Genomic DNA, 72,089 nt, shown 5'->3' with positions numbered 1-72,089 from the left:
AACCTTAAACGTAATTAGTTAGACGTTGTAAAAAAGTAATCAAAACTTGTGGAACAAAATGATTATAGTAGTTTCGCAAATAACTTTTTTTTTTAGCTCTTTTATCGAGATTCCGTTAGAGTCGTGTACTGTGTGTATACTCTTCAGAATGTTTCCCAAACTTAAGAACCCACATTATTTACCGCGTTTCCACAATAAGCCATACCACGCAATATATCTAATTATGTACAATTTTCAAGTTAGTTATGAAAATTAAAAAGTTTACATTTATCGACCTGGCCAAATTTTATATTACGAATAAAACACAAAATTTGTCCGTAATTAGTTTTGTCGTAGCCACGTCGTATTCCTTCTTCTATACAACCGCTCTGGGTGTAATACCTATACTATTTTTTATTTTAGTCACTTCAAATGAAATTAATTTGTCCAACGCAAATATAGTGTCATAGCTCGTTCAAGTACCCATAGGCACACGTGTGTGACATTCATTACTGACCGAGTTGTTTGCACGTGTTAAGTTATTACATTTTTATTGGTATGGAAATGTATACCTATTGCGTTTTTATTCTTTATATTGTTTTTTTTTTTTTAGTTTTAGTAACACGGTGAGAGTCAGTTGAACCGTGTGTTTTCAATTTCTATATTAGCCTGGTTTGATATCTTAGGATATATAAGGATATTAGGATATATAAGGATATTAGGATATATTAGGATATATTAGGATTATATAAAGATAGTCAAATTAATTTGTTAGTTAGGCGCTTAATTACTAGCGAACCACGGAAATTGATTTTCTGAGAAATGTTAAATATTGATTAATATAGCCAGTTAAACGAATAAGGCCGGATAACATTATAAAACTACTAGAAAACGTTTGGCCAGAACATATAATTAAAACTATACACTCATCGTGTATCTCAAGGAGATTAATTGGCCTTTTCTGGACTTAGGGAAAATTATTTTCGATTTAAAACACATTTTAAGTGTTTGCGATGTGTACAATACAGCAAAGCATTATTTTTTCAAATAAAATGATATAATTTGTAATTTACCTATTTCATATTATATGATAAGTGCTGCGGATTGCCTTTTATGGAGAAATTATATTGTCGTAGCACGCAATGTTAATCGATTTACATTTACTATTCATATACATTGAAGCCCCACGCGCTCGTGTGATTGAAATATTGCCTAAACTTAACTCCTTGAAAATGTATTACCGTCTGCAGTACATTTTCGTGCTCATTTAAATTGAAACAGTTTTTAATGGCACCGCAGCTCTCGGCTATGCTAAACGTTACAAACGTGAAATTAAGCATTTTTTTTTTCATCCTTTTATTATAATGTTGATGATTTATTTACAATTGACTTGATCAGTGATAGTGTCATGTAAACCAATGAACCTTACTAGAACGCGGCCAAAGTAGATAAATGGCATAAAATATTTTCGGAACTTGCCTTGCCTTTGATCGTACCACATTTATAGAAAATTATACACACAATACAAAAGTAAAGACAACATTAATATAAGCTTATTTCTAAAAAAAAAAAAATGGCCACAAGCTCTCTTGGAATAAAATAATTGAAATCAAACGCTATAGAGCTAACGTTGAGCGAGGAAAAACGGAGAATCTTGCATTACTATTATCATTCACGTTATGACAATGGATATTATATATACATATGCCATCAAAAAAAAAAAAAAAAAACCATACAAATGTATATGCATACATAATTTACATAGGACGGCACGTAGCAGTTGCATCGTCCACACTGAAACGATGCACATACCACCACACCCACGTTTTGATTTCAAGGTTAAGCGTTAATCCGAAAACTCGTGTAAGATCTTCGAACACAGATAATGATGATAAGTTTTATAAATTATTTACCCGAGTACAATAATTATTCATAGATAACTATGCGGTTTTCCCAAAAGTCTAAAATTGTACTTGAACTACTACAGTGAAACACCATCTCATCCTAGATCCTAAATGATAGCAGTGTAAAATAAATTCTTGACCATTTTTTGTTATTAGTTACCCTTCGTGAACCCTTCTAATTTTAAATAATTTCTTCTGCAGTTTTCAACCTAAGTATTTGTTTGCAACAATTTCCATGCTTCTCTGTCGCTGGCCTCTTCCTATTCAATTCTATAATAAACTGGCTCGTATATTATTATTGTAATCGTGGTCTTCTTTTGTGTCTTCCTTTCTTCATCGACCGTACCTTCCAAGATTAGAGTCCTAGCAACCTTCCGTGTCTGAGAATACACGACCTATCCTTTCTAATACTTCTTCATTAGTGATTTTATCAATAAAATTTGTAGTACAACTTTTTTTTTTTATTAAGGGAAAATTACTCTGTCCATAGTCAATTTTCAGGATGCTATTTGTGAGTGAAACAACGGACAACAAACACTTGAAAATATGTTTAATATTTTATTAAGGACGATTTATGTCAATAAATTACTATAGACAGGCGCGACCAACTCTAATGTTTGTATCCACTGTAATAATAAATATACATTTTTAAACACATTACTGTCATCACAGGTACAATGCTGTGACCTCCCCTCCCCTCACAATTTGTTTCATCCCCACTATGCCACGACCTCGCTGTATTGACTTTTTTATAATATGTTTAGCTAAAGATTTAGCTTTCTTCTGTAATAAAAATTTTGATAAAATGATTGAGCTTAGACGTAATGAAATGAAGTGTGTGTAACCGCCTTTTTCTGGACTTATAGAAAATTACTTTCAGTTTGAAATCTAAAATACTGTCCAATAATAATGATAAGGATTTTGAAAACAGATTCGAATTAATCCTCATACTAGAAACGTAGTGTTAAAATAAAACAGAATTTTATAAACAAACGTGTAATGTTTTTTTTTTACATTTTTATAATAAAATAGGTTGAAAAAATACATGACTTGTAAGTATCATTTTTTATGCTCTATGCCTACAATAAAGACCCTAATTATGCTTAAATTATCTTTAAATGTAAAATAAAATAAAGCGCTAAATCTCAGATTGTTTGCTACAACTTAAAAGTCAACACTAATATTTTTAGATGTTTGTTACACTTTTGCTTTTAGTTTTTATTTTTGTCCATTGTGTACTTGTCCCGTACCTTTATGTGTTTACATTGTGTTTATCACGCCCTATCGCTTTATTTTATTAGGTGGTGGTGTGTATTATACAAGTCTGACAAACGGGAAGTCGTTCACGATTAAAGCGAAGGGAGTGAGTGAACTGTCAGCGCGCGTTTGCATCTCCGACCCGGTTAGTTGCCGTCGATAAGGTTGTTGAAATTTGCTGACTATAACTATCAATAGTTTGTCATTATTTCTTTTAGTTTAGTTAAGCTCGAAGTGCTGTCCCCCGGAACGCGCTGTATAGTCATTTCCAGTTGATGGAATATCGTTATTAGCGGTTAAAATCATATAAATAATAGCTCTGAATGCGGCTGTTCATGTCTTACACGGTTTATGCCTTTTAGTCTAGGAAAACCAAACGCCGACAATAATATAATATTCCATTGCACGTTATTCAAATCAAATTTTTTTTCCATCACAACACTGTAAGCGAATTTCTTTAGGCACTTGCGTACATTCTGTCGAGTTGCCGGTGGCGTTTTATTTTTTCTCTCTGCAATTGCATACGTTGTACAATACAAGTAGAACAAATTCGTTCGTGCCAGACAACGATATTTGTCGGTGCTTTTCGCAATGCTACGTTCTGCTATATATTTTGTTTTAATCTACATCGTCGCCTATAATTTTTGCAGGATTTTCTATGTATTATACTCTTTCCCCGTAGTGATGTGATTAGGGTTTATGTGTGTACTGCGGCAAGGGCGGTAGGGTAGTAGCAAAGTTATGATATCGTGAGCTGTACAGAATAGACAATATACACAGGGTGTAATGTAAAGTTCTACCGAGCTTGAAATGAGACATTCAGGATGCTCTATGGGTACAAAAATGGTATTCATTTTTTTTTTAATTTTTAAATTATTTAAAATAGAACTCGTATCTCATAAAAAAAATTGTCTTACGAAAAAAATAATTTCAGATTTGAAATCGGGAGAAAAAATCTTGTTGAATTGATATGTAACATGATTTTTTGGTATCTGGCCACACATGCGTCCACAGGGTGGCCACTGAGTGGCCGGCAACTTGAATGTCTCATTTGAAGCTCGGTAGAACTTTATATTACTAATGTGTATCACTCATTTTCTCTGAAAATATGAATATTTTGAGAATTTTTTTCACCAAACTTTTAGGTACATATTTTACTACATTTTTAAATATTAAGAAAATGTTTATCTTCAACCCGTATACGTTAAAGAAGTACGAACCTCGTTTTTTTCAAAAGGGAACATATATTTTTAATTCCATAAAATATATGTAGACAAAAAATCTAAAAAAATGTTTGCGTTTGAATTTTTAATTTTCATCCATTTGTTCGCTTTTTATGACTTTGTGTGGATTTGAATTTTTGTCTATATTTCTTAATAATTTCATTCGATTCAACAAAGACAAGTAGTTTTATTACGTCGGTCATCGCATAAAATATAACAGTAATTTGACGTTAGCGCAATCTGTATCATAACCGGATGTAATAAATAACCAATTGATTAGTGTTCGAAAGACGAAAGGTAGACTGTTACGGATAACGGACTTTACACTTTAACCTAATCTAGCCGGAGCTAATCGTTAGCTGGTTATCTCGGATGACAATCTAGTGTCTAAACTATCGGTGCACCAGCTACCATAAATTATATGTTATTATTTGTACAAAATCGGATGATACTTATTGTTTTCTCTTTTGATTACATCAATTTGTAGACAAAACATTTAACATTGCCCGTGACTTTGCAGAGATACTAAATATTTTCTTCTAAATACAGGGACCACCCTGTATGTGTGTGTGTGTGTGTGTAATGTGTGCTACAAGGAAGAGGAAGAAGTCGTGAGGGAGATGACATTTGCTCTTACCACCACCGCCGCCACCACCTCCACCGTGGATGTCGACCACACGCCCTGCCCACACGCACCTTTACCCACATCTGCCGGGGAGCCGTCACAAGACCTCGGTGGTAGTATCCGCAGCAATACTACTACTGTACGCCGAGGGGCGGCCGAACGAATTTAGCACGGCGAGGGGAGGTGGTGCGGTAGACGCACCGAGTTAGCCTGCTGCTGCCGCCGCTGTCGCCGTTGTGCACAGCATCTGGCCCGGGGGGCACGGCGGTGCAGAGGTGACGGCTAATAATAAATTACACCAAAACCGGCCCCACGGGTCGCCGGCACCACCGAAAGGGATGAACAACACCGCGCCAACAACGCACACAATCGATACGTACACACGGTATCCGTTTGCTCCTCTCCGGACACCTACCCCTCCTGGCCCACCCCCAACCCCATTCGATCGCCGTTTGTGTGTGACAATATTGTCACATCATCATCATCATCATCATCATCGTGTATAAGTAATATTTATTTTACACCGCATGGCCGCAACGGTCGGAATGTGAAATTAGCCGGCCTAAATCGAATTTTACAACATTTACAATCCATACAATAATTTGCACGATAAGTAAATCGGTTGCAGCTGCGAAGAAACAAGAGGAAAATAAAAATAGACAGTGGACGACATGAATGTATAGGCAATCTCACAGTTGAGATTACTCACCTTGCAGGATTCCCGGGGAGAGTTTTCGATGCGAGTCGGGAGACTGATTTTTATGTTTTGCGATCTATGCAAAAAGTCTTCCTCGTTCAAACAACAAAAATAAAAAGCCATCACAGTGGGGTCGAGGTACAGTGTGGGAACGGCTGATATAAGTGCAGACTGCCCGGACAGACTCTACTCTGATGATGGATATTTCTATAGTGGACGAAGGGTCTGAGATGGCTTAAGATTTTAGGTCAAGAGTGGGCTGCTTAATAAGTTAAACTGTTATATTATAGCAGGGGAATTTTGTCGAAAAATAAAGTCTAAAGGTCCACGCAAATGGCGTCGTCCAATTAAGATTTTTACTGTGTGTACTGTGCGGATTAACAGGCTCTACAAACACCTTAGGATAGGGCCTCGTTGCAGGGGTTTTTCTAGTACTCATAAAATTGAAAAACTCGTTTCTTTGTTGTTGTTTATTATTATTAAACTCGCGTAGAGTTCAACATGATGTTGGCTAAAAGAAGGCATTGTAATATATCTGCAGTCTGCGGTTACTCAATGGTTATTATACTATCTTTTTTTTTAAGAGTACACTGGTTCTCAAACAATCCATTAGGTTAATTACATATAGCCATAATGCCTTGATCTAATAGTTGTCTGAGTGTTAAATCATTCTACACGTAGGTATTACTAAAGATATTAAACAAAATTTGATTTTTTCTAATGATATTTGCTGGACTTAAACTATTTTTATACGAATTAGAACCCAAAAACAGTGAACAGAGCCATAAAAATAAATACATGTAAACATGTGGAGTTGTAAATAAATTAAACCACCCACCTGTACATCTGCTCGGGAAAGGTCTTAAAAGTTATCACTGCTAGCTTTCGGTTGAAATAGGACGAGATCTAGTTGCTCAACGAGTAGCGTGTAACAATATAATTATTGGGCCGAGGCCATCGTTAGTCTACATGGCTGTACAGTTTGCTTATTGTAAAAGTTTAATGATACGGCAGACTGTTGCTTTGGGAATTTCGCAATAATTGTCGGTTCACTTATAAACATAAAAACGTCCAACGTTATTGCTAAGAGGAATAGGAAACAAAAAAAATTGTTAACAACAAAGCTAATTACTAGCAGATTATTATATTTTCCTTTAGCATGTCCATGTTGTATTGCGTAGAATTTAAGTTATTGTTAATTATATTTAACAACTATTAGTGAAAATTGGGTTTCATCGAGATTTGATAGCCTTAACACATTGTTAAATTGATTGTTAAATTAATCACCCGAAATCGGCTTGTTCAAAAGTTTATCGGCATGTTAAAATGTATTGTAGTACTTATATATAATATTTATATTACTATAGTTCAGAAATTGTTTTTTAATTTTTGTTGACTTAGTATACCAGTAATATATAATAAGGAATTACACGTTTGATGAGGAACTTCTTTATATTGAGTGTTTAGAGAACAATAGAAAAGACATCTTCGATATCACTTTATTAGGTATGCAGAAGTTATTTTATGTAGGTAGATTAGGTAAAAAGGAATGGCACAGACTTGCATTATAGGTTCAAATATCATAATTTATTGTATTTTGTAATTTAGATAATATAATTATGTCTTGCCTGTCTTGAGTATAACATTGGAAATAATTGTTATCACTACCTATTTTATTTTAGGCCTTCAAAATAGAAACAATTATTTTAATGACAAACTGTTTTTAGAAAGGTATAGACTATCTAAACAATGTGTTAAAACATCATAAATAAACTATTTATACAAACCGAAACGTTAAAAGAAAGTAAAACAAAATGCCAAATAATAACAAACTGACAAATTAAATAATACAATCGCTTATCAGTTATCAGTTATTTTAATAACCAATAAGAACGTAGGGATCGAGGTAACCGCATTGGTAACCCAACTAACGTTTTGTTAACTTAACAAAATAGAATTTAACAATAATAATGTTATGGTAAAACTTGTTTCCTTTAACCAGAAGTTAAAGAATTTAAATGAACTGATAACTAACATTGAGTTAAGAGTGTGTTTAACAATAGTTGGTGAACCCGGCTGCATATATTAAAAATAATGATGTTATAATATAACAAAATAATATAAAGCGTTAAACCGGTGGTTAACAAAAACGCTATCGGCTGTAAAAAGCACAATAATAATATTGTGTGTACTATATGTCGTGTAGGAATCCGAAGTCTGAACATTAAACGGGTAGAAAAATAAGTTGATAACTCGTAAGCGGGCACGTGTGTGTTCTTTATGCGACCATAAAAAAGTAATAAAAAAGACCAGTCTGACGTATAAAAAACTGTACGCCAATGCTTTTTTCCGCTACTAAATCCCTTAGCTGCTAACAAAAAACAAAAAGTTATCTTTTTGTTTAACGCATAGTCAGTAAGACTTGCCATCTACCACGACGGTACACTATAGGAATACACCAATGTATTCATTTTTTTAACATAACATCAATATCACAGATTAAAACGATTTTTGATTGGTTCAAACTTAAAGCAGTGGGGTCAAATTTTAGTGCAGGAAATATTGTACAAGTAGTTAATGGTCATAACATTACAGACGTTTGATAACATTCCTTTGACCTCATTGTAAAACAGGGAGATTATTTGTTTTCATTGATTGGTCACACTGACCTGAGATTACTCATTTCATTATGTAACCCAACCATAACCTAACGGCTAACCCTATGTTAGTACAGTGGTAGATTTTATGGAAATTATTACAGACTCAATAATATGTATTTCTCTTGGATTTTTATCTTATTAAAGCCATCAAAATCCTACCTCATCTGGACTGCATATTCCTTTGATGATCTAGTGAGTAATTAGGCTCCTCCAGCTGAAACTGAGACATCTCGAGCAGGTTCTGGTTCCTGGCACGCTTTACTTCTAAGACGATGTGACTATAACTCTATTTTCTAAAATACTCTGCTAATATTCAACCAAGGACAATACGGTATACTAGATGTTATTATTTAATGCATTGTTCGACCGAAATCATTGGGGATTCACGAGCACACGGTCGCCCTTATCGTATCTGAAGCCATAATATTATACGGGAACATTGTAATTGCATGGCACCAGCGCTGATCGTAAATACACTTTCCAGCACAACAGACTCGGCATTAGTTTTATGAGCTGTAAAATTACATCCCAATAAAAAAAAAACGCACTTATTAATAACTTGCGAATATAATTGTCATCCGTTCAGAAAGTTTTCCCACACTTTATGGCGTATCAAAAGTTTATTATGTTTCCAACGAGTATCTTCTTTGTGACTAAAGTAAGTTCAAACTTCTTAATAGCGTATTAATATATCAGCTGATAGCCAACCGGCAACATGAAACTGATTTGTCGATACTCATTGTTTATTACATATTATTTTGATTTATACTTTATTTAAGATTAACAGCAAGAGCAAGAGCAAGGAAAAATAGTTAACGGTCAAGTGCAAGTTGACTGTGTAAGTTTTTTCCATTTTCTGTATTCTTAGCACGTGTTTTACACATTATACGAATTACAATGGCCCGTGCATTTACTCGAGGCTCGCCAATTAAGGTTCTTTAATGCCATAATTAGTTAACCCTAAGTAAATACACAAGTCACAAGCGACAGAGGTAAACTCGGTTACTTAGCATGTTTGCCGTTTACTTTGGACGCGGGATTATTCGTGATAAAATATAGTATAATAAGTTAGTGTACTGAAGTAACCCAAACGAAAAAAAAAAACGTTACTATTGCATGCTACATCAATGGTTGCACAAAACAGATAAAAGTACCTTGCAAAGTGATTTTAAAGATAAAAAACCCTATTATAATAAAGACAGAGGACGAGTATGCGAGGCCGGTCTTAACAGTAGATTTACCAAATTTTCAAAATATATAGAAAAGAACTAGAAGATTTAGATCCAAAAACCAGCATCAAGGATTAATCTGAGAATGGAATTCAAGAAGATAGGAACAGAGCTGTTGGGGTGATTAATACCCAAAGAGGACAGGAAGTTAAAGAGGATGTCCTGCATTAACAGTGGATATTCTTACCGTCGTTTAACACAAGTTATCGACGTAAGACGGTGTTTGCTGCCACTTATAATAATATTATTATGTTTTCTATTCATATTTTTACCTCGTGAGTGCTTCGCCGGCATAAGCCTTTACACATCATGTTAACAATTCAATGCAAGTCATGGAACAAATTAACCGGTAGAGATTTATAACTTGACGGCTCCAAATGAACGGATCTTGTGCGAACACACTTTCTACAGGCAATGGTGGGGGTGGTGGCCTATCCGTTCACAATATAACAATATAATAACGGCAGTGAATAGTGGATTACACAACGGCGACGGTTTTGCGGTTATTGTTCGCATCCCCATTTGGGGGGGGGGGGGAAACATAGTAAACAATTAGCCGAAATCACCCTTCCTCGCGGTGTAACCCTGTGATGTAATCTCAAAAACGAAACATCGAAATTGTCTTTGGTAAACATCTTCCACGGGCTTTGCTACACGAACGATAGGTATCGACTGCCCGAGTATTATGCAAGCCAAACCGTATTGTTAATTATTTTCTCACTGTGGTCCAGACGGATAAATTATTGTCTGACAGAATATGACGTACTGTGCTGCGTGTACAGGAACTGACCTACTTAGGAAAAGCCTTGTAAAATACAATTGGGTTGGCTTTGGTTAGGTATAAATATTTAGAAACATTTATACCTAACCATTGAAAAACATTGAATCATTGATATGTTATCTCTTATCAATTAGCTCTTATCAATTTTCTCTTATCTCTAATCACTTATCAATTATAAATATTTTTTTATATTGTCACGCGTAAATGGTGCCATGAAATTGTTTGTATGACTAATTTGTATGCTTAACTCAACTAGGTACGGCATATATCTAAAAAATTATAGCGAGATAGGTACTAAGAAACGTTGAAGCTACGGAGATGACCGAAGGAGAGCTATATAGGAAAATTTAGTTAAGTAAAAAGGGTTTGCTAGATTCGTGTACGTGACAGCGTTTGGCCGTTGATGTCTTTGTTGCCATATAGCGGATCGTCTTACATTTTACGACCGCCACTAATTATTAATCTTCTTCAACGTCTTACGGCACACAAGTACGGGATCGGCTTCCCTAATCGTCACTCTCCATACTTTATTGTCCATCGCCAACAGCCAACAGCTATCTTAATCAAACATCTTGATGGCAATTTTGTCTTTTGGTAACATCCGTCCACCTCCTTTTGACATGAATATGTCTTATGTGCTAGGTGATGTACTTTTACAGAACAAGAATAGGGAGGGGAGTTGATGGTGAAATGAGGTTAAGTGGAAAAAGATACGACTCTAATGTTTTACGAAAAAAGTTTACCCTTCAAAAATCATAATCATATGATTAATATGATAATTTCATTATTAATCATAATAGAATGTCTCCATTGCCTTTTATAATGACTGATTCAAATCACTTAACCAAGTTAACCTTTCCCATGATCTCTGTCAGTTCACATCCATTACTAGGGAAATTTGCATAGTACTAATGCTGAACCTTGACAAACGTCTACTCTCACCTGTAACATAAAAACTACTTCAATTTTATCTGATCATTAAGTCAAATTTGGTAAAAATATTACCCATAATTGTGTTGATTGGTTAAAACATATTATTACGGTAATATAATCAAAATTTTTTTGTTAACTTTTAACCGTAAAATATTATTTTTATATTGATTTAACTTTTCAAAATGTATACTTAATATCAAAACAAGAAACTTATGGTATGATCAGGTATAGTTATAGTACTTTATTGCTGGTTATTAATTTTTATTAAGTTTATGTGTAATGTTTACAGCAGTCTATCAAATATTTTACATTATATTTTTTTATACATTCAATTATATCAGCCAGCTCTGTTAGTTAAACAATAAACGAAGAAGATAACGAACAACTGTCGTACAACAGATAAGATTGTTAAAAGTAATTAGGTAAATAATTGTCTGTTATAGTTTGTGAATACCAAAGTAGAAATCAGATTGGAACTTGGAAGTAAAGTTTCATTACAGAATCTGAAATTGTTTAGTTAAGTCATACACGGGTACACCGTCATATTTTTGTAAGTAAGCTCGTTGAGGTATTAATATTACAGTGATACTATTATACTATAAGTATCATAATAAACCGTATTGTATGTTGTACACAATAAAATCAGTACCACGTATTTATACGGTCGGTTTTACATCAAAGGCTCATTTGAATTCGTTACAGTTAAAAAAAATATATATATAATAAACGTGCGCCCCTCGAGTGTCGGCTTAGGCGTATCTTTGGGGTGCCATAATTATTGGGAATTTTACCCTTGAACCCGCATAATATTACAAGCACCATTATATTATGTGTGTTTCACATGATAGTAAAAATAACACGTTTCCATTCAAAAGTGACACGTCGGGGTTGAAAAGCACACTTCTCTGTGTATTCAAGCTGTGAATAGGCCACTATACGCAATGCACATAATATAACGAACACCAGAACAAGGCATAGAACATAAAAAAACTATCAGCCGGTTTCACCAACATTTGTTGAGAATTTAACTTATTGTTAATTATATTCAACAACTAGTTAGTGAAAATTGGGTTTCATCGAGATTTGTTAGCCTTAACACATTGTTAAATTAATCACCCAAAATCGGCTTGTTAAAATGTATTGTAGTACTTGCATATAATATTTGTACTATTATAGTTCAGAAATTGTTTTATAATTTTTGTTTACTGAGTATACTAGTTATGTATAATAATGAATTACACATTTCATGAGGAACTTCTTTACATTGAGTGTTTAAAGAACAATAGAAAAGACAACTTCGATATCACTTTATTAGGTAAGCAGAAGTTATTTTATGTAGGTAAGGTAAAAAAGAATGGCACAGACTTGCATTATATATTCAAATATCATAATTTTTTTGTATTTCGTAATTTAGATAATTTTATTATGTCTTGCCTGTCTTGAGTATAACAATGGAAATAGTTCTTATCACTACCTACTTTTTTTAGGCCTTCAAAATAGAAACAATTATTTTAATGACAAACTTTTTTTAGAAAGGTATAGACTATCTAAACAATGTGTTAAACAATTATTTATAAATTATTTATACAAACCGAAACGTCAAAAGAAAGTAAAATAAAATGTCAAATAATAACAAACTGACAAATTAAATAATACAATGGCTTATCAGTTATCACATATCTTAATAACCAATGAGAACGTAGGGATCGAGGTAACCGCTTTGTAACCCAACTAACGTTTTGTTTACTTAACAAATAAAATATAACAATAATAATTTCACGGTGAAACTTATTCCATTTAACCAGATGTTAAATTAAAATGAATTGTTAACTAACATTGTGTTAAGAGGGTATTCAACAATAGTTGGTGAAACGGGCCGTTTGTGTTTTTAAAAAAAATATTTCTCTATGTTTTACAAAAATTTATGTTATTGTACTTTTGTCCAATTTTCGCCCATAGGCCTTATTACAAATTAGTCTTTTAATATTATACTGTTGTGGTGTAAGGGTTAATACGATTAGGGTTGATCGTCTGTCTATATAAACGTATTGCTATAGTAGGTAACCCATAGCCGCCGTTATTGTTAATATAATTAACTTAATTTAATTGTTATAATGAAATATTTTCATTGGCTGTTTACTCACTCGCACATAGAAAAAATGTGTAAGTATCACAAAATCGTCAATAAGTCGGGTTGGCCATGAATTTCTCAAGACCTTGAATTTGTTGTCGTCTTTTGAACGTGTAAAAAATGATTCGTATATTATTTCATTTGTGTAAACAGTCGAAGTGGAACGCACATGGGATTACCCAAGTGTTTTTCTGAAGTAAAAAACATTGTGTTTTCAAGTTAACGCTTAGACGAGAATCCGATAAGTAATACTTCAATAGAAAATCATATTTTTAAAACTTAAAGCGTTTGAAGTGGTCTGGACAATTTAGGCGTAAAAGCCAGACATAATTATGCCATTTCAGGATGGTTAGATTTCAATTCTATACAAAAATATATGAATTTATCAGCTACTCTTCTAGGTTAATGTGGAAATCGACTAATGATATTTCATTTAAAATTTCGTTTAAATCCTATTTTATTTGCTCAAATTTCAAGCAAACGAAACAGCTATTCACAAATCGACTTCCATAATAACCCTGGAAAAAAGGCTGATTAGCTCAAATATTTGTACAGCATTAAAATAGAACCTTTTAAAAACTTCCTGAATTTTATCCTATTAAGGATATCGTTATAAAATATAATAATAATCAAATGCGTTCTAACGTTAGAGACTTGAAATAAAATATCTAGGTCGACTCATAAGATGTTGTTTGTGTTTTCGAGTAGTTTCTTTTTTAGTACATTGGTGTATGACTGTAACTGTTTGAACAAGCAAACAGAACAACACATCAAAATCTAAGTTTTCTTCTTGTTTCAATAAACAACACCACTTGAAACGTGTTTTCACTACGTTGCCGTATGAGATTTTTCAAAATGTGAATATAAATATAATAATATATAAGTACCTAACATTGTTCATAACCCGATGTGGACATTTTTAGATGCCATAAGACCAATTGAATATGGATAAAACAAAATACAATACAGGAAAAATAATCAATGTTTTCATAATAGTTTATAGTTTTTTTTTTATTATTATTTAAAATGTTCTCATTTCTGTAATTCTGTCTAAAGGTATACAACAGGTATTTTTGTCTATACCGAATGTGTGAGCACATCGGTGTACCGATACGAATTTAAGGTAAACAAGACGCAAAAAAAAAATATTACTAACCGTGTGTTGGTAAATGACAGAACATTTTGTACGTTATAGTTCCATTCTAAATAATAATATACCTTCGGTCTAATTTTCCCGACCTAAATCTCAAAAACTTTGCTTCAAAAAGTGAAATAAATAAATAAATTCTATATTTTTTTATTGAAAACGGTTTAAATTTCACACAAATTTGGTTTTAATTCGACTATATTTTTTAAGAAGAACGCCAAAATTACTGAATTACATAAAAAACAAATTGTTTAGTCGCCATAAAAATATGAAAAAATACATTGCCATTGAACATTGCCGTTCGATGGAATAAAAATAAACTAATACTTAATAATTAAAAAATTGACAGCAATTATGTCACCCTACATTAGTATAAAGCAGCATGGATTTAGACCCAAAATGTCGATTTCAACAAATGTATTACTTTATCAATCTAAAATTGTTGAAGCCTTTAATGATCGTGTCCAATTGGATTCTATTTACACGGATTTTCAAATGTGAATCATAAGCTACTTGTTAATAAACTAGTTTCATTTGGTATCCATGGTGAATTTTTAAAACGGATAGAGTCCTATTCAACTTCTCGCTTACAGGCAGTAAAGGTGTCTTATCATATTTCTGAATATTTCATAGTTAGTTCTGGTGTTCCCCAAGGTTCACGTCTAGGGCCCCTTTTATTTATAAATGATCCACCTTCTATTTTTGATAGCTCAGTAAATATTCTTCTATTCGCTGATGATGCTAAAATATTTTTACCTATTAAATCTCTATCAGACACGTTAATTTTACAGTCAAATTTGGACAAATCTGTCACTTGGAGTCGTCAAAATTACATTCCACTGAATGCAAATACATGTTGTGCTATTGCGGTCTCTCGTTTAGATAATGTTATAAGTTATAATTATAAAATTGATAGTCATACTATCACCCGTGTTAATTCTATAAGAGACCTAGGGGTTATTATTGAAAGTAATATATCATTTTCATTACATATTAATACTGTAATTAAAAAAGCATTTAAAATGTTGGGATTCATAAATGGGAATACGAGAAATTTTAAAATTATTAATTCTTTTAAAACATTATATTTTCCTCTAGTGAGATCTCATCTCGAGTTTGGCTCAATCGTCTGGTCACCTAGTTATTCTTCATACAAAAATATTATTGGAAATGTTCAATATACATTTTTAAAATTATTTTGTTATAAATTAAATATGCCCATTGCAAGAGATTTTTATTATGTCCAAATCCCTCAACTAGGTTTCACAAATTGTGAATTAAGGAGAAATGTTGCCGACATTATGTTTTTATACGATTTATTAAATGGTCATACTTATTCTCCTGAATTATTATCTATGATTAATTTTAATATACCCAACCGCACTTTACGAAAATCTAAATTATTCTTTGTTCCGTTTTATAAGTACAACTATAGTTCTGCATTTTTTTTCCTAGAGTTTTGCAATTAGCTAACCTTATTGCTGATCATATAGATTTTTTTTTCATGTCACGAAGTATGTTTAAACAAAATGTATATACAGCATTGAGTCTGGTTGTTATTTAAACTGTATATTAATATTTAATTAATGTTTTAAATATGTTACTAATTAGTTATTTATTGATACCATTTTTTTTTTATAATTGTTATTGTCAATGTTTAAAAACTACTATTACTTTATTATTTCTTGTTCTTATTATTGTTTTCCTTTTAGCTATTTTTCTGATTTGTTGTTAAATTAAGATTTTACTGTGCCACTACTTAACAAAGGGCGTTTAACCCGTTTATAATAATAAAATAAAAATAATAGCTGTCCTACATTTCCCTCGTATTGGTCGTATAGTTTTAACATTTTAGGATCTAAAATTACCGGTAAAAAACCTAAGAAAACAAAAAACTTGCAACATCCTAGGGGGGGGGGGGGGTGAGTATAATTTAAAATTGAAACTATCGACGTGTGAGGAGGGCATACAAAATAAATAATCCTTGTAAATTTCAACTCGATCCGACTGTTTTTCTCGAAATTATAGCCAGTAAAAGTTCAACCTATAAAACTCGTATGGTTTGTGTTTTTTTTTTTTTTCAAATTTGAATTGTGAAGCAATAACTTTTTTTAAGTATTACCCTTTTTCAAAGTACTAACTAGATGAAATTTATAAAGTTGCTACTCGAAGGAATTGGTCCAGTATTAAAAAAGTTACAGCGTATACAGACAAAAAAAAAAAAGCCCATTTTATTGTAAAACCAATAGCAATGTTTTCATCATAGTTCAAAGATGAAATGAGTACAGTTGTTTTTTCAAAAAAACAAATAAACGTCTATGTAATTAATACTAAATAGTAACATATTTTTTCAATTTGCTATTTAAGCTGAGAGTAATTTTCGATGCACAAAAAGTAGTCAATGGTAAACGAATAAGGCCAAATAACGACTGAAAAGGCATGTACTTTTCCAAAGGGTCTAAAAAGTTCCTTGAAGGTCGATTTTTAAATGTTAAATGGTAAGGTTATAAAACCTACACTTGATCAACTTTTTAAACAAAGAATATTTATTAAGGGCGATACCTAACAGTTGATATTTTGATTCCTTTTCGATACTTATTACTTAGAGTAACAATAATTATTTTGGAAAACAGTGAAATTTTTATAAACAATCGGTGGCATTAGTTGACAGTTGTTATTAAACTATACTTTTGAAGAAGGTCTCTTTTTTTTCATGTTACAGCTGCGACGGCTGACGATACACAAAAAAAACTATACCTAAGTCTTGAGTAAAAATATATTTAACGGGCAAACTGTGAAATTTGGTATACACATTTTTTTTTTAATGTAACACTAAATCATATTAAAAGAGCAAGGGAACAAGTAAAAAATTCTAAATTGTTGGAAAAACATAGAAAACTGTTTCCAAAAATCCATTATCGGTTCCATTTTTTTGAACTGAAATGTGGTCTTAGTAAGTTTTGAATGCTCAAGTACCAGTTTTAGGTTTAAATTAAATTGTTCAAAAGTGATTTTATCACACTCAGTCGGCTTGGTCAACTCGAGTCCTGACCCTAATAATTGTAATGGCATTTTCCTTTGTAAATATCCGTCGATAGACATACTTAAGGTTAGGTTACTATATTTTGTTTTCAGGGACTATTAATGGCAGTAGTTCGAAATATATCTATGTGCGCAAATCGTATGTAAATAGTGTATCCGATTCGATAACATTTTACAGTTTTGAACATTTGCTATGCCCTTCAAATTTTCAAAGTCAAAAGTATCACTAAGATTTGTACAAAAAAAAAAAAAATGTAAAACTCGAACATTGGCAATTTTATACATTGTTGTTGTCGTTAGATCGACTTATTTTTCTGCTTGAATTTATGAATATTATTATCGTTGGAAAAAAAATGTACTAAAACGTTCTCATGCGTGCACAAGTGCCGAAATTGTATGATTTTCGAAAATATTTTCGATTTACAACAACCATAGCGTTTTCTATGTAAAAAGTTGTATCGATAAAATTGCTCATGAAAAAAATCCGAAATTTTGGCAACCCACCGAGAGAAAGGCTGAAAGTTTTTTGAAATTTTGTTTGGCGAAATTTAAAGATTTAAGAGTTAAATATTAGCCTAAAGATAGGTCTAACAAACACCGTGTAACATGTGTAGAAAAAAAATATCGATAGGTACCTAAGCCTTATCAGTGTAACTTTAATGGGACGTTTACTTTCAAACTTTGTAATTCCACTTTCACACTTCCAACATGCCAGTGTATCCTCTTGAGTTAAGATTTTGAAAGGCTCGAGTAGCTTAGGACACTGTAAAACATGTAACCCTTAATAGTAAACATTCTCAAAAGAGCAAAATTTCATAGTTATCATTTTTGTTCCTGACTCACTCACATCAAAAATATAAAACACTTCCTGTGCCGGGTGATTGGTTAACTATGGACCAGTCAATTACTTAGAAGATATTAGACTTTTTTTAATAATTTTTTTTTTATAATTTTATAATTATTAGTCGGGACAAATTTATTATATTTTTTAAAATGACAACTCCGTCCCTTGTATGTTAAAATCTTATAAACTTGAGTTTTTTAAATAGTAACGTACATATTGGATTAACTTTTTGAACAAAGAATAATTTGCTGAATATTTTGACTGGTCGATAACCTGTTTTTGGATAATTAGTTTTCAAGTTATTCAATTTTAAAATTGATGACGAGAGGGGAAGGGCGGTTGAGCAATGCGCGCCGATAAAAACATCTCTACTCTCCACCCTTCCTCCAGTCCTAAATTTTAAACTTCAATAACTTGAAAACTAATTATCCAAAACTAGTTATCGACCAGTCTAAATGTTCGGCAAATTTTTCTTAATACAAAAAGTTAATAAATATAAATATATGTTACCATTTAAAATTCTTAAGTTCATACGGTTTAAACATATTTGGGATGGGGTTATATTTTTTTAAAAATATATTTAATTTGTCCCAACTAATAACTATAAAATTATAAAAGAAAAGAACTAAAAAAAGTCTAATATCTTCTAAGTTATTGACTGGTCCATAGTTAACCAATCACCCGGTATAGGTAGAAACGTTAAATTTGGCACAAAGGTATGTGCTATAATGTAACTGAAGGGGAAAATTTGAAAAATATGAATGCAGCATAAAACATCATTATCAAATGTACTCGTTTAGTAGTTGCGTGGATGAAAGGCAAGAGATAATTCAGAAGAAAACAAAAAAGGGTTCAGATCCCCTCCAAAAAAAGTAAGCTAATCAAAGTAGTGAACTAGCCAAGTGTTTAGGAATACTAATAAAAGAGCAGTATTGCTCATTAAAGTAGGAGTGAAGTGAGATTATGAACAAAAGAAATACCATACTTGGCCACAATGTAGATATCACTAATTTGGTAGAATGACTTTTTTTTTTGGGTGGGGGGGGGGGGTCTGAAACTTGACCCTTTTTCACTGTTAGGTATTTGTCGGAGATTTAAATACTTTTTTCATGTGTAAAAGGCTGTAATGTAAAAACATGTTAAAGCAAAAATGATTATTATGTTACGAGAAAAATAAATTCAGTAAGTTAAAGATATACGTTACTGAAGTTTGATAGGGTTATGAAAAATTCTTAAAACATTTTTTTTACATACTAACTAAAAACTATGTTTTCATCATAGTTCGAAACTGGATGCGTACAACTAGTATTTTTTTAAAAGTCGTTTTTATATTTTCAAAAAATCAACTTCTTGCTGCATCGTTTGTTTTACTCCGAAATCAAAAGGAAAATCAAATTTTACCAAGACAAATTTTGTTTTTCTTTATCTTATTTTACAACATGTAACCATTTTTAATTTCAATTTTTTTTTTTTTTTTTTTTGAAAATTTAACCGTACTTATTCCATCTTGAAACTATGATGAAGACACTTGGTCTGAGTGGCCAATAAAAAAGTCTTATCAATCTAAAAAATACCCATTGCTTCGTGTGCCGCTCAATTTTAAAATATTTCAAATGACAGTGACCATACATTTTGGTGGACAATTTTCCACAAATTAGGGGTCTCATTTTAGGCCAATACGAACCAATAAGTCGTTAGTGACAAGACCATGTCATAGGCGTATAAATTATTTTAATTGTTCGAGAGTTGGCATGTGGCATTTAAAAATATGATTTTCTGTGGAATTATTATTCATTGAATTTTGGCCTAAGCGTTAACTCGAAAACACAATTTTTTTTACTTTAGAAAAACGCTTGGGTGTTGCGGTGTGGGTTTCCATTTACGCTGTTTACATGAATCAAAGTATACGAATCGTTTTTTACACGTTCAAAAGACGACAACAAATTCAAGGTCTTAAGAAATGCACGGTCAACCCGACTTATTGACGATTTTCTTAAATAATAAAAAAAAAGTCCTATGGGAATAATTTTTGGGTTTTTTATTGTACAATGTTGTTATTTCAAAGTCATTGTAATTTCCCCTTTTTCGGTATGAGGATTTAGGGATGGGTGATCTCTTATAGCAACCAGTATAATACATTTAGATAAGCATGTTTTTTTAGTAAACTAGAATTTGATTGTACTTTGTAGTTTATAACATGAACAAATGGAGCCGTAGCCTCTTGAGATTTTTATAACGACTAAATAATTTATTTTGGCATTCTTTTAAGAAATAGTCGAATTAATTCCAAATTTGTGTGGAATTTAAACCGTTTCCATTAAAGGGATAGAATTTTTTTCTTTATTTCACTTTTACAAGTAGCTTTGGGGATTTTGGTCAGGAAATAAAATATGTTATAGGTTAGCTTTAAACAATATCATATCGTGCAGAGAACAAAATAATTTGATTCTCATGATTAAGTTTCATGTTTAATATCATATATTCTTGAAATTCCTCTCTTATCAGAGATTGGAAATCATCATGTTAATCTGGATTTTCTCTTGGGCCGCCTTGAATATTTGGTTGTTGTTGTAACCAAACCATTGCCTCAGATTTTTCCAGCCATGATGAATTTTTACTAGGAGTAATTTATAATGTGGTGGATCTCCCGTCTCCTTCCACATCGCAGTGATGCAAACATACCGCTGTACTCAACTCTGCTTGTATTTCTTCAAGTCTAAGCCGTTCCAATGTAATTAATTTTCTGCCTTAGCTTGATACTGATACAGCTGCTACCTTGCATCAGGTTCCTTTTGTCGCCCCCTACGACAGATGGAACATTCAGTGGTCCTATTCTTACCACACGGGTATAATATCATATGAGAAGAGTTATTATGATATAAGAAAAATAAATTTGTCGAGAATGGCTATTAATTATATAATTTTGACATATTATGTTTAAACATAGTACTACAGATAAACATTGACCAACCCAACAGAATATCTGAAACACTTTCCCGTAGAAGGGATAGAATTATTTTCTACATTTCACTTTTTCAACCTAAGTTTTACGGATTGAAGTTTGGAAGATAGATCTAATATGAAGCCTTAGCATATACGATTTGGCCAAGGGATCTGCTTCAGTAATTCAAAGTAAAAAAAAGTGTTAGCTGTAGGACTTTCCCCTTTAGAAATGTCACTGTCAAGATTCTTTTTATCTTTGTCAAAACATACTGTGCTTATTTTACTTTGTTACATTGTAAATATTCTAATAAAAGTTTTACTGACTAAAAAAAATATAACGCTAATAACTTTTCTGTTATTGAACTGTTATTGTTTTAATTATTTTGTTCTAATTAAAGTTGATTTCAAAGCAAAAGTTATATTATATTATAGTCGCTTTGGTTTTCTATCAGCTAAGAGTTGTTTGGTTAAAATTTTTCTATGTGCAATAATACATATGTAGTGTTATTATGACGCATATGTTTTTTCATGCCTATACGAATTTAAGGTATACACGCATAACAAATATTACTAACCGTGTGTGGTTTACACACTTTACTGTTTTTTAAAATATACTAGCGCATATCATACGACGAAAATTTAGAGTATAAAATAAAACCTAGTACATTATTAATTGGAAACCCAATTTTGGGCCTCTGTGAAAAGAATTCTGTAGACGTTAGAAAATAAAGTCATAAAAAGCCAGTACATTCAGGTCGGGGCATTGTGGGATGGGGAGGTCACACGGGCTTGCAGAACCTATTATAACAGAAAGTGATAAAATCTCTATTAAATAAACAGTTCAATGTCAATCTGTGGATAGTAGGGTCAAACCAAGCACAGTAACAAAGTATGATATGTAAGAGAATGAGCTGTAGTAAGTGAGCAAGTAAAAGGGGTCCAGTGTTTATAGATAAAAATACAAATATCGATAAAAGGATTGTACCTATTGACAATTATGCTTAAAAAAGTGTTTTATTTTTATTGCTATTTTGTTCACACTATTCCTGTTAATTTCCCCCGCCCCTTTTAGCTTCGATGCAAAGCGAGAAGGTATTGGTTTTACTCTGATGTGGGCTTTTTTTTTCGCTGTATACACTGTAACTTTTTTAATACTAGACCAATTCCTTCGAATAGCAACTCTATAAATCACAAATTTTGTCTAGTTTGTACTTTGGGGGGGGGGGTAAAAGTTGAAAAAGTTTAAGTCTTCACAGACGAAAGTTGAAAAAACAAAAAAAAAAAACCGTACGAGTTTTTAAGTTAGAACTTTTACTGGCTATAGTATCGAGAAAAACAGTCGGATCGAGTTTAAATGTATAAGAAATATTTATTAGGTATGCCCGCGCACGTCAGTTTTGTCAAATTCAAAATATACCCATTTCCCGCCCCCCTAGGGGGGGGGTACAAGTTTTTTTGTTTTTCCGTCTGTTATTTTTCAAATAATATTGCCTTTTGCGTCATACTTTAATAACACGGTTTCTACATAGTTTGAATAATATTTCTTAAATAATGTATATTAAATCTATTTAAATTTTATTCGACGCCTAATAGTTTTAAAATTAATTATTTGTAAATATTTTTAAAAACATTTGTCTTACTTAAACTATGGGACAATATAGGGAAACGATAAAATTCTAAATGAAAGAACTAAATAAATAATTGGCCCAACTCTATGTAAAGAGGAACCACTTTGTATTTAGTAATTACAAATATACTCTACCCCTAATCCCCAAAATAACCAAATATAAGTTGAATCAAGTTTGTATTTTAAAAAGAGGTACTTGTTTACTTAAATGTATAGCTATCAAAAAGGACATCTTGTGCCCAATATGTTTTGTTATTTGATCGGCTTTTATTTAAAAGAAACCTTTTCATCAATGATTTTCTGTCTTGAGACTGTATAATAATATATTTAATTTTTTTTTTTTGTTCGAAAAATATCAGGAATCTTTGAAATATTAGACATTTATTTTATAAAATGCTTGATTAATTTCGAGCTGAAAGAATTAAATAAATAATTGGCCCTACTAAATGTTAACAGGAACAACATTTATTTAGTTATTTTAACTAAAATTGTATTGTTCTCTTATGCTCGCTATATAATTAGTTGCGCCAACTTTGTACTTTTGGAAATATTATTTAAATTTATAGGTTACACAAGATACATCTTGTATCCAATATATTTTGCACGGGTTTCCTGATAAGAAACGTATTCACCAATTATTTTAAGATTTAATGGTCTGTATAATATTTTTATCATTTTGACTTTTTTGTTTCGAAAAATATCAAGAATATTTGTAATATTGGACAATTATACTACACAACGCTAACCAAAATTATTTTTTGTTATTGAAATATTTGTTCCGGCCATGGTGTTTTTTAGAAACATGAACGGTTGTTATTTTACAAAAAACATTGGCTTTTGCGTCATACTTATATAAATCTGTTTCTACATAGTTTAAATAATATTTGTTAAAATATAATGTATATTATATCCATTAAAATTTTATTCGACGCATAATAATTTCAAAATTAATTAATCGAATATTTGTTTTTTAGAAAAACTAAAAATTACAATTATTTAAAAAAAATAGTGTCTTCTTAATCAATGATCATTAAGAATTCTAAATTAAATATATTTTATTTATTTTTACTACTGATTTGTATACCAGCCTCCTACACAAAAAAAATACATATTAGGACCAACTAAAATATAGTTAACATAGGGTCACGATTATTTTCTTGTTGAAAGAACTAAATAAATAATTGGCCAAATTCAATGTTAAGAGAAACAACTTTTTATTTAGTTATTTCAACTACAAATATACTGTACCCCTAATCCCTAATAACCAAATATAAGTTGGACTAAGTTTTATTAAGTTAGTCCAACTGGAGATGTTATTAACCTTTCAATTAATCATAGTTTTAGTTTAACCAACTTTGTATTTCATGAAGAGTTGCTTGTTTACTTAAATTTAAAGCTATCAAAAAGGGACATCTTGTGCTCATTATATTTTGTTATTTGCACGGGTTTCGTTAAAAAAAAACTGTTTTATCAATGATTTTTTTACTTGAGAATCTGTATAACAATATATTTAATATTTTGAATTATTTAGTTCAAATAATTTCTGAAATACTTGGAATATTGGACAATTATTTTATACAACGCTTACTCATATTGTTTTTTTATATCGAAATATTTTTTCCGGCCATGGTGTTTTTTAGAAACATGAACGGTCTGCTATTTTACAAAAAAACATTGCCTTTTGCGTAATACTTTAATACATCTGTTTCTATATTATAGCTTAAATAAAATTTGTTAAATAATGTATATAATATCCTTTTAAATGTTATTCGACAGATAATATTTTTCAAAGTATTTATTTGCAAATATTTTAAAAAACATTGGTCCTGCTTAAACTTTGTTATAACATAGGGAAACGATGAAATTCTTAATGGAAGAACTAAATTCGGCACTACAGTTTTCCTTTAATTTCCGGAAAACTGTGTTTTCGCTGATTGCGTACATTTTATCAAAAAAAAACCTCCATTTTGCTGATTTTCGGATGTATCCACGTTAGTATTTTTAGGTCGACGTTTCAAACTCATTGCAGAGTCCACCATCAGGCTGTTGTAGTCACGACTGTACCGCTGTCGTGGCTATACTGATTGCCCCACTCGTTCCCTACCGCTATTTATACGTCCCGTGTCCTTGAGGCCGTGTTTCTTGACCAATGAGGATCATAACACGTGTCATGATGAGTCATGTTGTCATTTAGGTACTTTTTTTGGCATTCCCTACATTTAGGCCTGCCTTTTCTACACCTACAGTTATCGTTAGTTTCTAAAAAGGCCACTTCTGTTTGGCTTTGGTGAGTTGATTTAATTTGTTCTTTTCTTTTATTTAGTTGTATAATGGGTTTCCGCGTGTTGCTAATTCTCCAGCCATCATCTCTATTGAAATTGTTTGGACATTTTTCAATTTCGATTGCCTCTTTGTACATTCTTTTCCCGAAATTGGGCTCTTTGTCAAGTATTTTTACTTTGTCAAACTGGATGGTATGTCCCGAATTAGCTGCATGATCTGCTGCTGCAGATTTGTCTATTCTTTTATAGCCCACAATATCTCTTTCGTGTTCTTTCATCCGTATTTCGATAGCGCTTCCCGTTTGGCCAATGTATGACTTGCCACATACGCACGGTAATTCATATACACCAGGTGTATGCATTTTCAAAAAAAAAACTAAAATCTTAAAAAAATGCATCAAATCATTAAAACAATTGCATGTATATCTTTGCTGAATGATACTATTAATTTTTGTGCTCAAGTACCACTTTTGACTTTAAGTTTACAAAAATTCAATTTTTTTTTTTTTACTTAAGTTTTTTTTGGCCGAGTAAAATTGAAAACTGATATCAAATTCATAATGACCGACCCCAAATCATATAATTTGACCACTTTTGAAGCCTTTTACATAAAAATCAAGAAAAATGTTTTAGCTTCGATGCAAAGCGCCGAAGGTGTTGGTTTTACTCTGATGTGGGTTTTTTTTTATCTGTACACACTGTAACTTTTTTAATACTGGACCAATTACATTTTTAACCTTCCTTACTTGTCTGATCGTAGGCACGCAGCTGACTTATCATTCCTTAAGTGTTTTCTGTCCGTTAAAATTGATTCCCCCACCCTCTTTTCACAAAATAACTTTAAAATCTCTGTACGTCCCACACGCCCTTCTTTCTGTTCCTTATCCAGCATGCTTCTACAAATTACTTTCTAAACTTCTCTAAACACCGACGCCTTCACTTCTTCTCTATGATTTATCCCTGTTTTGTGTAAATAAGTAAAATGTTTCCAAATTTAAATAATATGAGTATTATAGTTCTAGTTATTGTTGGTTGTTATTTGCATGGGTTCTCTTATAAGAAAATTATTCATCAATGATTTTCAGACATGAGGCTCTGTATAATAATATTTTAACATTTTGATTTATTTGTATCTAATAATATCAGGAATATTTTAAATATTGGACAATTATTTTGAACAAAGCCTACAAAAATTGTTTTTTGCTAGCGAAATATTATATCTGGCTCTGCTGTTTTTTAGAATCATGAACGTTGTGTTCATTTACAAATAACATTGCCTTTTGCATTTACATCTTGTGTACTGAAACATAAGCCATATACCATAAATAATTATTCAAAATAAGCAAAATATATTTTTGCTTCGAAGCGGAGCAGCAATGCTATTGGTCTTACAGTGCTGTGGGCTTTTTTTGTGTCTGTGTACACTGTAACATTTTTGATACTAAGCCAATACCTTCGAGTAGGAGCTATATAAATCATGTTTGTATACTTCTGAAACACAATGTTAACAGAACAGAACTGGTGTTATGTACTAACACTCGACATACAATACTCATTTAGTCAATACAACGTTTATGTTTGCGTATTTCTGAAATACAACGTTAACAGATATTATTTGAATGGCTGGCTCAAGTAAAACAAACATGCAAACTGTAATAGAACACTTATAGTACATAAGTCTAACTAATGTTCATTGCTGTTCCTCATTCTACATTGTCTACTTGTTTGTTAGTGTTATAGATATTTCTTAGTGGATACGCAAGAAAATGATGTGGAAAATTATATTTGTGTTGCCATGTTTTACCGTTTTAGTGAACGCTGTTGGAAATCATGAAGAGGGTTCTACATCAGTAAATATAATCGATCTTTTATTTCTTTTTTTTTTTAGTAGATAGAAAGTATATTTTATGTTTTTCATAAATTCCCAAAAATGTTTTGCATTCTTAGAATAAAACAGTAATTTTATCATACTATACATTTTTTCTAAACAATTTTTAAGTGTAAGAACATTGCGGGTGTAAATCTACTTCATGGGATAACATTTTTTTTTAAATCGATAGTACTTTTCATACTTATTTCAGTGCTGCAAAAATTTATAATCGCGAATGATGTCGTCCCGCATTTCCCTGCCCATCGTGGAAGATTACTTTTCCTACCTTATTGAGTAGCTATACTCGTAACAATATTTATAGTCTTCCAAAATAATAACTCCACATAGCTTTTAGAATCAACAACGAGGTTATATTGGGATTTCTTTGCGGGTAACGTGAGATTATAAAGCTTCTTATAGACTAAATGCAAGGGATAATTTTGCAGAATAATTTTCTGAACTTTGTGACTGATCGGTAAACCAGTTTTTAATTAATTTTATAGTCGTTCTAGTAAGTAGTAAAGTTTAAGGCGGCCAGTGGATTGCGGTAAAGTAGGTAATTCGTGCAGATAAGAACTGTATGCCTACATCGTAGGAAAAGTCTTAAGAGAAGTTTCAGGGCTAAAGGTCTAAAAATAGACTGAAGATAATTTTAAAATGGGGCTATAACATATTATGTAATTTTATCAGAAATTCATATTCACGCTATCCGTTTATTAAGAACAAACAATAACAGTGGAAAATTATACTTTAATTGAAATTATTCTCATAGTTCCTACAATCATAAGAAATATATCACAATAGATTGTAAAAATTCATATTGACCTCTGAATATAATTCGTACTTACGTGCACCAACCCAACTCTAATGAAGAAGTACTTATCAAGTTATTTGCGTTAAGAGAACATGCAGACTGTAAAATAATTTTTATCCGTCCACCCTTAGTCAGTATTTGTTTTCAAATTAATTACCGTTTAATTTTTTTTTAGACCGGAGGCCCGACACCATTTCCAAATATTGAAGATTGGGCGGATTCATTAGAAGAAATAAAAATTTCAGATTGGTCTAATTTGTCAACTGGACCAAGCCCAAATCAAAAAGTAATTTTTGTATAAAATACATTATTTAAAAACACGTTTAACCGTTTTTATTTTTAAAGGATTTGGCAAGCGACGCATTGAAAAATAGTGGATGTCCAACTGATATTGTGGAAGTTCTTCTTTTAAACAGTTATATATTTAATTGGCCTGATCATTTTAAAGAAAGAAATCCAAATGGATATAAAACGACTTTTCATATAAAATACTTGGCTTGTAGACGTATTCCAGGAGCACCAGTAGTATACGTGTCTCATATTAGTAACATAGGGGTGCCTGAGCCAGGACTTTTATTCGTTTTCGATAAACTTGAATGAATCGTAGATTCTGATTAAAATCGGGCTGGCAGGATTTAATTTCACCATTCAAAAAACCATAAATTTAAAAAAAATTATACTCATAATGAAAACAAAATCTAAATGTGTTAAAGAATAGTAAAATTTTAGTTAAATTATAAATGATTTTGTAAACCTAATTTGTTTACACACCTATCACATAAAACATACTACGCTTATCTAAAAATTGTATTTGTTATTACTAACGGAATTAAATAAAATGAATGTACTATATTGATCTAGACATTGATTTAATAAAGCTATACAATTTCTTTCTCCATTTTATTTTGTTTTATTTTATTTTATACTCTTCAGTATTTAGAATGTTCTAAAAAACTTGTTTTTTATTGATTAACTTATTGACATGTGTTAGAAGTCTGAGATAAGTAATGACAGATTTTTTTTGACAAATACAAATAATAAAAAAAATATAGGTAATATATTCATAGAAATTGTATTTAAATGAATGAATAAATACATATTTATATCATTTATATTGTTTTTGACATTTTTCACCATCATTATTATAATATATTACTAATATACTCAGTCAACAAAACTTATGAAACAATTTCTGAACTATAACAATATAAATATTATACATAAGTACTACAATACATTTTAACAAGCTGATTGACTTTTTAACAAGCCGATTTTGGGTGATTAACTTTACAATCGTTTTAACAATGTGTTAAGGCTAACAAATCTCGATGAAACGCAATTTTCACTAACTAGTTGTTAAATATAATTGACTGGGCTGCCAAATTATGTAAATAGTGTAAATACAATACCCCATTCAAATTTCAATAGTTTTTTAGTAGTCACTAGTAGCCGGCAGGCGGCCGGATGGGTCACAGATTTCGAGTGAGTTGTGGAGATCAGTGTCTAGCCGTATCGATTTACCTATTAAAAAGCAATGGTTTAAAAAAGGAAAAAATGGCGAGATCGGTGCCCATTGATTAGAAGGGGTTGCTCAGATACCGGTTATGGTGTTAAACCATGACAACGTGTCTTAAGTACTTATTGGTATCAATAAGTGTAGTGTTATTCTAGTATATATTTTTTGGAAAAGAAACGTATCTGCTGAGGAAGCTTCATCTGTACTCGTGTGTCCGTTCAACTCCTTCATTACATGGACTAACTCCAGAGAACGCTTAGGTAGAGGTGTAATACATACTATATACAATACATTTACTTGTTTAAAAAAACCTGTTTCCTTTTTGTTGCACACTTGAGAGTAAAGTTATTTAGAGGTACGACCGCCTGTTAAGCTCCTCGGGCAACATGGCAATTATAAAAATGGGATATTTAAGTGCAGATAACGCTTAACCATCCGTCCCGTCTTTGGGTCTACTAATTTAACCCTACTGACTGTCGTTTCGGCCTAGTCTAGCTAACTATTTTAACAATGAAACAGTATAGCACTTGCATGGCAATAGATAACTGATATTCTACTACACATTTTAAATACATATTAAAACCCAGAGATTTATAACCTTAATATTTGGTGGCATGGAAGTTAAATATATATGTGTCACAAATAAGTTTTCTGTAATATTAAAAAAAAAAAACATTTACACACCACGCTGAGAACTTGGTATGTAAGTTAGTATGGCTTTTTATGCAACAAATATTTGCAATTTTGTGCAAATAATGGCAAAAAAAATTCAAAGATGTGTACTCGTATAATATTCTTTGCTTGTTTCAATTCGATATAAAACAGGCATTCAAAGACGGTAAAATTCATTCGATTTATCTCGCAGTTTAACTTCAGATAATACTTTATAGATTAACCACAATGTTTTTAAAGTTCTCTGTTTCGTTTCTGTTTTTTATCCTAGCCGTTAGCTGTATGCATACAGGCCCACTTGAAGGGAAAAATGAACCTGAAGCATCGGGTTCAGCTGTACCTGAAGAGAAAATTAATGTCACACCGGAGGATTTAGAGGTAATGTATAGTATTTTTTTAAAACTATTAGGTTTTTCAATATTTTTCAGAATCATTTATAAAAAAAAATCCTCAATTTAATGAAAAAATTGAATGAAGTTCAATGAAAACAATTTCCCAAGTAGAAATTCTCTAGGAATCTATTATTATTTTAGGTAAAAGAATACAAATAAAATTCTAGTCTTAAATACTTGTCATCAAATTAATTTTCTAATATTGTTTGTTAAAAAAAAGTTTTAATATATTTGAATTAAAACTAGAGTCGTAACTTAATTATTCGAGTAAAATTCAATAAATATAATAAATGTTTAACCCAAAAAATGTATACACTTTACTACTTTGTAAATTACTAAGTTTTACAAGTCCTATCACTCTATGATTTAATGCATTAATTATTAGTATCCGCAAATCCGAAAATTTATAGTAAAAGCAAATTTATTTAACTTAAAGTATACGTTTGTGCTGTATAAAAAAATGAAATAATTCTAGATTTATTTTAAAATATATTTTTTATTTGGTTTTAAAACATAAAAACATATAATGATGTAATTTTTTAACAGCTAAAGTATATTTTAATTATTTTATAGCAATTTTATTTGATATATTTCATCTAAAATAAATAAGTCTTTAATGATTTAATAATATTTTTTATTTGCTTTAAAATGTTACACACGTTGTATTGCTTTTCTGCTTACTTTGTTATAATCTTATTTTTATTATTATTATAACATAATATTACAAAGGCATACAGTAAAATAATGTTAATAACGCTAATACTTGGAATAACAGCTACTATAATTTAAATATTTTCTAAATTATATATAAAAAACACAACTTTTTTTTTAATCTTATTAAAGCGAATAAATGGATGAAAATTAAAACTTCAATGAATAGCATTTTTTTAAAAATGTGTTATCAACAAATTTATGTAATTTAAAACATATGTTGCCATTTGAAAAAGTGATGTCCTGCCCTTTTTTTGGGGTATAAGGGTTGGAGATACAAATTTCCACAGTATTGAAAAAATTAGGTCATTGTGTACCTTAAAAAATTAGAATTTTTTTTTTTTTTTATGTTCACATTTTTTTGAGAAAATTAGCGCCTTAACCAAAATGAATTACTCTGTATATATATATATATATATATTTTTTTTTTTTATTGATTCTTAATCATAGGTATTTATTTAGGTCTAATCGTATTTAAATTTTATAATCAGATTTTTTATGGAATTAAACTTCGTGTTTATTAACAATTTTCAGCTTATAGAAGAGGCGTTCGAGGGTTGTAGAAAATTGACGTTAATAGAATACGACGTCGACATTATTGAAGAAAGAGTTGGACTTGACGATTATTACCTATACATGGGTGACAGCAATGACCAATGGGAATTTGTAAAATCATATTTCGAAACCTATAAGGAATGGACCTCTTATTGTAAACATTTTTTACACACGTTATATGTCGATTAATATTATTTTTTTTCTTCGATGCGAAACTGTAAAGTAGTATTTGGTTTTTAAGAAATTATTTTCGTTCAAAATTACCATATAGTATTCAATATCCTATTAAATGTGGTGAGACCCAAAAGTATGCACAATTAAAGTAAAATTAAAAACAAAATGACCGCCTCTTCGTCCGGACACAAATTTAGACAAATAAAAACACACTACTACAAAAACAATATAATTTCAGCTGCACATCGAAGCTAAAATAAATTATGTAATTGACAACTGCAACATATCATGCCTCTATGATAACATATATTATTTATAATTAAATTTAATGTTTTTTTGTTTTAGTTTCCATGACATCAGACATATTTCGTGATCTTTTTATAATACATTGTGAAAAATCTGGATTGTCCGTTTCAAAAATTGCTGAACAAAGAAAAGCCAAATTGGATTCAAAGATTACAAAGAAAGGATATCTTGATTGGAAACATAAATTGAACGAATACCTCCAAGTTTATGTAAAACGTTGGGAACGTTCGTGCAATCTTTAACAATCTGATTCAGAAACAAAAGAAGCAGACGAACGTCCTAAAAAATGACATTCTGAAGAATAAATTAATATGTCTAATAATGTTATAATTTTTTTTTAAATCTCTTAAATTGTTATTTAAAAAACGTTTCAAAATATAATATGTCATAACGACTTTAATAATTCCAAATTCTCTGTTTCTTTTCAAATAAACACTTATTACTTACTAATTGTGTAATATTATTTTTATTTGTGAGAAAAAAGAGAAACCACTATAATTTGTGTAGTAGTTTTAAAATGGTCGACTTTGTACGGAGTTGCAGCAGCTATAGCGTTATTAAGTAGAACATCAACATCATGATCAATATAACAGCTCATTATATCAAAAAATAAATAAAAACACATTGTTGTAAATAAAACCTATCTCAAGCTCATCATCATCGTTTGAGTTGCAACATTTCATCCGGAACGACAAACTAGAAAGTGTGTTAATAAAAAGTTGGTAAAAAAGGTAAAGTGTCTAAACGACACTCGGTTAGCAATATTTTTTTTTTGTTCGTCTGTTTGCATTAATTCGTAAAACAGTTGTTTAAAAAAAAAATGAGTATCTCCATGCCCCGACCCTATTGTGCTGGCATTTTACACTAGATATTATTGCAAATAGAAAAAGTCAAACCGAACTACTCCTAGTTGACTTTTGTTCTCGCTTAGTTTTGGACAAATATTTTGCAAGCTAAGTACTTTATTTTAATTGCCTCATTGTTGTGTTATATATAAAAAAGGAACTGTCAATTGGTAATTGCTATATACCACACGGTTACTCAAGTGTTCTGGAGAACCATTTTATCTGATAATTATAGAGCTATTATTTCAATTTTAAAAGTAGGATGCCAAGTTGCATTAAAAGTTAATCGTTTTAATGGTTTATTAAATATTAATTGATCAATCGCAGGCAACTAAATTGTGTTTAAATGCCACTGAATATAATATGTTCATATAATAAATTGGTTCATTAAATCTTTACTGAACGTTTATGCAAGTCGCAGCCCGCCAAAAATGTTTAATATTATCAATGATGCATTTCTAAAAAAACAATTGAAGCAAAAGTCTTACTTACTTTCAAATGAAGTGTATAAAATACACCAACATTGATAAGGCTTTTAAGAAATCAAAAAGAAATACTATTACAAATAATTTGAAACGAATATCATAAATGCTACGGTCCTTTAAACACTCATGTTTTATTAGATTAAAGATTTCTATCTTAACGGGTCAACGAAATTGACAGATGTAAAACAACGGAAACTGCTTCACACCGAAACTTCTTCACACTTAAACATAATAGATATCAAACACCGTACACGATACAACGGAAAAGGCGAATATATTATAATATGCGTTAATATTTTTTCGACAAATTAATAGAAAATAAACATTTTAATTAATATAACGTGTCAACTGTCGAACGCGAACAAACGATAGGCGGTAATTGATAAATGCCGACAGCGGAAAATCTTGTTTAGATCATTTTCTTTTCCATGAGTGAGATAGTGTATTATATTTTCTTTTCCAAGTTCAAATATAGGGCCCATGTCATTTTATATATTAGATATGGCTGTGATAGATATTAGATGTGGTATTCGTAAAAATGCGTAACGCCATTCGCTTGGCCTCGACGCCTTTAAGTACAACTTATATGGTTTTGGAAAACAGTGGCTTTGTGTGTACGTTAACTATGTAAAGAACACCATCGTACGCTATATTTGTATTATTTGCAAACCATATTATACGGAACGCAAAGAAAATTGGAATCAAAACTACTTTGTTTTTTATACACATTAAATTGTTAAAAATTAACGTTTATACATTTTGTTGAATGTCGGCCGACTTTTAAAGTAACACAAAAATTAATAATTTGTGGAACATACGACTAATGACTATTAAACGCTATAAAATTAAAATCAGAAATTGAGTGCAAGGTATTCGGTTAAAGAGAATAACACTGCTAGGTGTTTTTAGCCGGGTAACATTTGGCATCATTCGAAACACTTGAGTATACATGAGTATTTTCCGCGATTTCATACGTTGGTTTGCCTAAGCACAAATGCCACACTGTTTTTAAATATTTTTACCGAAATTTAGGTACAAGTAGGAAAATTATATGAAAAAAAACTAGCTGCGGGAGGGTGACAGGGAGCAAAGTATATTTAGGGCGGTCACAGATTCCAAGGGTGGCCTAGCTATGCCAATTATACAATTGAATACATAAGCAGAAATTAGCAAAATTAGCCATATTATGTTTATGATATTTTCCATGTTCAAAGAAAACCTGATATTTTCTATTGGTTCTTTTTTTATCGATTTCAATCGTTATAATCATATTTCAATTATTACATCAGCCAACTTTTAATATACATAAGCGGTGAAATAGTGCGAATAAATCAAAAAGATCCGACTGGAATTTGTAACAATTACAGTGATATTATTTTTATATACGAAACACCAGTAATACCATAAGGGCTATATAAATATTACTAACCGTGTGCTGGTTATCGTTTTTTATAATACACTAGCCCGTTTCGTACAACGAAAATTTAGAGCACAAAATAAAACCTTACACGTTATGATTTAGTAACCCAAATTTAGGCCTCTGGTTGAGGAAATCTATACACGTTCGAAAATAATCGTTCTACTCGTTAAAATTTTTCCAAAAAAAGACAGTTCAGTTAGGTCGAGGTATAGTGGGGACGGTGAGGTCACGGTCTTCAGGAATTATTAAAACTGATGACAAGGGAAAGTGATGAAAGTGATAAAATCATTTTTAAATAAACCCTTCGATGCGAATCTGTGGATAGTACGTTCGAACCGGTACAGTCAAAACTTAGCACAGTAAGAAAATAGTATATGTAAGTAAGTGAGTAAGTAAAAGAGGATTAGTGTTCACAGATAAAAATACAAATTTCGATAAAAGCAATGTACCTAAAGACAGTTTGTTTGCCTAAAAATGATTTTAGGCTATAAACAGAAAAATATTAATCATCGTATGATAAATTAATACAGTTAATATGTGTTAAGTTACTATGATAAATTACTGGATCATTTAGGGGTATCTCAGATTTAGTATAAACGGTACAAAAAATTATTTGCACATAAATCGACTAGTTTTTGTCAATTACTAGCATTAATGCCATTAAAAAACAAGTTTTGGGGCAAAGAGCTAATAGAGGTTTATGATTTAATAAAACTACAGAAAAATTTACTGTTAACGTTAATTGAGTTTGAACATTTTTTAAATATTTATCATAGTTTAATTTACTTAGATTTTCACACTGTTTGCGAAGATTAGAAAAAAATAGTATACACTTGAAAAAGACGAGCTCTTTTGAAAATAAGTGTGCTATTTTTTTTAACGAATAAGATTTTTTAATTCTGTACTAACCCAAATTTTATATTTAGAGGAAAAAAAAGTGAATTTAAACAATGAAACAGTATAGCACTAGTTACTAATGCATGGCAATAGATAACTGATATTCTACTAGACATTTTAAAAACATATTAAAACCCAGAGATTTATAATCTTAATATTTGGTGGCATGGAAGTTAAATATATGTGTAATAAATGAATTTTCTGTAAGATGTAAAAAAAAATACATTAACACACCTCGCTAAAACTTTGGTAGGTATGTTAGTATTGATTTTAAACAACGAATAAATTAGTGTGCAAATATGCAATTTTGTGCAAATAATGGCAAAAAAAAAATCAAAAGATGAGAACTCGTATAATATTCTTTATTTGTTTCAATTCGATATAAAACAGGCATTCAAAGACGGTAAAATTTATTCGATTTATCTCGCAGTTTAACTTCAGATAATACTTTATAGACTAACCACAATGTTTTTAAAGTTCTCTCTTTCGTTTTTGTTTTTTATCTTAGCGGTTAGCTGTATGCATACAGGCCAACCTGAAGCATCAGGTTTAGATGCACCTGAAGGGAAAACTGAGCCTGAAGCATCAAGTTCAGCTATACCTGAAGAGAAAATTAATGTCACACCGAAGGATTTAGCGGTAATTAATTTTATTTTTTTTTAAACTATTAGGTTTTTTTTAATATTTTTCAGAATCCTTTATAATATAATGAACAAAAACTCCCAATTAAAAATTTTCTAGGAAACTATTATTAATTTAGGTAAAAGACATACAAATAAAATGCTTGTCATAAATACTTTTATTAAAAATAATTGTCTAATATTGTTTGTTAAAAAAATGGTTTTATTATATTAAATTAAAACTAGAGTCGTAACTTAATCATTCGAGTAAAATTCAATAAATATAACAAATGTTTAACCCAAAAAATGTTTACACTTTACTACTTTGTAAATTACTAAGTATTATAAGTTCTATCACTCTATGATTTAATATATTAATTATTCGTATCCGAAAATCCGAACATTTATAGTAAATGCAAATTTTTTTTAACTTAAAGTATACGTTTTGTGCTGTATAAAAAAATGAAATAATTCCAGATTAATTTTTAAATATTTTTTTTATTTGGTTTTAAAACATAAAAACATATAATGATGTAATTTTTTAACAGCTAAAGTATATTTTAATTATTTTATAGCAATTTTATTTTATAAATTTCATCGAAAACAAATAAGTCTTTAATAATTTAATAATATTTTTTATTTGCTATAAAATGTTACACACGTTGTATTGCTTTTCTGCTTACTTTGTTATAATCTTATCTATATCATTATTATTACATAATATTACAAAGTCATTCAGTAAAATAATGTTAATAACGCTAATACTTGGAATACCAGCTACTATAATTTAAATATTTTCTAAATTTATTTTTAAAAAAAAACCTTTTTTTTTTTTTAAAATCTTATTGAAGCGAATAAATGGATAAAAATTAAAAATTCAAAGAATAGCATTTTTTTAAAAACTTTTGTCTACAAATTTATGGAATTTAAAAGATATTTTGCCATTTGAAAAAGTGATGTCCTGCTCTATTTTTTGGTATAAGGGTTGGAGATTCAAATTTTCACAGTATTGAAAAATATAGTACAAGGTGTACCTAAAAGTATAGGAAATTATTTTTTTTTAAATGTACATGTTTTCCGAGATAATTAGTGTCTTACCCAAAATGAATCACCCTGTATACATATATATTTTTTTATTGATTCTTAATCATCAGGTATTTATATAGGTAATCGTATTTAAAGTTTATAAATTTAAAATTTTTTAGAATTAAACTTTGTGTTGATTAACAATTTTCAGATTATAAAAGAGGCGTTCGAGGTTATTAGAAAAGAGATGTCAAAAGTGTACAACCTAAGATTTATAGTTGAAGCAATTGGATATATTGATTATTACGAATACATGGGTGACAACTTTGAAGAGTGGGATTTTATAAATTCATACTATAAGATACAACACTCTAGCGAATATTGTAAAAAAATTTTACACACGTTATATGTCGTTTAATAATATTTTTTTTATCTCCGATGCGAAACTGTAAAGTAGTATTTTGTTTTTAAGAAACAATTTTCATTCAAAAATACCATATAATATTCAATATACTATTAAATGTGGCGAGACCCAAAAGTATGCTCAATTAAAGTAAAATTAAAAAAAAAATGACCGCCCCTTCGTCCAGAAACAAATTTAGACAAATAAAAATACACTATTACAAAAACAATATAATTTCAGCTGCACATCGGAGCTAAAATAAATTATGGAATTGACAACTACAACATATAGTGTCATTATGATAACATGTATTATTTATAATTAATAAAATTTAATGTTTTTTCGTTTTAGATTCCATAACACCAGATATATTTCGTGATCTTTTTATTATACATTGTGAAAAATCAGGAATGCCTGTTGCAAAAGTTGCTGAACAAAGAAAAGCCGCAATGGTTGGAAAGGAAGGACGTTTTACGTTAAATGAAAAATTGAGTGATTACATCTACCAAAAAAGAAAACAAAAAATAGTTCAGGCGGAGATTTCTAAAAAAGTTCATTCTGAAAAATAAGTTTATATGTCTAATAATGTTATAATTTTTTTTTTAAATCTCATAAATTGTTATTAAAGAATTGTTTCAAAATATGATATGTCATAACGACTGATAATTATTCCAAAATCTCTGTTTCTTTTCAAATATACACTTATTACTTACTAATTGTGTAGCATTATTTTTATTTCTAAGACAAAATTTTTAAAACGGTCGAATTTGTACGGAACTGCAACAGTTATAGCATTATTAAGTAGAACATCTACATTATGATTAATATAACATCTAATTATATCAAAAAGTATATAAAAAACATATCGATGTAAATAAAACTTATCTCAAGCTTATCACCATCGTTTGAGTTGCAACATTTCACCCGGAACGACAAACAAGAAAGTGTGTTAATAAAAACGTGTTAAAATGGGTAAAGTGTGTAAACGACACTCTGTTAGAAATATTTTTTATTGCGTCTATTCACCATTAATTCACGTAACAGTTGTTTAAAAAAAAATGAGTAAATCCATGCCCCGACCCTCTTGTGCTGGCATTTTACACTCGATATTGTTGCAAAAAGAAATAGTCAAACCGAACTACTCCTCGCTGACTTTGTCCTTGATGTGATTTATGCCTTTATCGATGAAATAACTTGTATAAAAAATTCTACATGAAATACAATTAAAAAAAAAAAAAGAGCTAAACTTATCATGTGCGAGAACTTTATTGAGAAACGATTAATATTTTATATTGTTGATACTAGAGCTTCGTTTTTAAGTAATGTCGTTATATTTCATTGTACCTTTTGGCTGTATCTAGTGATCAGAATTCATACCTGGTTTTGGACAAATATTTTTCAAACAAAGTACTGATTAAGTGTAGTGTAATGTAGTGTAAGTCAGAATTAGAATTTCACTATGAGAGGTACATGTGGCATGGAGCATTAAAGGTACTTTGATACTCTAGGTCTGACGTCTGTTGGTTATTAGAAGTTTAAAAGTGTGAAAGAATGATAATATGTTAGTGTGTCCTATGACGGTTATTTAGGAACTCAAGAGTACAAAACATAAATGAAACGTTTAGAGGCCAACCAGTATATATTAAACAGGAAAAGACTTAAAGAGTAGTAAAAAAGTAAAAACATTGCTTAAAACACGGCCAAAGTGTACAGAATGATAAACGGTGAAATAAAATAACTCTTAAGTTTTTAGATCTGGACAGTTACATAATAATAATAATTATGTTCAGTGCATCAAATACCTATATTATTTGATACTTATCCTGACATATTTTATACATAAAAGATACAATGATATAAATTCATATTAGCTTCGATGCAGAGCGGCGAAGGTATTGGTTTTACACTGATGAGTGTTTTTTTTTATCTGTGTACACTGTAACTTTTTTAATACTGGACCAATTCCTTCGAGTAGCATTTCTATAAAAAGCGAATTTCATCTAGTTGATATTTTTTTTGGGGGGGGGGGGGGGTAATGAATACTTATTTGGTATGCCCGCACACGTCAGTTGTATCAAATTTAAATTAAACCCATTTCGCACCCGCCCTAGAGGAGTTTCAAGTTTTTTTGGTTTTTTTAGTTATTTAGCCGTTATTTTAGAACCTTTTATTATTTATTTTTTTTTAAACTACAATCATGGTGTACCAGATGTGAAAAACGAACAGACGCTAATAACTTGCGGTTTGTAACGTCGACCCATGTTAGGATAGGTTAGGTCCCAACTGTCGGTATCATAATATTGTGTTTATTACATGATACAGATTAACTGATTACAGTAGATACACAATTTATTGGGAAAAAAACCGATCCGTCTACTTATTAAGACACGGCAAAACAACCGTCGTTATCTCGATATTTTATCGCCTGCGGGAGACCGTACCGAAGGTCAACTATTAGTATATTATGTTCAACTACCTGCAAATTATAAAGAGGACTGTTGTTTATTGGATCTAGATTAAGTGTTGGTTTTTATGCAGTCTACCGCCCCAAAATGAATTTCATATAACACAATTTTTTTTTTTCACCACCAAACAAGCCGTAAAAGACAAACCTACATTCATTCCACTTAGAAATGAAGATGGTTCATGGGCCGCAAATGATCAGGAAAAAGCAGAACTTTTCCAAAAGCACTTAACAAATGTTTTTAAGCCCCACGAAACTGTAAAAAATACTGAACTTCTTAATAAAATACAAAACTTCTTATTATCCCCACTCCAATTGACACTACCTCCAAAATCTTTCTCTCCAGCCGAAGTTAAACATTGCATATCTACATTTCCCAATAAAAAATATCCTGGTTTCGACTTGATCACATACGTGGTCACTAAGCATCTCCCCAAAAAAACACTTATTCTTCTCACATATATGTTTAATTATATACTTCACCTCTCATACTTTCCGCTGCAGTGGAGGCTCTCTGTAATAATAAGGGCTACTACGAGGATATTGCTTTTACAATTATGAGTTTTATTTTTTATTTTTGTGTCTGGATCCACGATATCTCGTAAATCGCTGAACCGATTTCTTCATGTAGCAACTCTATAGATCAGAAATCATACCTGGAAGGTACTTTATCGGGCCAAAAATTCAAAAAAGTCACCCCTTCCCCATCAAAATCGAAAAAAACACCCAAAATATGTACAAATTTTTCAACTTAAAATTACGATGCTCTATAACTTTTTTAAAAATAATCGAGAAAGTTCCAAATTTAAATGAATTGTTCTTCAAACAGAGTACTATCGATAAACATTAACAAAACAAAAAATATCATAAGCCCTTTCCCCTATAAGGGATAGCATTTTTTTCTTTATTTCACTTTTTCAAGCAAAGTTTTAGAGATTAAGATCTGAAAATTAGACCGAAGGTAGATATTAAATGGAACTATAACATTTACAATTTTCTCATAAGTCTATAATCTATAGTTAGGAAAACCCCAAAATTAGGGTAAATTTACGCTTTGGCAGTAGTCAGTTTCTAGGTAGCTTTGTGTGAGTGAATCAATAGTCAACAGGTAATGAAAATATTTTCATTATATTGTTAATTACGATACACGGGTATCCACCCTGCACAAGACTAAATATTAAATTTAAAGTACATTATTGCTGGTTCACGATATCTTTTAAACCGCTATAACTGGTTTCAACATACTATCCACAGATTCGCATCGAAGAGTTTATTTTAAAGTGATTTTATCACTTTCTGTTATAATAAAATCTGTGGACCTGTGACCTCTCCGTCCCTACTATGCCCCGACCCGACTAAACTTCAAGGTCTTTTTTATACTAATGCATTTAATAGTACGAAAAATATGTGCACATCTATAACCATGCAGCTTTTTTATGTGTATTATTATGTGAGTACATACCGGTGTTTTCATACCGGTACGAACTTAAGGTAAATAAAACGCAAAAAAAATAATAATTTGTGGAATAGACGACTATATTCCAAAATATAAGCGGTGCAATAGTACGAATAAATCAAAAAGATTCGACTGGAATTTGTAACAATTACAGTGATATTATTTTTCTATATGAAACACTAGTAATACCGTAATGGTTATATAAATATTACCAACCGTGTGCTGTTTATCGTTTTTTATAATACACTAGCGCATTTCATACAACAAAAATTGAAAGCACAAAATAAAACCTTACACGTTATGATAGGGTAACCCAAATTCGGGCCTCTGGTTGTGGGAATCTGTACACGTCTGAAAATAATCGTTCTACTCGTTAAAATTTTTTCAAATAATCAATTATAGACCTATATTGATTTAGATCATTGTCTCATAGAATAATAATAACGAAGTGGGATGGAAACCTCAATCGGTTCCACCTTAAGAGTATAGAAGGTTGGACCATTTAGGAATAAAGGAGAGCATATTTCGAAATGGAGGGTGCCAACGGAGTTTAGTATCAAAAATAAAACCTAGGTAACGAATAGAGGAAACATATTGATTTGTGGAATTTTCAAAAATTATTGGAGGAGGATCATTTAAAATACGACGACGTGAAAAAAGAACAACATTACAAAAGTTACACCGAGAAAGTAAACAAAGATTCAAAAGCATGAGTTTCTATGCAAGTATTATTTATCGAATTCTCGCCTAAGAGTCAACTCGAAAACACAATTTTTTTACTACAGAAAAACACTTGGGTGATTCGATGTGCGTTTCCATTTCCACTGTTTACATGAATGAGAATAATATACGAATCGAAAAATTCAAGGTCTTAAGAAATTCACGGCCAACCCGACTTATTGACGATTTTCTAGAACAATAACAAAAGAACAACTTATGTCGATCATTTTTATTGGTTTTTGTAATACTATGTTATTTCAAGGTCATTATAGCAACCTGTATATTAAATTTAGATATGCATGTTAAGTATTTTTTTGTTTTTGAGTAAAATAGAATTTGATTGAAGTTTATAATATCATTTAAAAGGGCCCTTATAACTTTTTTTTTTCAATGTTATATTTACAATAATTGTAAAGCATTTTAACGACTATTTTTAACTATTTAATTAGATAAGTTGGTTTTTTTTAAACTTTTTATACATAAATATTAACGTTTGCATTAATCGAAATAATTGTTCAGACTTAAACGCCAAAAGAGTTCACGAAACTTCCATAATCTTCTATGCAATGTTCCACTCTAAACTCAATGGTCATCCGAACCAACTCGTTTACAACCTCGCTACTAGATCTTTACCGGACATTTTGGTCTTCGCCGAAATTGGCCAAGGGTATCTGATGCGGTAGTTCCAATTAAAAGAAAATGTTGGCTGTACTAAAGCTAGGAGAAGACGCCGAGAAACGTCACTGGCTAGTTTTATTATTATCTCTGTCGAAACATGTGCTTATTTTATTTTGTTTTATCTTGTAAATAATCTAATAAAAGCTTTATTTTGTAATAATAATAATTTGCATGTTATTGAATTATTTTATTTTAATTATTTTGTATTATTAAAAGTTGATTTGAAACAAAAGTTAAATTACATTACAGTCGCTTTCATTTTTTTTTATCAGGTGCGGGGAGTGCCTCCAGGTCATAACTTATCATTGCGTTTAAAATAATTTTACATTTTCTTCAAAAGCAAAATTATTTAAACGTACTTTCATTTCATATAGAGGCACGTCAAAGAACAAATATTACCGTTGAACCACCGGATTGGTATAGTTCTGGGCTAAAACATTTTTTTTTTTTTTTTTAAGTATTTTTCGTCGATATAGGCATAAACAACTTCAAGGACAAAATCAGCTAGGAGTCGTTCGGTTTGGCTTTTTCTATTGCAATAATATTGAGTGTAAAAAGCCAGCACATTTTGTAAAAAACTGCTATACGAATTTAAGGTAAATAGACGCAATCAAATATTACAAACCGTGTGTTGTTTATACACTTTATCGTTTTTTTATAATACACTAGCGCATTACATACAACGACAATTGAGAGTGAAAAATAAAACCTAATTATCAATTGGAAACCCAAATTTGGGTCTCTGGATAAAGAAATTTGTAGACGTTAGAAAATAAAAGACAGTACAGTTAGGTCGGGTCATAGTGGGGTTGGAAAGGTCACGAGTTAAATCTCTATGAAATAAATACTTCAATACCAATCTGTGGATACTAGGGTCAAACCAAGCACAGTCCAAACCAAGCTCATTAAGAAAATATTATTTGTAAGACAATGAGTAGTAGTAAGTGTGTAAGGAAGAGAGGTCTAGTGTTCACAGTTAAAAAATACAAATACTAATAAAAGCATTGTACCTAATGACAATTATTTGCTTAAAAATTAATTTTTAGTTTAAGGGTGGATACGATTAGAGTTGATCGTCTGTCTATATAAATTAATTGCTATAGTATCCCGTATATCATTGTTTACAATATTATGAAATATTTTTTGTTGCCTGTTTACTCATTCGCACATACCAACCTGGAAATTGAGTAATCGGTCAAAGTATAACTTTCCCCTTTTGTTGGAGTTTTCCTTAATAAAAAAAGTTTGACCAAAGATTTTTTGAGAAAATTTTATATGTTTTAGTTCCATTTTAGATCTACTTTTGGCCTAATTTTCCTGACTTAAATCACCGAAACTTCTTATAAGAGTGAAACAAAGAAAACAATTCTACCATTTGAGAAACGGTTTAAATTCCACACAAATTTGGAAATAATTCGACTGTTTTTAAGAAGAACGTCAAAATCATTCTAAAAATTGTTAAATTGTATAAAAAAATAATAATAGTTTATTTAGTCGCCAACTATTTAGTATAAATTATTTATATAAAAAAAACAATACAGTTTAGCGCAACAGTGGCATTTGTCATAAATCGGTTTATAAGAGTAATACAGCTTTTTAATTTTCATAATAAAACATAAAATATATTAATGCAACAACACGTATAAGTTTCAGTTAAATTAAATATAAATAAAAAAAATCATAAATAGGCCGGTGTTGCATTAGATATGTTTAATTCTAAATAAAAATACATCATAATCTCAGTTTTTTAATTTTGATGGGTTAAGCCACTGTTGCGCTCATTGCCTCAATTATTTTATGTCTTATTTGGACGCTGCCCTACGATGGATAAGACTTAATTAATACTTAACAACTATCCTAAATTATTCTATTTTACTAAAAAGAAACATGAATATCTAAATGTATAATACTGGTTGCAATAAGAGATTCCAAATTTACACCAGCCTAAATCCTCTTAACGAAGCGGAAAAAATTATAATGACCTTGAAATAACATTGTATTACAATAAAACCAAAAATTTTTCACATAGGCTGTTTTTTTTACGGTATTATTCTAAAAAGTCGTCAATAAGTCGAGTTCACCATGAACTTCTTAAGACCTTGAATTTGTCGACGTCTTTTAAACGTGTAAAAAACGATTCGTATATTTTCGTTTATGTAAATAGTAGCAATGGAAACTCACACCGCAACACCCAAGTGTTCTTCTAAAGTAAAAAAAAAAATATGTTTTCGAGTCAACGCTTAGGCCCAAATTCGATAAATAATACTTGAAACATAAAAAATCATATTTTGAAATGCCACAGGAAGATGTGCGAAATTATACAATTACCTCACTCTTTAACAATTAAAAAAATTTATACATCTATGTCTTGTCAATAACGACTTATTGGTTCGTATTGGCCTAAAATGAGACCCCTAGTTTGTTGAAAATTGTCCGCCAAAATGTATGGTCACTGTCATTTTAAATATTTTTAAATTGGGCGGAACACGAAGCTATGGGTATTTTTAAGATTGATAAAACTTGTTTTATTGGATACTCAGGCCAAATGTTTTCATCATAGTTTAACCATGGAATGAGTATGGTTAAATTTTCAAAAAAACAAAAACAATTGATATTAAAAATGGTTAAATGTTGTAAAATAAGATAAAGAAAAACAAAATTTGTGTTGGTAAAATTCGATTTTCCTTTTGATTTTGGAGTAAAACGAACGATGCAGCGTGAAGTTGATTTTTTGAAAATATAAAAACGTCCTTAAAAAAATACTAGTTGTACGCATCTCGTTTCGAACTATGATGAAAACATAGTTTTTAGTTAGTATGTAAAAAAAATGTTTTAAGAATTTTCCATGACCCTAACAAATTTTAGTAACGTAAATCTTTAACTTACTATTTAAACTAAGAATAATTTTCTGAATAGTATACTGGTCGAACTCCCGATTTGGATGATTACCTTTGTTTTTTATCTTAAAAATTTAGGGAGGAAGGGTGGAGTGGAGTATAATTTTATTTTGCTGACACAAAGCTTCTGTAAACCCGAGCTGTGAAAAAAAAATGTAAATGTTTAGTAATTTTATATTATTGTAAATTAACACCATATTAAGTGTTTCCGATTATAAAAACTACAAATATCCTATTATTTTAAGAGATTATGAGTGTCCTGTCCTTAATGAATCTATCAATTTTTTAGTGTATCTTGAGTTATCGAAAATATCAGAATAACATGTTTTCGTAATATTACCTATACTTGAAGGTACACGTTTTATTAATATTAGGTGTTTGCTTTACAACGATTTATCATTTTGTTTTCTTTATCAATGCGCAAAAAGTAGAATGAGGAAACGAATATAGCCAAATAACGATTGAAAAGGCATAGTACTTTTCCTAAGGGTTTGAATATTTTGCCGAAAATTTTGACCGATTTCTATCAGATCTACTGTTAGAAATCGATTCCTTTTCGATACTAATTACTTAGAATAACAATAACTATTGTGCAAAACAGTGAAATTTTTTAACAATCGGTGGCATTTGTTGACGGCTGTTATTATGCTATACTTATGAAGAATGTCTTTTGTTTTTGCGATACAGCTGCGATGGCTGACTAAACGCACAAAAAAAACTATACGCCTTTTGTTCAAAATATATTAACGGGCAAATTGTGAAATTTGGTATTTACATTTTATTTTATATTTTACGGTAATCATTTGAAAATTCTCTTTATCGTAATTAAATAGATATAAAAAAGGGAAAAGAATCAAGTAAAAAATTTCATATTGTTGGAAAAACATAGGTAAAAAAAAGTTTCAAAATAGCCATTAGCGGTTCCATTTTGTTGAACTTTTCAAATGTATGATGACCGTTCCTCTTGTAAATCCTCACTAGCTACAATAATATATTTAATTACAACTTAAATCTAACAATAACAGCTAATATAATACAGCGGCGTTATTTGGGTAAAGGCTGAGAAGGTATTTTCCTCCCCTCCCTCGTGTCCGATCTTACCCAACCCACGACGAATGCATTGTAGCATTTGTATCTTTAATGAATATCTTCTTTTTTTCGGTTAAAAAAAGTATAATACTGCTACATTTTTTTATACTCAAGAAAAATAAATCAAGACCGTCTCATTTCGATTTGAGGCGTTCCAAACTTTAACATAATTATAGTTCTTAACCGGATGACACCCGTGAAATAATAACAAACTGCCGCATTCCTCATTACGGCTTATAAAATATTTTATTTGTAATGGTAAACTGCGACAAGAATCAAATTTGGCAAACCGGTGAGTTAAAAACCTATTGCTAAATAGATTTAATTATGGTGTCTGGCTGAGATTTAATTAAGCAGCTTTAAATTAAAATAACAAGCACCGTGTAACAAAAATAATTGCAGAGTATTGAAATTGAAGCTTTAAAAGTTAAAATTGACCATATGGGAGCAGGTACAATCTTTAAGTTATACTTCCATTGAAACTTTATTTTTTAGTTTTGACTGTTTTGTTCCAAGGATGCGACATGATCCGGATTAATTTGTGTGCAACAATTATAGGCTTATTTTCAAAGTGCATTATTGTATTTACAGTGCTTTTATCAATAAATATTTATATTTTTACTATATAAAATATACGATCGACGATAATGTCACATCAACAATTGTATGCGTTTTTTATGAAAATGATTTTATCAATTTCGGGAAAAACTGTCGAATTGAGTGGAAGTATATTTTTCCCTTATACGCCATTAGTCGCAAATTTAAATATTACCCATTAGCCAGCCTCCCACGAGGGCTGTAAGTTTTTTTGTGTTTTTAGCCATAATTTTAGGACCTTTTATTTGAAAAAAATTGTGAAGAGTCAGAACTCATAATATGTATCCATAACATATTAGACGAAGTAAAAATTCGGAAAACTATCAAATTATGCCAATATTTTTACGGATAGTATTTAGAGTGGTCCCAGTAATTTTTGAGTACTCAAGTACCAATTTTAGGTTTTAATTAAATTTTCCAAAAGTTATTTTATCACATTCAGTCAGCTCGGTCAACTCAAGTCCAAACCTCAATTGTTGTGGCTTTTTCCTTTGTGAATATCCGTCGGTAGCCATACTTAAGGTAAGGTTACTATTTGTTTTCAGGGACTATAAAAGGCCGTAGTTTAAAGTATATCTATGTGCGCAAATCGTATGTAAATAGTGTATCCGATTCGATAACATTTTACAGTTTTGAAAATTTGCTATGCCCTTCAAATTTTCAAAGTCAAAAGTAACAATAAGATGTGTACAAAAAAAAAAATGTAAAACTCGAACATTGGCAATTTTATGTTCTATTGTTTTTGCCGTTAAAACGAAGTATTTTTTTCTGCTTGAATTTATGAATATTATTATCGATGGAAAAAAAATTTTCTAAAACGCTCTCATGTGTGCATAAGTGCCGAAATTGTATGATTTTTGAAAATATTTTCGATTTACAATAACCTTAGCGTTTTCTATGTAAAAAGACTTATCAATAAAATTGCACATGAAAAAAATCTGAAATTTTGACCATCCTCCGGGATAAAAGCTCAAAGTTTTTGAAATTTTTTTTGGCGCAATTTTAAGACTCAAGAATTAAAAATTAGCCTAAAGATAGGTCTAACAAACACCATGTAACATGTGTAGAAAAAAAATATCGATAGGTACCTAAGCCTTATCAGTGTAACTTAAATAGGACGTTTACTTTTAAGTTTTGTAATTCGACTTTCACACTTCCAACATGCCAGTGTATCTTCTTGAGTTAAGATTTTGAAAGGCTCGATTAGCTTAGGACACTGTAAAAAATTTAGCCCTTAATAGTAAACATTCTCAAAAGAGGAAAATTTCATAGTTATCATTTTTGTTCCCGACTCACTCACTCACTCATCATCAAAAATATAAAACGCTTCCTGTATAGGTAGAAACGTTTGATTTGGTACAAATGTATGTCTTAAGTAAGCCAATCAAAGTAGTGAACTAGCCAAGTCTTAAGCAATACAAATAAAAGAGCAGTATTGCTCGTTAATGTAAGAGTGAAGTAAAATTATGAACAAAAGAAATAGCATACTTAGCCACAATGTAGATATCACTAATTTGGTGGGATGACTTTTTTTTTTTGGGGGGGGGGGGGTCTGGTACTTGACCCTTTTTCACTGTTAGGTTTTTGTTGGAGATTTAAATACTTTTTTCATGTGTAAAAGACTGTAATGTAAAAACATGTTATAACAAAAAATAAAGCAAATGCTTAATTTCAAACAATACCACATTGTGGAAAGAACAAAATAATTCGACTCTCATGATTAAGTTTTGTCTTAATATTATATATTATAAGAAGAGTTATTATGTTACGAGAAAAATAAATTTGTCGAAAATAGCTATTAATTTTGTAATTTTGACATATTATGTTTTTTAATTTAGTACTAAAGATAAACATTGACAAACCAAAAAAATATGTGAAGTACTTTCCCCTAGAAGGGATAGAATTTTTTTTGTATACTTCACTTATTCAACCAAAGTTATAGGGGTTGAAGTTTGGATGATAGATCTAATATGGGGCTTAAGAATATACAATTTGGCCAAGGGATCTGCTTCAGTGATTCCAAGTAAATAAAGTTTTAGCTGTAGCCTTTTCCCCTCAAAAAATTGTCACTGTCTAAATTTGTTTTATCTTTGTCAAAACATACTGTGCTTATTTAATTTTCTTATAGATTGTAAATATTCAAATGAAAGTTTTATAAAATAAAAAAAAAATAATGATAATAATTTTTCTGTTCTTGTTAAGTGTTTTGTTTTAATTATTTTGTATAAATAATAGTTGATTTCAAAGCAATAGTTTTATTATATTATAGTCGCTTTGGTTTTCTATCAGGTGCGGGTTACACAAGGTCATAATATTATATCATTGCGTTTAAAATATTATTACATTTTCTTCAAAAACAAAATTATTTAAGCGTACCTACATTTTAAACAGAGGCACGTTAAAACCAAATATTACCGTTGAACCGGGTCGGTAAAATTTTTTTTATTGGATAATGTCAGCTAATAGTTGTTTGGTTTAAATTTTTCTATGTACAATGATATGGAGCGTTATTATGACTCATTTGTTTTTTCATGCCTATACGAATTTTAGGTAGACGCAAAAAAAAAAAACTAACCGTGTGTTATTAACACACTTCACCGTTTTTTATAATATACTAGCGCATTTCATCCGACGAAAATTCAGAGTATAAAATAAACCTAGTACATTATCAATTGGAAACCCAAGTTTGGGCCTCTGTGTAAAGAAATCTGTAGACGTTAGAAAATAATGCCATAAAAAGCCAGTACATTTAGGTCGGGGCATTGTGGAACGGGGAGGTCACGGGCTTGCAGAAATTATTATAACTAAAAGTAATGCAATTTCTATTAAATAAATACTTCAATGTCAATCTGTGGATAGTAGAGTCAAACCAAGCACAATAACAAAGTATTAAAGGTAAGAGAATGAGCTGTAGTAAGTGAGCAAGTAAGGGAGGTCTAGTGTTCATAGATAAAAATACAAATATCGATAAAAGGATTGTACCTAATGACATTTACTAATGCATTTTTCGTTTAAGCTGGATACAATTAGGTTTGATCATCTATGTCTACCCATCGTAATTAACAATATAATGAAAATATTTGCATTACTCGTTGACTGTTGAATCACTTACGCATAGCAACCTAGAATCTGATTACGGCTGAAGTGTAAATTAACCTTATTTTTGGTGTTTTACCTAAATTAAAAAAAAATTTGACTACAGATTTTTAAGAAAATTGTATATTGTAAATTGTAAAGTTCATTTTAGATCTACCTTCGGTCTAAATTTCAGATCTTAATCTCTAAAACTTTGCTAGAAAAAGTGAAATAAAGAAAAAAATTCTATCCCTTCTAGGGGAAAGGGTCTATGATATTTTTTTGTTTTGTTAATGTTCATCGATAGTACTATGTTTGATGAACAATTCGTATAAGTTTGAAACATTTTCGACTATTTTTAAAAAAGTTATAGAGCATCGTAATTTTTAGTTGAAAAATTTGTAAATTTTTTTGGTGTTTTTCTTGATTTTGATGGAGAAGGGGTGTCTTTTTTTTAGTTTTTGGCTTCCTAAAGTACCTTCCAGGTATGATTTCTGATCCATAGGGTTGCTACACGAAGAAATCGGTTCAGCGGTTTACGAGATATCGTGGGTTCAGACACAAAAATAAAAAATAAAAACCTTCTTAGTTCCTCACCGAAGCCAAATTAATCCGTACACTTTTGGAATTTATTTGACTATTTTAAAACCAATTGTACATCATCGTTATTTTAAATTGAAAAATATGTAAACTATTTGCAAGTTTTCTCGATTTTGAAGGGGAAGGGTGACCCCTTCCCCTTAAAAATCGAGAAAACTTGTGTAGTGTTATTCTAGTATATATTTATTGGAAAAGAAACGTATCTGCTAAGAAAGCTTTATCTGTACTCTTGTGTCCGTTCAACTCCGTCATTGCCTGGACTAACAACAGAGAACGCTTTAGGATTCAGATAGAGGTATAATATATGTGTACATAGCTTTACTTATTTAATAAACCGGTTTCCTTTTTGTTGCACACTTGAGAGTAAAGTCATTTAGAGGTACGACCGCCTGTTAAGCTCTTTAGGCGATATAGCAAATATATAAATGGGACTTTAGGGGTATTTTAGTGTTGATACGGCTTGGCCATCCGTCCCATCTTCGGGTCTACTAATTTAACCCGGGATGATCGTTTAAGCGGAGATTTCCCAACATTAACAATAAAACAGTATAGCACTAGTTACTAAAGCATGACAATAGATAACTGATATTATACTAGTCATTTTAAGCACATAATAAAACCCAAAGGTTTATAATCTTAATATGTATTGGCATAGAAGTTAAAAATATGATTGGTAAGCCATTCCCGGCTTCTGACTTATTTTCTGTAAAATTTAAAAAATACATTTACACACCTCGCCAAAAATATTGATAGGTATGTTAGTATGGATTTTCTACAACAAAGAAACTTGTGTGTACTCATTTACATAAATGTGCACATATGCAATTTTGTGCAAATAATAGGAAAAAAATATTCAAAGATGTACTCGTATAATATTCTTTATTTGTTTCAATTCGATATAAAACAGGCATTCAAAGACGGTAAAATTCATTCGATTTCACTCGCAGTTTAACTTCAGATAATACTTTATAGACTAACCACAATGTTTTTAAAGTTCTCTGTTTCGTTTCTGTTTTTTATCCTAGCCGTTAGCTGTATGCATACAGGCCCACTTGAAGGGAAAAATGAACCTGAAGCATCGGGTTCAGCTGTACCTGAAGAGAAAATTAATGTCACACCGGAGGATTTAGCGGTAATGTATACTATTTTTTCCAATATTTTTCAGAATCATTTATAAAAAAAAATCCTCAATTCAATGAAAAAAATTGAATGAAGTTCAATGAAAACAATTTCCCAAGTAGAAATTCTCTAGGAATCTATTATTATTTTAGGTAAAAGACATACAAATATAATTCTAGTCTTAAATACTTGTCATCAAATTAATTTTCTAATATTGTTTGTAAAAAAAAGTTTAATATATTTGATTAAAACTAGAGTCGTAACTTAATCATTCGAGTAAAATTCAATAAATATAACAAATGTTTAACCCAAAAAATGTATACACTTTACTACTTTGGAAATTACTAAATATTAAAAGTTCTATCACTCTGTGATTTAATATATTAATTATTAGTATCCGCAAATCCGAACATTTATAGTAAATGCAATTTTATTTAACTTAGAGTATACGTTTGTGCTGTATAAAAAAATGAAATAATTCCAGATTAATTTTTAAATATTTTTTTTTTTTTGGTTTTAAAACATAAAAACATATAACGATATAATTTTTTAACAGCTAAAGCATATTTGAATTATTTTATAGCAATTTTATTTGATATATTTCATCTAAAATAAATAAGTCTTTAATAATTTAATAATATTTTTTATTTGCTATAAAATGTTACACACGTTGTATTGCTTTTCTGCTTACTTTGTTATAATCTTATTTATATTATTATTATAACATAATATTACAAAGGCATTCAGTAAAATAATGTTAATAACGCTAATACTTGGAATACCAGCTACTATAATTTAAATATTTTCTAAATTTATTTTTTAAAAAAAACAACTATTTTTTTTAAAATCCTTTCAAAGCGAATAAATGGATAAAAACTAAAAACTCAAAGGATAACATTTTTTTTTAAATTTTTTTTTACATATTTATAGAATTTAAAACATATGTTGCCATTTGAAAAAGTGATGTCCTGCCTTTTTTTTGGGGGTATAAGGGTTGGAGATACAAATTTTTACAGTATTGAAAAATTTAGTACAATATGTATCTAAAAGTATAGGAAATTAGTTTTTTTTAATGTTCCTATTTTTTGAGAAAATTAGTGTCTTAACCAAAATGAATCACTCTGTAAATATATAAATTTTTTATTGATTCTTAATCATCAGATATTTATAATCAGATTTTTTATGAAATTAAACTTTGTGTTCATTAACAATTTTCAGCTTATAGAAGAGGCGTTCGAGGGTTGTAGAAAATTGGCGTTAATAGAATACGATGTCGACATTATTGAAGAAAGAGTTGGACTTGACGATTATTACTTATACATGGGTGACAACATTCAAGAGTGGGGTTTTGTAAAATCATATTTCGAAACCTATAAGGAATGGACCTCTTATTGTAAATATTGTTTATACACGTTATATGTCGTTAATAATATATTTTTTTTTTAAAGTAGTATTTGGTTTTAAGAAAATTATTTTCATGCAAAATAACCATATAATATTTAATATACTATTAAATGTGGTAAGACCCAAAAGTATGCTCAATTAAAGTAAAATTAAAAACAAAATGACCATCCCTTCGCCCGAGCACAAATTTAGACAAATAAAAACACACTACTACAAAAACAATATAATTTCAGCTGCACATCGAAGCTAAAATAAATTATGTAGTTGACAACTGCAACATATCATGCCTCTATGATAATATATATTATTTATAATTAAGTTCATTGTTTTTGTGTTTTAGTTTCCGTAACATCAGAATTATTTCGTGAGCTTTTTAAAATACATTGTGAAAAATTAGGAGTGCCTGTTGCAAAAATTGCTGAGCAAAGAAAAGCCGCATTGAATTCAAAGATTACAAAGCATGAATATCTTCAGTGGAAAAGTAAATTGAACGGATACCTCCAAGTTAATGTAAATCGTTTGGAACGTTCATGCAACTTTGAGCAATTTGATCCAAGCCAAAAAAAATCAGGCAAGCGTAATAAAAAATTACTTCCTAAAGAATAAATTAATATGTCTAATAAATGTTATAATTTTTTTTTTAATCTCTTAAATTGTTATTTAAAAAACGTTTCAAAATATAATATGTCATAACGACTTTAATCATTCCAAATTCTCTGTTTCTTTTCAAATAAACACTTACCTATTACTTACTAATTGTATATTATTATTTTTATTTGTAAGAAAAAAGAAAAATTACTATAATTTTTGTAGTAATTTTGAAACGGTCAAATTTGTACGAAATTGCCATAGTAATAGCATTATTAAGTAAAACATCTACATCATAATTAATATAACAGCTCATTATATCAAAAAATAAATAAAATCCCATCTCAAGCTCATCATCGTTCGAGTTGCAAAAAAAGGTGAAGTGTGCGAACATCACTCTGTTAGTTATATTTTTTTTTGTTCGTCTGTTAGCCATTAATTCGTAAAACAGTTGTTTAAAAAAAAAATGAGTATCTCCATGCCCCGACCCTATTGTGCTGGCATTTTACACTCGATATTATTGCAAATAGAAAAAGTCAAACCGAACTACTCCTCGCTGACTTTGTCCTTGAAGTTGTTTATGCCTTTATCGCATGAAAAATACTTAAATACAAAATTCTACATATAAATGAAGTTTAAAAAAAAAAACGAGCTGATCTTATCATGTGCGAGAACTTTAATGAGAAACAATTAAAATATTATATTGTTGATATTATTGGTATTCGGTAATTTTGAAGGACTGTATAGAAGGTTTTAACAAATCCAACACGGAAACTAATTATTATAACAAACTACTATTCAGACAAAAACGAATATACATCCACAAATAAGGTCTTGCCTACTGGCCAGCTCTCTAGTAAGGATTCAATAATATTGGTGTATAAACTTATTAACCAACAGCTATAATAAACAAAAAATGGCCTCTCTTGAAGTTTGTGCTAATACTCTCTTTGCCAACGAGTCCAAAAATGTTGTTGGATTTGCTGGAGCATAGGCCTTCGTTTTTGAGTACTGGTGTGCGCTGAACCTAAATCGTCTATGGGACCAGGAACGGTCACCAACGGCTCCATGGTAAGGAAATGGCCAGCTGTCAGGGGTGGGAAATCATTCGGATCGTTCGACATTGGACTCCAAGGGCACGAGTTGAGCGTGGCTTCTACCTGATGAAGAACTGTATTTAGTTCTTCATAGGTAAGAACACTGTCTTCAATCACCATGTAAAGCAATGTCTTTGCAGACTTAACTGCTACTTCCCACAACCCCCCCCCCCCATAAGAAGGACCACTGGAAGATTGAAGTGCCAGCTTATTTGATGCTTTACAAATTGTTCAACGAAGTCGGATTCTCTGAGTATGGTCTCCACTGAGTCCCGACGAAATTCGTACCGCAATAACTATAAATATGGGAACAGTGTTTTTCTCCGTTTTGGGAACCTCTTCCACTTCAAAAAATTGTTGTAATGTATGATTTTTGGATTCCAGTGAACATAAAGTAATAATAATTTTATCATTTGGCGCATTGGTAGTTTTCCCTATTAAAACCCAACCGATAACTGTGGCTATAGCTATTGGTTGATCTATTTCTCCCTTCTTTTTATCACCTCAAAAGTAGACGTGGAAAGATCTCAGCACCCAATAACGTATCAACAGGCAAAGCTTCAGCGTAGGAAGGATCGGCTAACTTTAAACCAGCGATGTGTGGCCATGACTGCGGCCAAACCATTTCCGACGGAACTGAGCTGGTAATACGTGTTAAAACCAAAACATCCACACTGAACGTAGGATTCTATTGGGAAATGTATAAGTAGATGTCCTAACTGATTTTTACACACTTGACACGGAAACGTCTTCTTGTCTGTTTTATCTCCCTGCTTCTCTGAGTACACTGAAGCCGATTTTTTTCCGGTTGACCACTAAAAAGTACTGTGTTTATTTTAACTTATTAAAAGACTACGGCTCTTTTAAATTACATTAGAAACTTCAAAGTCCAATCAAATTATATTTTACTAAAAAACGAAAAATAGATTAACATAAATGTCTAAATTTATTATTCGTACAAGTTGCTATGGGATATTGTAAAATCACCCTTCTCTAAAATCCTCTTGCCGAAGGGGGAGAAATTGCAATGACCTTGAAGTAACGTTGTATTACAAAAAAAAACCAAAAACAGTTCACGTAAATTATTGGTCGGGTTGCCCATGAATTTCTTAAGACTTTTTTTGAAAAGTTAAAGAGACTTGATAAGAGACGTGTACAATGGAAAATGGTCTTTGGCAAAAGTGGTGTCATTCCGCTTAACTTTATAAGTTGAAACAGACAAAATGTCTAGAGGTTAGTCGGCTAAATGGTCTGTTATGGTTTACCTTTGTGAAACAAAATTTGTTCACAACAAGTTTGCATAACATTGAAAAAATTTCGTGATCTTTTTAAAATACATTGTGAAACATCAGGAGTGCCAAAGGAGTTCTTTGTTGCAGTAACTGCTGAACAAAGAAAGGCCGCCATGGATGAAAAGGAAGGAAATCATGAGTTCAAAAGCAAATTGCATAACTACCTCTATGTTCAATCAAAACGTATGGATCGTTCAGGCGGAGATTTCCGAAAAATGTTATTCTGAAAAATAAATTGATATGCCTAATAATGGTATAAATTATACCATTAAGTTAGGAAAAGATTAGGAAAAGATTCGACCTGATTTGGTCTAGCTGACCAACCTTTACCATAGGTGCACGTTGATTAGGAGGGGATGCTCAGATACCGGTTATGGTGTTGAACTATGACAATGTATCTGACGTACTCATGAATATCAATATGTGTAGTGTTATTCTAGTATATATTTATTGGAAAAGAAACGTATCTGCTAAGAAAGCTTTCTTAGCTTTCTTATCTGTACTCGCGTGTCCGTCCAACTCCGTCATTACCTGGACTAACTCCAGAGAATCCTTTAGGATCCAAGTGGAGGTGTAATACATATCATATAATATAGATATACTTATTTAACAAACCTGTTTCCTTTTTGTTGCACACTTGAGAGTTAAGTCTTTTTGAGGTATGACCGCCTGTTAAGCTCCTCGGGCGATATAGCAAATATATAAATGGGATATTTAAGTGCAGATACGGCTTAGCTATCCGTCCCGTCTTCCGGTCTACTAATTTAACCCAGGAAGATCTTGTAAGTGAAGATTTCCCAGTTTTAACAATGAAACAGTTTAGCCCTAGTTACTAATGCATGCCAATAGATAACTGATATTCTACTAGATATTTTAAATACATATTAAAACCCAGAGATTTATAATCTTAATGTTTGGTGGCATGGAAGTTAGATATATGTAAAATAAATAAATTTTCTGTAAAATGTAAAAAAAAAATACATTTACACACCTCGCTAAAAATTCGGTAGGTATGTTAGTATGGATTTTATACAACAAATAAACTTGTGTGTACTTATTTGCATAATTGTGCAAATATGCAAGTTTGTGCAAATAATGGAAAAAAAAAATTCAAAGATGTGTAATCGTACATTATTCGTTATTCGTTTCAATTCTATGTAAAGCAGGCATTCCAAGACGGTAAAATTCATTCGATTGGTCTCGTAGTTTAACTTCAGATAATACTTTATAGACTAACCACAATGTTCTTAAAGTTCTCTCTTTCGTTTCTGTTTTTTATCCTAGCGGTTAGCTGTATGCATACAGGCCAACCTGAAGGGAAAAATGAACCTGAAGCATCGGGTTCAGCTGTACCTGAAGAGAAAATTAATGTCACACCGGAGGATTTAGCGGTAATGTATACTATTTTTTCCAATATTTTTCAGAATCATTTATAAATAGAAAATTCTCAATTCAATGAAAAAAATATTTTGTTGAACGATGTATAATATAAAGTAAAAAGATTTCCTAAATAGCCATTTTTATTTGAAAAACTATTATCATTTTAGCTTGAAAATTTACAAATAAATGGGGAATCTGATGATGAGGTAATTAATATTATTTTTTAAAAACTCTTAGGCTATTATCAATAATTTGCTTCATGCTTGAATTATTTATAACATAAAGGTAAACATTTTCCTACATATCCATTCTTATCAAGGAAAATATTATTATTTTAGCTTAAACACTTACAAAATATAAAATTCTAGTCATAAATACTTGTAATCAACGAATTATTTAATATTATTTTTTAAAAAATGGTTTTAAAATATTAGATTAAAACTAGAGTCGTAACTTAATTATTCAAGTAAAATTCATGTTCTAAATTGTAAAATTCTGTTTACTTTGTTATAATCTTATTTATATCATTATTATAATATAATATTTTAAAAGATTTCAGTAAAATAATGTTAATAACGCTAATACTTGGAATACCAGCTACTATAATTTAAATATTTTCTAAGTTAATTAAAAAAAAACAACAATTTTTTTTAATCTTATTTGTAAAAAAATACTAAAATTCAAATATTTACAAAGTCATGACAAGCAAATAAATGGATGAAAATTAAAAACTCAAAGAATAACATTTTATTAAACATTTTATCTTTATAATTATGGAATTTAAAACATATGTTGCTATATGAAAATGTCCTATTTTTTTTTCATTATCTGGTATATAGCTTGGAAATTTTCACAGTACTGAAAAATGTAGTACAATGTGTATCTAAAAGTATAAAAAATTAAATATTTGTTTATTAAATTTTTATAATATCCGAGAAAATTAGTGTCTTACCCAAAATGAATCACCCTGTATATATATATATATTTTTTTATTGATTCTTAATCATCAGGTATTTATTTAGGTCTAATCGCATTTAAATTTTATAATCAGATTTTTCTATGAAATTAAATTTGGTGTTGATTAACAATTTTCAGCTAATAAAAGAAGCGTTCGAGAGCATTAGAATTGAAGTGAAAAAAGAATTCAACGATAATTTTACAAGTGGAAATATTGGACATTATGATTATTACTTCTACATGGGTGAAAACTATATAGAGTGGGATTTTATATATTCATACTTAGAGAACCATAAACAAGGCCGTAGCGAATATTGTAAAAATTGTTTACACACGTTATTAGTCGTTTAATAATTTTTTTTTTATCTTCGATGCAAAACTGTATGTAAAAAAAATACCATATAATATTCAATATACTATTAAATGCGGTGAGACCCAAAAGTATGCTCAATTAAAGTAAAATTAAAAACAAAATGACCTCTTTCGTCCGGACACAAATTAAGACAAGTAAAATCACACTATTACAAAAACAATATAATTTCATCTGCACATCGAAGCTAAAATAAATTATGTAATTGACAACTGCAACATATCATGCCTCTATGACAATATATATTATTTATAATTAAATTCAATGTTTTTTTTGTTATAGATTGGATAGATTTTCTGACATTTCGTGATCTTTTTAAAATACATTGTGAAAAATCAGGAGTGCCTGTTGCAAAAATTGCTGAACAAAGAAAAGTCGCAATTGTTAAACATGAAAGAAATCCTGCGTTCAAAAAAGAATTCGCTACTTTCCTCCGTACTAAAGCTTATTCTTAGGTTCGTTAAGGTGGAGATTTCTGAAAAATTTCATTCTGAAAAATAAATTAATATGTCTAATAATGTTATAATTTTTTTTTTAAACCTCTTAAATTGTTATTAAAGAACATTTCAAAATATTATATGTCATAACGACTTTAATAATTCCAAACTCTCTGTTTCTTTTCAAATAAACACTTATTACTTACTGATTGTGTAATATTATTTTTATTTGTATGAAAAAAGAAAAATTACTATAATCTGTGTAGTAATTTTAAAATGGTCGAATTTGTAAGGAACTGCAACAGTAATGGCAATATTAAGTAGAACATGTACATCATGATTAATATAACAGCTCATTATATCAAAAAATAAATAAAAACACATCGTTGTAATTAAAACCTATCTCAAGCTCATCATCGTCGTTTAAGTTGCAAGATTTCACCCGGAACGGCAAACAAGAAAGTGTGTAAATAAAAACGTGGTAAAATAGGTAAAGTGTGAAAACGACACTCGGTTAGTATTATTTTTTTTTGCGTCTATTTACCATTAATTCTTATAACAATTGTTAAAATTAAAAAAATCTACATAAATAAAATTAAAAAAAAAAATATTAATATTTTATATTGTTAATACTTGAGCTTCGCTCATCTCAAGCTCATGTCCAGTGTTCAAAGTTCATTTTCTTATCAATGAGCGGAATTCGTATTGATAACTAATGAGAACGGCAGGTGACTGAGTGTTTTGGCACTCGCTCGCTACGATGGCTCGGCGCCGTCGCTTCGCTCTGCTAACTAAAAATATCTTAGGCTTGGAGACTACAGTCAAGGAGGAGGGTACTGGATTAAAATTAAATTTAAGTAAAGTTTTTTTTAAAAGTTAAAGAGACTTGATAAGAAGCTGGCCATTGGGAAAAAGTGTACAATGGAAAATGGTCTTTGGTGTCATCCCTCTTAACTTTATGAGTTGAAAACAGATAAAAATGTCTGGAGGTCAGTCGACCAAATGTCTGTTATGGTTTACCCTAGAGAAACAAAATTTGCTCAAACTTAGTATGTTGTATGTCAGTACACAGCGCAGCGGTTCCAAGGAGGGTACCCGCCAGCCGTGTCGAGCCAGCGCACTACGTTTTATAGTAATGCCGTTATAATTTATCGTACAATTTTTTTAAATTTAAATAGTCTAGAAGTTAGAAGGTTAAATATCAATTATCAAGTGTCCGGTGTTGCTTACTATATGGGTTAATTATTGTAATTTTCGGCCCAATACAGTACCTTTCACGTAAGATTTCTTGAAAAAATAGCTTAACAAACATAACTTATTTAATATACAGGTTGCTATAAGAGATTCCACAATCACTCCTCCCTAAATCCTGTTACCCAAGGGCGGAAAAATCACAATGACCTTGAAATATCATTGTATGGTAAAATTTTTTAAAAATGATTCCCATGGTTGGTTTTATCGTAACTTCAAAAAAATCGTCAACAAGTCATGTTGCCCTTGAAATTCTAAAGACCGTGAGTATTTGTCGTTCCCCGCTATTAAAATGTAAGTTTAACATAGGTATCCGAAAAATAGGCACAGTCTTTCGGCTTCGTATAATATGTTTAACACAAACGAGCAGTGTATTTCATTTATGCAAACGGTGCAAAATTTAAACGCACATCGAACCACACAAGTGTTTTTCTAAAGTAAAAGAATTATGTTTTCGAGTAAACGCTTAGGCGAGAATTCGGTAAACGATATATTTAATAAAAAAAACCAATACGCACGGATGAAGTGAAACTCCTTTATATATACTGGGTGATACATTAATGATAATACGCTTATTTTTTTTATTTTTTTGAAAACATTTTTTTACACAAACCGAAGTGTCTCCAATTACCAAAACTACAAGAATTACAGGTTTTAGTAGCAAATTTGAAGGTGCTTGTATATTATTGTCAGGTGTACGTTTTACAACGATACGTTATTTTGTTTTCATTTTCGATGAGCAAAAAGTAGTCAAAGTAAACGAATGTAGCCAAATAACGGCCGAAAACGTTCAGTATTTTCTCTAGTCTAAACAAAGGTCTAATAAAGGTCAAAGGGTCTAAAAAAGGTGGACTTCTTTAACTTAAACGCAACTCATACGCTTGATTTTCTTTTTAAATAAAGAATATTTTGCCGAAAATACAGAACAATCTTTAGCGCAATTGATATTTCGATTATTTTTTTTACGCTAACCACCAAAAGTAACGATAATTATGTAAAATATTAAAATTTGTGTTGTAGTGATTGTTTTTTTTTCATACAAATTAAAGTAGTATTACACAATTAGTAAGTAATAAGTGTTTATTTGAAAAGAAACAGAGATTTTGGAATTGTTAAAGTCGTTATGACGTATTGTATTTTGAAACGTTATTTTAATAACAATTAAGTGGTTTAAAAAAAAATTATAACATTATTAGACTTATTAATTAAATTTTTAGAATGAAATTTTTCAGAAATCTGCGCCTGAACGATCCATAGGTTCTGATTGATTAAAGATGTAATCATCCAATTTACTTTCGGGATCAGTACGGTTTTTTTCCTTTTCATCCATTGCGGCTTTTCTTTGTTCAGCAATTTTTGCAACAGGCACTCCTAATTTTTCACAATGTATTTTAAAAAGATCACGAAATTTTTTCAATGATATGGAAACTAAAACAAAAAAAACATTAAATAAAATTATAAATAATATATGTTATCATAGAGGCATGATATGTTGCAGTTGTCAATTACATCATTTATTTTAGCTTCGATGTGCAGCTGAAATTATATTGTTTTAGTAAAATCGTGTTTTTATTTGTCTAAATTTGTGTCCGGACGCAAGGGGCGATCATTTTACTTTTTTTTTTAGTCTCATTAAATTTATTTGTTTATTAAATAATATTATATGGTATATTTGAATGAAAATAATTTTCTTAAAAACCAAATACTACTTTACAGTTTCGCATCGAAGATAAAAAAAAATACTATTAAACGACAAATAACTTGTGTAAAAAATGTTTACAATAAACTGGCATATTTCCTTGCACATAGCTCTCGAAGTATGATCTTATAAAAACCCACTCTTCAACGTTGTCGCCCATGTAAAAGTAATATTCAAAAAGTCCAATATTATCATCTGTAAAGTGGTCGACGTATTCATTTTCCACGTATTTTCTTATACTCACGAACGCCTCATCTATTAGCTGAAAATTGTTAATCAACACAAAGTTTAATTCCATAAAAAATCTGATAATAAAATTTAAATACGATTAGAACTGATGATTAAAAATCAATAAAAAAAAATATATATATATACAAGGTGATTCATTTTGGGTGAGACACTAGTTTTCTCGGAAAATATGAACATTAAAAAAATACAATAATTTCCTATACTCTTATGTACACATTGTACTACATTTTTGAATACTGCGAAAATTTGTATTTCCAACTCTTATACCAAAAAAGAAAAAAGAGCAAGACATCACTTTTTCAAATGGCATCATATATTTTAAATGCCATAATTGTGTAGACAAAAATGTAATCGAAAATGTTGTTCTTTGAGTTTTTAATTTTCATCTATTTATTTGCTTGTCAAGACTTTGTAAAGATTTGAATTTTAGTATTCTTTTACAAATAAGATTTAAAAATAATTAACCAAAAAAATAGTGGTTTTTTTAAAATTAATTTAGAAAATAATTAAATTATAGTAGCTGGTATTCCAAGTATTAGCGTTATTAACGTTATTTTCCTGAATGCTATTGTAATATTATGTTATAAATATAATATAAATAAGGTGATAAGAATGTAAACAGAAAAGCAATACAACGCGTGTACCATTTTATAGCAAACATATTATATTTTAAAATATAAAATTTTAAAAAACCAGTACAGTGGGGTCGGGGCATAGTGAGGACGGAGCATAGTAGGGACGGAGAGATCACAGGTTTACAGGAATTTTTAAATCCTTTAAATAAAATCACTTTCCAAAAAACGCTTCGATGCAAATCGGTAGTTTGTTTTTTCAAGCCAGTACTGCCCGAACCAAGCACAGTATAAACCACCAGCAAAGTTAGAAAGTATTAAATTGAGGTGCTGCATTTACAATTAAGCATCAAAGCGTTAATTTAAAAGTGATTTTATTCGAGAGGACTAGTACAGTAGAGTATAGGCATAATGGAATCAAAGCAACGAGTGGACGGAGAGGTCACAGGAATACAGGAATTATTATAAATAATATAACGTGTGTACCATTTTATAGAAAATAGATTGTATTTTAAAATATAAAATAAAAAAATTATTAAATTATTAAAGACTTATTTATTATAGATGAAATACATAAAATAAAATTGCTATAAAATAAATCAAATATACTTTAGACGTTAAAAACTTACTTCATTATAAGTTTTCATGTTTTAATAAATATCATTTTACTCGAATGATTAAGTTACGACTCTAGTTTTAATCTAATATATTAGAACCATTTTTTAACAAACCATATTAGACAATTAATTTTGGTTACAAGTATTTATGACAGAATTTTATTTGTAAGTCTTTAAGCTAAAATAATAAAAAATTCCTAGAGAATTTCTTCTTAGGAAATTTTTTTCATTATATTATTAATGATTCTGAAAATATTGAAAAAAACCCACCAGTTTTAAAATAATATTATAAATTACCATTAAATCCTCCGGTGTGACTTCAGATTTCTTTTCAAGTACAGCTGAACCTAATGCGTCAGGTTCGGTTTTCCCTTCAGGTTGGCCTGTATGCATACAGCTAACCGTTAGGATAAAAAACAGAAACGACAGAGAGAACTTTAAAAACATTGTGGTTAGTCTATAAAGTATTATCTGAAGTTAAACTGCGAGTGAAATCGAATGAATTTTACCGTCTTTGAATGCCTGATTTACATAGAATTGAAACGAATAACGAATAATGTACGATTACACATCTTTGAATTTTTTTTTTCCATCATTTGCACAAAATTGCATATGTGCACAATTATGCAAATAAGTACACACAAGTTTATTCGTTGTATAAAATCCATACTAACATACCTACCGATTTTTTTAGCGAGGTGTGTAAATGTATTTTTTTTTTTACATTTTACAGAAAATTTATTTATTTCACATATATGTAACTTCCATGCCACCAAACATTAAGATTATAAATCTCTTGGTTTTAATATGTATTTAAAATGTCTAGTAGAATATCAGTTATCTATTGGCTTGCATTAGTAACTAGGGCTATACTGGCTTCATTGTTAAAACTGGGAAATCTTCGCTTACAAGATCTTCATGGGTTAAATTAGTAGACACAATGATAGGACGGATGGCTAATCCGTATCTGCACTTAAATATCCCATTTATATATTTGCTATATCGCCCGAGGAGCTTAACGGGCTAAAATAAATTATGTAATTGACAACTGCAACATATCATGCCTCTATGATAACATATATTATTTATAATTTTATTCAATGTTTTTTTTGTTATAGTTTCCATATCATTGAAAAAATTTCGTGAACTTTTTAAAATACATTGTGAAAAATCAGGATTGACTGTTGCAAAAATTGCTGAACAAAGAAAAGTCGCAATGGATGAAAAGGAAAAAAACCGTACTGAGTCCGAAAGTAAATTGGATGATTACATCATTAATCAATCAGAACCTATGGATCGTTCAGGCGCAGATTTCTGAAAAATTTCATTCTAAAAATTTAATTAATATGTCTAATAATGGTTTTTTTTAATCTCTTAAATTGTTATTAAAATAACGTTTCAAAATACAATACGTCATAACGACTTTAATAATTCCAAAATCTCTGTTTTTTTTTCAATAATCACTTATTACTTACTAATTGTGTAATATTACTTTTATAAGTAAAAAAAAATAAAAATCACTATAATTTGTGTAGTAATTTTAAAACGGTCGAATTTGTACGGAATCGCAACAGTATTAGCATTATTAAGTAGAACATGTACATCATGATTAACATAACAGCTCATTATATAAAAAAATAAATAAAAACCCATCGTTGTATGAACGGGCCGGGAGCAAACAATAATAGGTTGCTTTGCCCGGTCACCAACCGCCTATTACCGATCCGTTTATGAATATGTAATGTGTATATAACTCTACTGAAAGTGGGAGGTATCGCCTGTACAAAACCAGAGAGCTATGTGGTGAATTAGTGTGTTATGTGTGTACTTTGTGGGTGTGTAAGGGTCACTAAAAATAAATAAATAAATAAAACTCAAAATCCAATGCTTATAATAATATTATTCAATAAAATGTTTTGACGCTTTGGCTTAACAACATTTAAGTATGACAATATTTTATTGCCTCTTTGGCACAACAATATTGGGTAAAAAATGATAACAACATAGACCTCTTTGTTACAAAATAATTTAGTAAATAATAATAACAATATTAGCCCCTTTGGCACAAATTAATATTACACGGTAATGACTAGAACTATTAGGTAACGCTGTGGGAGCCGGTGTTTCAAATATTAAATAAATGTTATGGTAACTAAATTTTTACTAGAACAATAATTAATAATTCACTAAGATATAAAACAAACAGTTAATATTAGACTAGATCGAGCCTCCGTGGCTGACTAGATAATAAAAATGGTGCCTACGATTGACTTTATCCCTATCGACCTAACTGTCATTAAATAAAACAGAGGGTTAAAAATTCGTTCTAATAACTCACAATAGGAACCCAATAATATAAAATAAAACACAAATTCAGTAAAATAATAATTCAAAGGTACTCACACAACGAAGAAACGCAAACCGCTGGCTTGGTCTGCTACCTAAGTCTAAATAAAATGCTAAAACAAATAACTAATTAAATATAAAATTTAAAATGTCTTTATGACAATACCGCAGTTGACTAATAATACACGATTGAAAATGTCCTTATGGCAATAATACAATTCAACTAATAATACACCATTGAAACTGTACTTATGACAATTAAAATGCGGCTCAAAAAAATGCCCTTACGGCAGTAAAATACAAAAGTAAAATAAATCACACGGAAAGAAACACACAGAAGGTCTAGACAAATTCCCAAGTAGAAATTCTCTAGAAAACTATTATTATTTTAGGTAAAGACATACAAATAAAATTCTCGTCATAAATACTTGTAATCAAAATAATTGTCTAATATTCTTTCTTAAAAAAATGGTTTTTATTATATTATAGTCGTAACTTAATCATTCGAGTAAAATTCAATAAATATAATAAATGTTTAACCCAAAAAATGTATACACTTTACTACTTTGTAAATTACTAAGTATTATAAGTTCTATCACTCTATGATTTAATATATTAATTATTCGTATCCGAAAATCCGAACATTTATAGTAAATGCAAATTTTTTTTAACTTAAAGTATACGTTTTGTGCTGTATAAAAAAATGAAATAATTCTAGATTAATTTTTAAATATTTTTTTTATTTGGTTTTTAAAACATAAAAACATATAATGATGTAATTTTTTAACAGCTAAAGTATATTTTAATTATTTTATAGCAATTTTATTTTATATATTTCATCTAAAACAAATAAGTCTTTAATAATTTAATAATATTTTTTATTTTTTATTTTAAAATAAAATATGTTTGCTATAAAATGTTACACACGTTGTATTGCTTTTCTCTTAACTATCTTATCATCTAATTGATATCATTATTATAACATAATATTACAACAGCATTCAGTAAAATAATGTTAATAGCGCTTATACTAGGCATACCAGCTACTATAATTTAAATAATTATAACAACAAATTTTTTTGGTAAATTTTTTTTTTTTTAATCTTATTTGTAAAAAAATACTAAAATTCAAATATTTACAAATTCATGACAAGCGAATAAACGAATGAAAGTTTAAAAGCTCAAAGAACAACATTTTTTATTACATTTTTGTCTACATATTTATGGAATTTTATTACATATGTCGCCATTGAAAAAAGTGATGTCCTGCTCTTTTTCTTTTTTGCTATAAGGGTTGGAGATACAAATTTTCACAGTATCGGAAAATTTAGTACAATATGTACCTAAAAGTATAGGACATTTTTTTTTTTTAATGTTCATATTTTCCGAGAAAATTAGTTTCTTACCCAAAATGAATCACCCTGTAAAAATTTTTTTTTTTAATCTTATTAAAGCGAATAAATGGATGAAAATTAAAAAATCTAAGGATAACATTTTTTTAAACATTTTTGTTTACATATTTATGTAATTTAAAACATATGTTGCAATTTGAAAAAGTGATGTCCTGCCCTTTTTTTTGGGGTATAAGGGTTGGAGATACAAATTTTCACAGTATTGAAAAATTTAGGACATTGTGTACCTAAAAAAATTGGAATTTTTTTTTTTTTTTATGTTCATATTTTTGAGAAAATTAGTGTCTTAACCAAAATGAATCACTCTGTATATATATATTTGTTTTATTGATTCTTAATTATCGGGTATTTATTTAGGTGTAATCGTATTTAAATTTTATAATCTGATTTTTCTATAAAATTAAACTTGGTGTTGATTAATAATTTTCAGCTAATAGATGAAGCGTTCGCGAGTATTAGAAAATTGTTGAAAAAGAATACGACGATGACCTTACAAACGGAAAAATTGGACCTTATGATTATTACTTATACATGGGTGACAACGACAATGATTGGGATTTTATAAGACCATACTTAGAGAACCATATACAAGACCGTAGCGAATATTGTAAATATTGTTTACACACGTTATATGTCGTTAAATAATATTTTTTTTTATCTTCGATGCGAAACTGTAAAGTAGTATTTGGTTTTAAGGAAATTATTTTCATTCAAAATTACCATATAATATTTAATATACTATTAAATGTGGTGAGACCCAAAAGTATGCTTGATTAAAATAAAATTAAAAACAAAATGACCGCTCTTCGTCCGGACACAAATTTAGACAAATAAAAACATTATAATTTCAGCTGCAAATCGAAGCTAAAATAAATCATGTAATTGACAACTGCAACATATCCATGCCTCTATGATAATATATATTATTTATAATTACATTCAATGTTTTTTTTTTGTTTTAGTTTGCATAACTTCAGAATTATTTCGTGATCTTTTTATAATACATTGTAAAAAATCAGGACAGCCCGTTGCAGAAATTGCTGAACAAAAACAAATCGCAATGGTGAAAAAGGTTGGAAATTTTGCGTTCAATAGAAAATTTTTTGATTACCTCATTGTTAAATTAAAACCTACGGATCGTTCAGACTCAGATTTCTGAAAAATTTCATTCTGAAAAATTGACTAATATGTCTAATAATGTTATAATTTTTTTTTTTTCAAATATCTTAAATTGTCATTAAAAAAACTTTTCAAAATCTAATATGTCATAACGACTTTAATAATTCCAAATTCTCTGTTTCTTTTCAAATAAACACTTATTACTTACTAATTGTGTAATATTATTTTGTTTGTAGGAAAAAAGAAAAATCACTATAATTTGTGTAGTAATTTTTAAACGGTCGAATTTTTACGGAACTGCAACCGTAATAGCGTTATTAAGTAGAACTCGTACATCATGATTAACATAACAGCTCATTATATTAAAAAATATTAGTATATTATGTGTCTAGACACTTTCACTTTCAGGTAGGTATAGGAGATAAATGATAAGAGATACTTGATAAGTGATAAGTGATAATAGAGTGATAAAAATAGTTCAGCGCTTGGTACGGGCAAATTTTTGCAAAATCCTCATTTGAAGGTGCAAAACGGTGCACGTGTAATAATTGTCGGTTCAGTAATATTAGAATTATTTGTGCAATTTTAGTGCAATTCTAGTGCAATTTCATATCACGCCGGCACACCGTCACCGTCAGTTAGAGATAAGAGATAACTAAGTGATAAGAGACAGAGATAACAGATATATATATATATAAACGGCTACGAGGTACGATTTTTTTTTTTCGAAAATTGCCCAACCGCTGGCCCTCGATAAATACAACATCCTTTTCCGGTCACCTCGACGTAAGTACAACACGGTCGAAGCCCCGTGTTGAAGTGTGTCGGCGCATTAATGTTGAATATTGTCAGGCGGACCGATGGAACGATCATACGCGTACGATCGGGGACCAATAAGGGGGATGAGGCGGTGAGACGGGCCGGGGGCAGGGCGTGGGAGAGGGTCAATCACGTGCGGCCCACACGTAATCCGATCAGACAAAGAAAACCGTGTCCCCTTCACTTCAGTCGGGACCCTTCGCGTCGGGCCAAACGATGGGCGTGTGCGCGGAGCGACGGCTAAAAGGGCAAGACGACGGATCCGCGTGTACGTCGCACGCGGCAGCAAAAAAAATAATAATAAATAAATTCGAATAAAATATTGCAAGTACGACCCAATAAACCCGCCGAACGGTAATAGTAAATTGCGTATAAAGAGGGGTTTCAGTCGCTTTTCGGTAAAAAAAAAAAAAAAAAAATAATAATTTGCTTCCTTGCCCGAACACTGTAACACCGTTGGTCTTTATTATTATATATATATATATTATCACTGAAGAATAATGGACGGTAACGACGTACAACGCAACGGCATCTCTACGGTGCACAGTGGGGCTGGAGGCCTCCAAAATTGGCAAAAAATATAATACAATAAAATGCGGAACTATTTATAAACTAATAACATTTTTGTTTATTTCATTTTTCAATTATTGATTTATTCTTTATTTAAACCATTTATTAGGGTTATTATTTAGTAAATATAAATAGAAACATACGGCGAGATGTATGCGTAAGCTAAGGAACCCCTTAGTCAAGATTGTATTATGCTAATTTGGACAAAATGTGCACATAACTAACAAAGTAGCAGAAAGTAGCAAAATGTGTAAAGTTTTTTTTTACTCTTGTAACTCATACTTAATAGAAAAACAAACATTCGGCACACGATCAACTTCGGAACATAACTAAAAACTTTCAAACGTTTGTAGAATCTTTCTATAAAATATAAATTGTAAATTATTTCAAACAAAAAATTGGCTAATGAATCATTACATACGTTACGTCGAAGGTTTCATAGTTTAAAAATGTATTATTTAGATAATATCTCAAAATGGAAACAAAATGGAATAATATTAATAACATATAAAACATTTTTTTTTATCGAGGTAAATCGTCGATATTTGCCCTAGTGAAAGGAGCGGGAAAAAGTGCCATAATATCATATCTGATTATATGATACGTTATGTTGTTTATAAAATTAGGGGTTTTATTAAGTGATAAGCTTTAAACGTGAAACAATCCAAAAAATACAATTCCAATAAACTCACGGACAGTCACTTTTTGTTTTTTCCATACACCCTATTTCTCAAGGAGTTAGGTACAGGAAAATGTTTGCAAAATATTAATTTAAATGTCAAACTGTGCACGTTTAATAGTTGTGGGCTGGGCAATTAGAATTATTTGTGGGTAGTGCAATTTCATATGACGCCATTTTCGCGTTACATTTTCACTTTCAGTTGGAGATAACAGATATGTGATGAGTGATAAATTATATTTTATCTCTGAAATCACCCTGAAAGGTACTGTTGTCTGTTTTGTGTGGGTAAACATTGTTTCTACCGTTGAAAAACATCGATGATGCTTGTTGAATAACTACTTCATGTTACCATTCGCATTACATAATAACTATGTGTATAACTGCTAAATGCGAGGGTTAGAATGCATTCCAACGTTGCCCGCGCTCGGGCATCAATCCCTAGGAAACGGGGTTGGACTGCGACGTGGAAGGCAGGGGGAAACCACCTCGTCGAATAACAAATGATAAGGAATTACACAGTTTA

At 30.2% G+C, this 72,089-nt stretch overlaps 5 protein-coding genes across 5 annotated transcripts; 4 read left to right on the top strand and 1 right to left on the bottom strand.

The window, feature by feature from the left end:
* Positions 1–27,011: 27,011 nt before the first annotated feature.
* LOC126845183 (E3 ubiquitin-protein ligase NRDP1-like) lies at positions 27,012–28,861 on the top strand. Its single transcript, XM_050583783.1, has 3 exons — positions 27,012–27,154; positions 28,164–28,274; positions 28,334–28,861. The coding sequence occupies exons 1-3, from the start codon at positions 27,071–27,073 to the stop codon at positions 28,586–28,588; spliced, it is 450 nt and encodes a 149-aa protein (XP_050439740.1). The 5' UTR covers positions 27,012–27,070; the 3' UTR covers positions 28,589–28,861.
* A 7,489-nt stretch (positions 28,862–36,350) lies between these two features.
* LOC126845190 (uncharacterized) lies at positions 36,351–38,579 on the top strand. Its single transcript, XM_050583793.1, has 3 exons — positions 36,351–36,600; positions 37,819–37,990; positions 38,362–38,579. The coding sequence occupies exons 1-3, from the start codon at positions 36,427–36,429 to the stop codon at positions 38,577–38,579; spliced, it is 564 nt and encodes a 187-aa protein (XP_050439750.1). The 5' UTR covers positions 36,351–36,426.
* A 13,915-nt stretch (positions 38,580–52,494) lies between these two features.
* Positions 52,495–54,846, top strand: LOC126845186 (uncharacterized). The gene is made up of 3 exons (XM_050583785.1): positions 52,495–52,718; positions 53,924–54,098; positions 54,450–54,846. Exons 1-3 carry the CDS (start codon positions 52,569–52,571, stop codon positions 54,713–54,715), a joined length of 591 nt encoding a protein of 196 aa, XP_050439742.1. The 5' UTR covers positions 52,495–52,568; the 3' UTR covers positions 54,716–54,846.
* A 3,398-nt stretch (positions 54,847–58,244) lies between these two features.
* On the top strand, positions 58,245–60,390 carry LOC126845184 (uncharacterized). Its single transcript, XM_050583784.1, has 4 exons — positions 58,245–58,477; positions 58,634–58,672; positions 59,562–59,739; positions 60,076–60,390. The coding sequence occupies exons 1-4, from the start codon at positions 58,328–58,330 to the stop codon at positions 60,246–60,248; spliced, it is 540 nt and encodes a 179-aa protein (XP_050439741.1). The 5' UTR covers positions 58,245–58,327; the 3' UTR covers positions 60,249–60,390.
* A 2,266-nt stretch (positions 60,391–62,656) lies between these two features.
* Positions 62,657–65,137, bottom strand: LOC126845188 (uncharacterized). Its single transcript, XM_050583792.1, has 3 exons — positions 64,916–65,137; positions 63,262–63,442; positions 62,657–62,909 (listed from the first exon to the last, which is right to left on the bottom strand). The coding sequence occupies exons 1-3, from the start codon at positions 65,063–65,065 to the stop codon at positions 62,710–62,712; spliced, it is 531 nt and encodes a 176-aa protein (XP_050439749.1). The 5' UTR covers positions 65,066–65,137; the 3' UTR covers positions 62,657–62,709.
* Positions 65,138–72,089: the final 6,952 nt, after the last annotated feature.

This window comes from Adelges cooleyi, unplaced genomic scaffold (genome assembly GCF_023614345.1).
Source record: "Adelges cooleyi isolate 19-005CV unplaced genomic scaffold, UGA_ACOO_1.1 ACOO_flye_CR_arks_rails_tigmint_CR_PRNA_7, whole genome shotgun sequence".
Classification (NCBI taxonomy): domain Eukaryota; kingdom Metazoa; phylum Arthropoda; class Insecta; order Hemiptera; family Adelgidae; genus Adelges; species Adelges cooleyi.
This window is presented reverse-complemented; position numbering and strand designations above follow the sequence as displayed.

Bases quoted from the DNA above. Each gene is read 5' to 3' on its own strand.
- LOC126845183 (XM_050583783.1), top strand. From the start codon at position 27,071: ATGATGTGGAAAATTATATTTGTGTTGCCATGTTTTACCGTTTTAGTG. The intron at 27,155-28,163 runs GTAAATATAATC...ATTTTTTTTTAG, and splicing joins ATGAAGAGGGTTCTACATCA to ACCGGAGGCCCGACACCATT. The intron at 28,275-28,333 runs GTAATTTTTGTA...TTATTTTTAAAG, and splicing joins GACCAAGCCCAAATCAAAAA to GATTTGGCAAGCGACGCATT.
- LOC126845190 (XM_050583793.1), top strand. From the start codon at position 36,427: ATGTTTTTAAAGTTCTCTCTTTCGTTTTTGTTTTTTATCTTAGCGGTT. The intron at 36,601-37,818 runs GTAATTAATTTT...AACAATTTTCAG, and splicing joins TCACACCGAAGGATTTAGCG to ATTATAAAAGAGGCGTTCGA. The intron at 37,991-38,361 runs GTAAAAAAATTT...TTTTCGTTTTAG, and splicing joins ACAACACTCTAGCGAATATT to ATTCCATAACACCAGATATA.
- LOC126845186 (XM_050583785.1), top strand. From the start codon at position 52,569: ATGTTTTTAAAGTTCTCTGTTTCGTTTCTGTTTTTTATCCTAGCCGTT. The intron at 52,719-53,923 runs GTAATGTATACT...AACAATTTTCAG, and splicing joins TCACACCGGAGGATTTAGCG to CTTATAGAAGAGGCGTTCGA. The intron at 54,099-54,449 runs GTAAATATTGTT...TTTGTGTTTTAG, and splicing joins TAAGGAATGGACCTCTTATT to TTTCCGTAACATCAGAATTA.
- LOC126845184 (XM_050583784.1), top strand. From the start codon at position 58,328: ATGTTCTTAAAGTTCTCTCTTTCGTTTCTGTTTTTTATCCTAGCGGTT. The intron at 58,478-58,633 runs GTAATGTATACT...TTATCATTTTAG, and splicing joins TCACACCGGAGGATTTAGCG to CTTGAAAATTTACAAATAAA. The intron at 58,673-59,561 runs GTAATTAATATT...AACAATTTTCAG, and splicing joins ATGGGGAATCTGATGATGAG to CTAATAAAAGAAGCGTTCGA.
- LOC126845188 (XM_050583792.1), bottom strand. From the start codon at position 65,065: ATGTTTTTAAAGTTCTCTCTGTCGTTTCTGTTTTTTATCCTAACGGTT. The intron at 63,443-64,915 runs GTAATTTATAAT...AACAATTTTCAG, and splicing joins TCACACCGGAGGATTTAATG to CTAATAGATGAGGCGTTCGT. The intron at 62,910-63,261 runs GTAAACATTTTT...TTTTTGTTTTAG, and splicing joins AGGAAATATGCCAGTTTATT to TTTCCATATCATTGAAAAAA.